Here is a 72,089-nt window from a genome sequence, read left to right as displayed (position 1 = left end):
TCACCTGTTCTGTCCTCTGCTTCTTCAGTCTTTGTTGTGACTGTATCCAGTCGGTTTTATATCTCAGTTATAGCATTTTTTATTTCAGCCTGACTAGTTTTTAGGTCTTTTATCTCTGCAGCAGGGGTTTCTCTGGTGTCTTCCATGCTTTTTTCCAAGCCCAGTTAGTAGTCATAAGACTAACTAAATTCTTGTTCAGATATATTGTTTATACCTGTTTTAAGCAAGTCCCTGGCTGTGATTCCTTCTTGACCTTTCTTTTGGGGAGAACTCCTCCATCTTGTCATTTTGTCCAAGTTTCTGTCTTTTGTGTGTTTTAAAAGCTTGTTATGTTTCCTGCACCTGAGAGTACTGCTATATTAAAAAGGGGTCATACACTGTCCAGGGCCTAGCACTTCAGGAAGTGTTTCTATGTATGCTGTGTGCAGTCTGTTGTTGCATTCTGGCTGCTGTTTCCACTGGTCAGTCCTCTGCAGAGCTCTGCCTTGCTTGCAGTAGGGAGCCTTTGGACCTTTAACTAGGTGTGCTTTGATTTGTTATTTAAAATAACCCTGGAAAAAAAGGGAAAACAAACCCTAATCTCAAAACACAAACAAACAAAAACAAAAAACGAAAACCCAAATGGAGAATCAAAAAAGTTATATAAGGCTGATTCAAAAAACAAAAACAAAAAAAGAAGAAAATGAAAAAAAACAAACAAGGAACTATGAGCCTGATTCGAAAAGAGAAAAAAAAAAGGAAAAAAAGTAAGTCTGGTCATATTTCCACCAAAACTTCAGGTGTAATTTTGAAGCACTTAATTTTCAGTACATTGATGGATGTGGGGTGCTGGCTGTGCTGGTCTTCTGGGGGAGAGTCTCACTGTGTTGGCTCAGAGTAAGTCTTGCCCCAGGAAATAAGCAGCTGCCAGGCACAGGTGGATGGGGTTTGGTGTAAACGGATCTTACCTCCACTGGGGGACGCCGTGTCATTCTCTGAAGTCCCACCGTGTTGGTGTTGGGGGGGGGGGGGAAATGGCGCCATCCCAATCTCACCCTGGACAGGGGATCTCACAGCCCCCGTCTTTAGGCAGCCCTCCCAGAATAGTGAGGGAGTCAGCTCACCCTGAGCCACAACACTCCTGCATTTTTTCTTTGGCACATAGCTGGGATTCAAAACTTGAAGTGTTAAAGGACCTGGCACTACGTGGTCCTGCCCCCCCTCCTCCAGGGTGGAACATCTTCACGCTGTGCCGGAAGTCCTTTGTCCCTGAAAAGCAGTCCCACACCTGTGCAGTGTGTGGAATCTATGGTGTAGCACCACTAAAATCAGCAAAGGTTATATTCTCTCTGGGTGCACCTCTGTCGCCTTTTGCTGGCACCCACAAGGTCTTCTGTCCTTGGGGAGGCAATATACCCTCTTCCAGAAGTACTCCAGGAAGGGGGATGTTCTCTCCCAATGAGCCCCTGAGATTCTATACCATGCCGTGCCCTCTGGGGCCAGCTTCCTCCTCCCCAGGAGCACTTGTTACAGCTCGGCTCCAGAGAAAGTCACACATGTCCAAAACCTTAGAGTTGAGCTCCAGATGCTGTTTGTAAAAAAAAATATCCTGTAACACTCAGTACTTCTGGCTCCCCAGTCTGTGGTCCAGGGAGGTTTTCCTCCTGTGCGAACTGATGATGCAATCTTACCCTTCTCTCTTTCTCTCCCTTTTGTCTCTCCACTATAAGGGTTCCCTCCCCTCCGCAGCACAGCCATTTTTCTCTCACCCAGTTCACTTCCATACATGTCACACCTGCCACGCCGTCCTCCTCCAACTGCAGACATCCTTCTGCCAGTCTGCAGATCAATTTCCTGGATATTCCAAGTGATCTGACCTCAATACAGCTGTGTTTGAGGGATGAGGAAAGCCCAGGGTCCCCCAACTTCTCTGTCCTCTTAACTCCAAATTATTTTATTTTTAAAAATCACTAAGCATAGTTATTTTAGAATGTCTCAGAATTTCAATATCTGAACCTTTATTTTAATTTTTTCTTTTTAATGTTTATTTTTGAGAGAGAGAGAAAGAGAGAGACAGAGCACAAGCAGGGGAGGAGCAGAGAGAGAGGGGGACACAGAATCTGAAACAGATTCCAGGCTCTGAGCTGTCAGCACAGAGCCCGATGCGGGGCTCAAACTCGTAAACTGTGAGATCATGACCTGAGCCGAAGCCGGATGCTCAACCGACTGAGCCACCCAGGCACCCCCAATATCTGAACATTTTACAGATCCATTGCAGTCACCCTCCTTCATGATGTCTTGTTTCCTTGTGTAATTAGTTACTTTGTGAGCCACTCATTCTCCTTAGAAAACTATTCTGGGGATCCTTTGGGGTTTATGATGAGAGTCCTTTCGGAGAGGATTTATATTCCGTCGTGCAGTTAGGGAACTCTACCAGTCCACTTTAAACCAAATGTATAGCCTGACATTTCTGTAACATGAGGGTGTGTGGACTTCAGAAAGGTGCAAGGCCTAGGTTACGTTGGTAAGTTCTTTGGGATTTTTTTTTTTTTTTTTTTTTTGTCAACTTTGTCTGCCTAAAGCAACTTTTCTTGCAGTGTTCTAATGTGGTGGTGGGTTTACTATTGGTTCATCCTCACCCTAGCCCTTTGGGGGCCTGCTTTGTAGAAGGAGGGTCTTTGATTTCTGTTAACCATGTCCTGTCAGGCCTTAAAAAGTAAAGTTCATAGTCCCAAGGTTTGGCAAACGCCCCAGGACAAAATCACCTTTAGGGGTTGGTTCTTTCTCCAGGGTCCTATTTTCACCTGGATTTTGATCTGGTAATTTCTTAGTGTCTTGTCAGATTATTCTAAAACAATAATAAAAACAATATTAAAGGGGTGGCTCATTCAGTTAAGGGTCCAACTTCGGCTCAGGTCATGATCTCACAGCTCGGGAGTTCAAGCCCATCAGTCTCTATTGACAGCTCGGAGCCGGGAGCCTGCTTTGGATTCTGTGTCTCCCTCTCTCTCCCTGCTCACGCTCTGTGTCTCTCTCTGTCTCTCTCCCTCCCTCCCAAAAATAAATCAACATTAAAAAAATAAAATAAAACAATAAAAAAAAGTTACCCATTAGTTTTTGTTGTTTTTGGTGATAGGATGGTCAGAATTACCTAGCCTTCATATGTTTCTGGAAACAAAATCTTCTGGTTATAAAAATACAAAGAAAGCTTTTGTCAAAAGTTTGGTGCTGCTGATTTGCACAGAAGATTCCTGCGTTATCTTCTTACTCTTCCCACATCACCTGGTCATATTTCTTAATTTTCCTCTCTAAACTTCTGCTTCTCAATCCAAAAGCAAAAGGCATTTAAAATAGCCACCGATTTTGGAATCTGCATCAGTGAACCCTGCAGAACTTTGTTGGAGGCTGCAGCCCAAAATGAAGTCACTTGTGTTAAACCCAGCAAACCAAGACTTAATGCTTTCCTAATTGCAGTTTCAACACCCCAGGAATGAAACTTTTAGCCAGTCAATCTGGAATCACCTGGCCAACACTACTGAGGTATTCTGCCTCATAGGCCCTTCTCTTCCCCTTAGGAGGACGACCTTGCCATGAAACAGTGAATTCTTTGCTAATAATTTTTTTTTCTGCCACCTTTCTACCTTTAAAAAAATGTTGGCTTCTCTACAGCTCAGTGGAGCTCCTTTCTAGTGGGATGCTCCCTGCTTTCCATGAATTGCTTGTCTTTAAATTTACTCAGTTGATTTTCTATTTAACAACCATTTGAGAATTGAGTTAAAATTATATTTACTTACTTTGCCTTGTTACCAAAACAATTGAAGGTAATTAAAATCTTACAATTCCTAAGAGCACCACTAGAAATTCAAAGAGAGGTAAGGGCATTTGGTAAATATAGCTTTGAATGCTCATCTCTGCTCTGCTACTAACTAGAGCTCCCAGTGTGGAGTTGGTGGAAAAACTGAGTTGTTCTGTGCAATTTTTTTTGTTTATTTGCAAATAAGAATTTTTCTGCCAAGAGGGTTCATAGATTTGAGCCAATTCTCAGATGTCTGAGACCCAAGGAAAATTAATAACTAGTGAACTGCATACAAATAATGTATCATTTTTATACCTTAGTTTTTAAATCTATTATTTTAATTTTTGCTTATTTCTGGCTTTTTAAGTTTTATTTTAAATTCTAGTTAACATACAGCGTTACATTAGTTTCAGGTGTATGATAGAGTGATTCGCCAGTTTCAGATATCATCCGGTGCTCATTACAACAAGCACACACACTCCTTTTTCCCCATCACCTATTTAAGCCATCCGCCTCCTTCTGATGACCATCAGTTTGTTCTCTATAGTTAAATGTCTGTTTCTTGATTTGTCTTTTTCCTTTTCATTTTTTTTGTTTTGTAAATTCCACGCATGACTGAAATCATATGGTATTTGTCTTTGACTTATTTTGCTTAGCATTTATACTATTTAGCTCCATCCTCATTATTACAAATGGCAAGAATTCATTTATTGATGGCTGAATATTCCATTGTGTGTGTATGTGTATAGGTGTGTGTATATATATATGTATATATGTGTATACATATATATATATATATATATATATATATATATGTATATACCACATAATCTACTCATCAATAGATGGACACTTGGGCTGCTTGCATATCTAGGCTATTATAAATAATGCTTTAATAAGCAGGGGGTGTATGTATCCCTTTGAATTAGTGCTCCTGTATTCTTTGGCAGTGCGATTGCTGGATGGTAGGATAGTTGTGTTGTTAACTTTTTGAGGAATATCCATATTGTTTTTACAGAGCAGCTGCACCAGTTTGCATTCTCACCAGCGGCACGTGAGTGTTTCTTTATCGCCATAGTCTCACAAATACCTGTTGTTTCTTGTGTTGTTGATTTCAGCCATTCTGACAGGTGTGAGGTGATATCTCATTGTGGTTTTGATTTGCATACCCCTGATGGTAAGTGATGGGGGAACATCTTTTCATGTGTCTTTTCGCCATATGTATGTCTTCTTTGGAGATCTGTCCACGTTTTCTGCCCATTTTTAATTGGATTATTTGATTTGTAGGTGTTGAGTTGTATAAGTTCTATGTATTTTGGATACTTACCCTTTTTATCAGATATGTTGTTTACAAATACTTTCTTGAGTTCTCTAGCTTGCCTTTCAGTTGATTGTTTCTTTCACTGTGTGGAAGGTTTTTATTTTGATGTAGTCCCAATGGTTTATTTTTGCTTTTGTTTCCCTGCCTTAGGAGACATATCTAGAAAAAATTTGCATGGGCCAATGTAAAAGAAGTTACTGCCTATGTTCTCTTCTAGGACTTTTATGGTTTCAGATCTCACACGTAGGTTTTTAATCCATTTTGAGTTTAGTTTTGTGTATGATGTAAGTGATCCAGTTCATTCTTTTGTGTGTTGTTGTCCAGTTTTCCCAACGCCATTTGTTGAAGAGACTGTCTTTTTCCCATTGGATGTTCTTTTCTGCTTTGTCAAATATTAATTGACCAAATAGTTGTAGATTTATTCTGGGCTTTCCATTCTGTTCTATTGATCTATGTGTCTATTTTTATGCCACTACCATACTGTTTTGCTTACTGTAGCTTTGTAATATAACTTGAAGTGCAGAATTGTGATGCCTCCAGCTTTGCTCTTCTTTTTCAAGATTACTTTGACTATTCAGGGTCTTTTGTAGTTTCATCCAAATTTAAGGATTATTTGTTCTACTTCTGTGAAAAATGTTGCTGGTATTTTGATAGGTATTGCATTAAATGTGTAGGTTGCTTTGGGTAGTATAGACATTTTAACAATATTTGTTCTTCCAGTCCAGGAGCATGGAATGTCTTCCCATTTCTTTGTGTCGTCTTCAATTTCCTTTCATCAGTATTTTGTAGTTTTCTGAGTATAGTTCTTTCACTTCTTTGGTTAGTTTTATTCCTAGGTGTCTTAATATTTTTTGTACAATTGTAAATGGGATTGTCTTCTTAATTTCTTTCTGCTTGCTTCATTATTGGTGTATAGAGATGTAACAGATTTGTATTTAATTTTGTATCCTGTGACTTTACTGAATTTATCAGTTCTAGTAGTAGGCTTTGGTGGAGTCATTAGGGTTTTCTATATATCATGTCATCTGCAAATAGTTAAAGTTTTACTTCTTCCTTACCAATCCGGATGCCTTTTATTTCTTTTAGTTGTTTGATTGCTGTGGCTAGGACTTCCAATAGTATGTTGAATAAAAGTGGTGAGACTGGACATCTTTGTTTTATGACTTTAGGGTAAAAGTTATCTTTTTCCCCAATGAGTAGGATGTTCGCTGTGGGCTTTTCTTTAATTTTATTTTTTAATGTTTATTTATTTTTGAAAGAGAGAGGGAGACACAGCATCTGAAGCAGGCTTCAGGCTCCAAGCTGTCAGCACAGAGCCTGACATGGGGCTTGAACTCACAAACCCTAAGATCATGATCTGAGCCAAAGTTGGACTGAGCCACCCTGGGTGCCCCTCACTGTGGGTTTTTCATATAAGGACTTTATTATGTTGAAGTATATTCCTTCTAAACCTACTTTATTGAGGGTTTTTAAAAAAAAAATTCTTATCATGAATGAATGTTGTACTTTGTCAAATGCTTTTTCTGCATCTGTTGAAATGATCATATGGTTCTTATCCTTTCTCTTATTGATGTGATGTATCACACTGATTGATTTGTGAATATTCAACCACATTTGCAACCCAGGAATAAATCCCACTTGATCATGGTGAATATTTTTAATGTATTATTGGATTCAGTTTTGCTAGTATTTTGTTGAGGATTTTTGCATCTATGTTTATCAAGGATATTGGCCTGTAGTTCTCTTTTTTTGGTGTCTGTTATCAGGTTTTGGTATCAGGGTAATTTGGACTTCATAGAATGAATTTGGAAGTTTTCCTTCCTTTTCTGGTTTTTTTTTTTTTTTTTTTTTTTTTTTTTTGGAGTAGTTTGAGAAGAATAGATATTTACTCTTCTTTAAATATTTTGTAGAATTCTCCTGTAAAACCATCCAGTGCTGGATTTTTGTTTTAGGAGTTTTTGGATTACCGATTCAATTTCTTTGCTGGTTATCATTCTATGCAAATTTTCTATTTATTCCTGTTCCAGTTTTGTGGTTTGTAGGTTTCTAGGAAATTATCCCTATCTTCTAAGTTGTCCAATTTGTTGGCATAAATTTTTTCATAATACTCTTATAATTATTTGTATATCTGTGGTGTTGGTTGTCATTTCTCCTCTTTCGTATGTGGTTTTATTTGAGTCATTTCTCTTTTTTTCTTGATGCGTCTGGCTAGAGGTTTATCAGTTTCATTGATCTTTTCAAAGAACCAGCTCCTAGTTTCATTGGTCTGTTCTATTGTTTTTTTCTTTCTGTATCATTTATTTCTGCTCTAACCTTTATTATTTCTTTCCTTCTGCTGGTTTAGGGTTTTATGTGTTGTTCTTTTTCAAGCTCCTTTAAGGTGTAAAATTAGGTTGTTTGAGAATTTTCTTGCTTCTTGGGTTCGACCTGTATCGCTATAAACTTCCTTCTTAGAACCACTTTTGCTGCATCCCATAGGTTTTGGACCATAGCATTTTCATTTTCATTTGTTTCCATGTACTTTTTTATTTCTTTTTTTATTTCCTGGCTGACCCAGTCATTGTTTGGTAGCATGTTATTTAACATACGTGTATTTGTCACTTTCCATTATTTTTCTTGTGGTCGACTTCTAGTTTCATTATGTTGTGGTCAGAAAAGATGCATGGTGAGACTCTGACGTTCTTTAATTTGTTCAGGCTGGTTTTGTGGCCGGTGTGATCTATTTTGGAGAATGTTCTGTGTGCACTTGAAAAGAATGTGTATTCTGCTGCTGTGGGGAGTAATGTTATGAATATATCTGTCAAATCCATCTGTTCCAGTGTCATTCAAAGCCATTGTTTCCTTGCTGATTGTCTGTTTAGATGATCTGTCCCCTGATGTAGGTGGGCTTGTTAAAGTCCTCTACTACTGTTGTATTTATTATTGGTTAGTTCCTTTATATTTGTTGTTACCTGTTTTATGTATTTGGGTGCTCCTATGTTGAAGCATTAATATTTATAGTATCTTCATGTTGGATTGTTCCCTTTATTATATAGTATCATTCTATGTCTCTTGTTACAGTTTTTAAGTCTAATTTGTCTGATAGAAGTATTGCTACTCCAACTTTCTTTTGACATTCATTTGCATGGTAGATGTTGCTCCAGTCCTTCACTTTCAATCTGCACATGTCTTTAGGTGTAAAAGGAGTCTCTTGTAGGCAGGATGTAGATGGGTCTTGTTTTTGTTTTTTTTTTTTTTTAATCCATTCTGTCACCCTGTGTCTTTTGATTGGAGTGTTTAGTCCATTTACATTCAAAGTAATTACTGATATGTACTTATTGTCACCTTACTTATTTTTTGTGGTTCTCAAGATTTTCTCTCATCTTTTGTCTTTCATGGTTTGGTGGTTTTCGTTAATGATGTATTTGGATTCCTTTCTCTTTGTTTCATATTTGAGTGGTTTTTGATGGTTACCTAATGGTTACCATTAGGTTTGTATGTAACCTCTGGCATACAGCAGTCTATATTAAGTTGAAGATTAAGTTTGAACCCATTCTTTACTCCTCCCCACATTTTAGGTATATGTTGTCATGTTTTATTAACTTTTATCTTGTGAGTTCCTTGACGTTTTAGAGAAATATTCATTTTAATTGCTTTTGTGTTTCCTATTTTTATATTGTCACTTTTAGTCTCTCCTTTCCACTCAGGGTCCCCTTTAATATTTCCTGCAGGACTCGTTTAGTGGTCATGAATTCCTTTAGTCTTTGCTGTCTGGGAAACTCTCTCTCCTATTCTGAACGATAGATAGCCTTGCTTGATATTTTTGGCTGCAGATTTTTCCCAATTAGCACTAGAATATATCATACCATTCCATTTTTGCTTGGTAAGTTTCTGCTGAAAAATCCCTTAATAACCTTACAGGGTTTCCCTTGTAAGTCACTGTCTTATTTTGTCTTGCTGCTTTTACATTTTTTTTTCTTTATCACTATATTTTGCCTATTTAATTACAATAGGTCTTTGGATCTGCTTTTGTTGATTTTGGGGGTTTGGCGGGGGAGTCCTCTTTGTCTCCTATACCTGGATATGTTTCCTTCCTTAGGTTAAGTAAGTTTTCAGCTATTATTTCTTCAAATAAATTTTATTCCCCCTTTTCTCTTTCTTCTATTTCAGGGACTCTGATAATTTGAGTATTTGATGGAGACACTGAGTTCCCTAAATCTATTCTCATTTTGCATAATTCTTTTTTTCTCTTTTGTTCAGCTCGATTACTTTCCATCACTCTGTCTTCTGGTTGTTAATTTGTTTATGTTCTTCCAGCCTGCTGCTCATTCCATCAAGCATGTTTCTGAGTTCATTTATTGAGCCCTTTATCTTTGCTGTGTTATTCCTTATCTCTGTGTTAATAGTCTCACTAATGCCTTCCCCTCTTTTCTCAAGTCCAGTGAGGTTTTGTTTTTTTTTTTGGTTTTTTTTTTTTATGATCATTACTTTAAATTCTCTGTTGGGGTGCCCAGTGGCTCAGTCAGTTAAGTGTCCACCTTCAGCTCAGGTCATGATCTCATGGTTTGTGAGTTTGAGTCCTGCGTCAGGCTCTGTGCTGACAGCTCAGAGCCTGCTTGAGGTCATCCGTCTCCCCCCTCTCTACCCCTCCCCCACTCATGCTCTCTCAAAAAAAAACATTAAAAAAAGAAAAGAAAAATCAGGCATGTTACTTATTAATCTGTTTTGCTTATGGCCTTGTCCCGTTCTTTCATTTGCCACAAGTTTCTGATTTTGTCTTAGTCTCTGTGCTTGCTTCCATACGTCAGGAAAGAACTGCAACTCCTGTTCTTGTTCTCGAGGGTAATGGCTTCATTAAGAAGTGGTCCTGTGGTACTGTGCCATGTGGTGTCCCTGTTCCCCAGGACCTGGCACTTCTGCATGTCTCCAACGTGTGCTGCCGTGTGCTCGGCTGTCGTGTCCTGGCTACTTTATGCTTCAGGGCAGTCATCTGCAGAGGCTCTTTTTTCCTGTTGTGGGTGGTAAAATTTCATCCCTGGCCTGAATGTGCTGTTTTAGCTTTGGTGCGTGTAAAACAAGACCTCACCACCACCAGAATTGAGACCCTGCGATATTCCCAAGTTGGTAGACAGTGTGCACAGTAGGTTGGGGAAGTCCTCTGGGGAAGGAGCCCACCACACTGGGACTCAGGCAGCAGGGCTAGAAAGGCGGTTCCACTGGGTGTCGGGGCTTGGTGTGATCAAGGTAGGTACGGAGTGTGGGTGCTGCGCTGTTCCTTCAGGTTGCCCTGTGCTTACGCTGAGGAGTGGCAGAGGGAAACGGCCGTTCCTTTATCATCAGAAGGGTCTCTCCATGAACCCTGTCTCTCGGAGACATGCTTGGAGACGAGCAGACACCTCCCCGCTGTGTGCCTCAGGCGCGCTTCACATCTGTTTTCCACGCTGTAGGTCTGTGGGCTGTTCGCCTGCCTTCTCTGCGACAGCAGCACAGTGCCCTTGGGTTCTGCCTGGGTTCCATCCCAGCCAAGCCTCTGACCTTTAAAACTCTAGGCTTTAAGCCCTACTGACTGCAAGAACTCATGAAATTTGGCCCCTGTCACTTTCGAAGCCAAGTGCTATGAGCATTCATTTCCCTGTGTCAGTCTGCCTCTAGCCTGTCTCCGTGACCACAGCTTCCTCCCCACCACAGCAGCCTCGATCCGTTTCTCTCCCAAACCGCGTCTCCCCGCTTCCTAACTTCTTCATGATGGCTTCTTCTGTACCTTTAGTTGTGGAGTTTGTTCTGCCAGTCTTCAGGTCAATTTCTGGGGGATTTAGAATGATTTGATACTCATCTTGTTGTATTCACGGGACCCGGCGTACCTAGGGGCCTCCTACTTCATGCCATCATCCAATCTCTGGGCTCTAATCTACATTTTGATGAAACCCTTTATTTCATGAATATACTGTAATGATTTTTCAAAAAGACAGTAGCATGTGATCATGCTTTGAAAGTTATTCATTAAAAAAAACTTAATAAAAATGTTCTACTTTTTAAACACTTAGTGAAATGTTCAGGGTATTAGCATTATGTAGACATTATAGAACAGTGTTTGTCTTGGGGCTACTGGTTGGCTCAGTCAAGCATCCAGCTCTTGATTTCGGCTCAGGTCACGATCTCAGTTTGTGAGTTCGAGCCCCACATTGAGCTCTGGCTGTCAGTGCAGAGCCTGCTTGGGATTCTCTCTCTCTCTGTCCCTCCCCACCTTGTGCGCTCTCTCTCTCAAAATAAATCAACTTTTTAAGTGTTTATCTTAATGACATTTATTCAACAAACATTTGAGTGTGTACTGTGTGCTGAATGCAGGAAGCAGGGATGAATAAAACACCATCCTACACCATAGGACATAGATCTATGGATTGCAAGTGCTAGTTTAGAAATACACTCAATACTTGTGGAGCCCAGAAGGGCATGTGGAGTAAGGATGGCAGATAAGCGAGTTGTTGAATGCTTCTTGGAGGCATTATCACCTAATCACCTAAAATGTGTTAGCCAGAGGAAGGCATTCTTGGCTGAGAGGTCAGCATGAGCAAAGGCAGAAAACTGTGTATTGTGAATATGTGTGCGTGAATGTAAGGTAGAGCAAGTCAGTGATGCTGGCACAGAAAATTAAAAGCAAAACATGAGGCCATCTGTGTAGCATGGGCCAGATCAGAGAGTTTTGTGGGTTAGGCTGGATTCTGAGCATTATCCTGGAGGCTAGAGGGAGTTTCAAATGTTTTAAGCAGGGGACTAAAGCTATTGGATTTTGTTATAAATATACTCTGGTCGTAGAATGGGAGGGAGAGGGTCTGGGATAGGAAAACTCGTTATGTTTTTTGTATTGTTTCAGGAAGAGATTCGCAAGTCTGAAATGAGAGTTAGAGGGAAGACATATAATATTTAGTATGTAGATCAACAGGACTGTGAGTCTGATCACATGTGGGGTAATGGAGTGGAAGTCTCATTTGGGTGGGTGGTTGAACCCCCAAATTAGGTAGAAATCCAGGAACATGATAAGTTTGGACTTGCTGTATTTGAGTAGGTCTCTGGGTGGGAATGCATCACAGGTAGAAAAATTCAGAGGTCTGGGCTAGAGATCAATGCATGGAGGCTTTAGTAGATAGGGGATAGCTGAGACCATGAGAATGGCTGAGATCAGCCAAGATGAATGTGGAGATAAATGGGATAGGACATTTAAAAGGTAAGTGTGTGAATAAGAGCCCAGGGAAGAGAAGGGAGACATCATATTACAACAGAGGACAAAGGAGTAGTTTTAAGGAATGAATTATTAGTGGCAAATACAGAAGAGATCCTCTGATGAGATCAGAAGTAAACACACTCAGTTGGCAATCAAGAGGTCACTGTATGAGGGACGAGAACCAGAGGGGGGTGGGAAAAGTGAGGCGGTAAATGTGCACAGCTTGAGAACTCTGGATCTGAATGGAAGAAGGGAGCGTAGAGCTGATGTTAACGAGATTTACGTTTCCTAAAAGGATGAAACAGGAACATGTTTGCTCCTGAAGAGGAAGGAATAGAAACTGAGAGGTTGAAGATAAGAATTGTTTTTTCCCCAAGCTTAGAAGTCTGGTAGGAATCTTCAGGCTACTCAGGAAGACCGCATCAGAATCAAACTTGTAGCCAGTTCGTGCATCAGGACTGTTCATAAGCACAGTAACTAATCCATCTTCGTTAAAACCTATGCCTTCCCTAAGTTTTAAGTCAAAGAAGTAAGAGCTCAATAGCCAATTACAGGATAAAATAAAATTTGTTGTCAACCAAAGAATGATACTGCTTTTTCTGGGATGAATATAAATCAATATAAACGAAGAGTGTATTTTTCTGTGGAGACTATGCTATAGACTGGCAGAAAAGTGACCTGGCAGCTTATACTACTCACCAAGAGAGCAGCACAAGCCCTGAAAAGTGGTAAAAGTTCCATGTCCCTTATGAATACTAATTAAGTCACCAAGAGTCCTTTGTACCAGTAAAGTGAAGGCTTGGCCACCCATGTGATAGCATACAGGCAAAATTCCTGATCATCATGGACCCACTTTTATGTTAATTAAAAAAATTTTGGTGAAGTTGGTAATTTGATTCTAAAATTCCTTTCAAGAGCGTATTTCTCTTTGCTGGAATAACGCAAACAAATATTTTAATAAATAAGTTTTAATAGAATGAAGAACTGTGAACCAAATAAAGATGGAGTTGTCTCTAGGGAACAGATATCTTCAAATAAAACAATAATTTAAAACAAGGTGAGAAGAACCCGAATACAAGAGGGAGGACTGATTTTAATTGGCTGCAGAATGCTTTGGTTGCTTAAAAAAAAAAAAAAAAGTAAATCTTAACATTCAAGACAAAACACACTCAAAAACGTATTTAAAGGCTTGAACACTTGGGCCTGTGTCAGTGGAAGGGATGTTTGTAGCAAGCTAATAAAATCAAGACTTTTTTAAATCTAAATTATTCCTTCCCTTCATTCATCAAGTCAACAAATATTGACTGAGGGCCTGGTAAAGGACATCAAACCTTTGGCAATACACAGGTGCTTTTTAATCAGTCTGTATTCGTCCATGCATGCTCAGACCCTGAGTTCCTCCTCTTGCAGGCTGGCCTGAGTCCGTGGTCTCCTCTGCCCTCTTTGAGGCTCACACCCTTCACTGATGCTGCCTCCTGCTGACCTCCTGGTCACTTCTCTTCATTCACTGAACATGTCGGTGCCTGACCTAGCTTTCCTCTCTACTTCAACTTCTGCCGTCCTCCTGGATGATTTTAATGTCCACCATCCCACCCAACTGTCCTTTCAGGTTTCCTGTTCTCGTTTGGTCTCATGATCTTCATTTAGCCACTGCAAGATCACACTCCACCATGACCTTGCTCCTCTCTGATCACTAATCCACACATCCTGGTCTGAGACTAGTGTTTCCTGTCCTTCCAAACCTGCTTGTTCCAGCAACTCCCAGCAGCCCAGATCTGTTATCAGACTATCCATCAGGTTCCTTACTGTCTTCCCAATGCTCTGTGTAGCCCTCATGTCCTTACCTATCCACAGTTTAAATATGTAGGACCACTGTTTCAGCAGTTATTCAGTTAACATCCCTTTGATCAAACTCATCTGGCAAAACAGCAAGTATCTCCATTTTCTCTGTACCCAGGCATCGGGGTGCTACTATGGAGGGGAACAACAAAGATCACAACAGGCAAATTAAACTTTAATTCTCAGTCACCAAATAGGTGGGTCCTCCATACCATTCTATCATCCTGCTGTACATTTGGTCACTTCATTCTCCACAAAAACCATTTTAAAACCTTTTTCAAAAGTCCAGTCTCCTTTGGTCTCTGACTTTAACGAGGAAACCGAAGCCTGCATGTGCACCTATCCCCTTCTCCTTCTTTCTAGAATAGAAGCACCCCACCCCTTCCTTGTGAAAGCCAGCCAGTTTCTCCACAGGCGCTTTGGACCCCATCCTCTTCCAACCTTGTATGGAACCCAAAAGCATCACTGATTCCTTTTGGCTCTCTTATCTTTAACTTCTCCCTCTTGCCCGGGTCCTTTTTAGAAAGTAAAGCAGTAGCTAAAACGGGAAAGGGAGACACATTGTTGCTTCATTCTCTCCTTTTCATGTCCAAAATTCAAAGTTTTGTAAGATAGCTTCTTTCTGCCATGTGCTGCTTCAGCTGCTGTGGAGGGAATGTTTGCAAGCCACTGGTATTTCCCGGTTAAATTCGGTCGATGCTTTTAATCCCTCACTCTACTTGGTCTCTCAGCAGCATTCCGTACTGTGCTGAAAAACTCCCTTCTTCCTTTACTCCTCCTGGTTTTCCTCTCATCTCTTCAGCTACCACTTGTCAGTCTCCTTTGCCTTCTTACCTTCTGCCACTTAACTTTTGTAGCGTTCCTCTGGTTTTTCCCTCAGTTTTCTTTTCCTTGTACTCTACAGCAGGTTGGCATATTTTCTAAAGGGCCATAAAGTAAAATCATTGGGCTTTGCAGGGTACAAAGTCTGTCTTTAGCAACTTCTCAACTCTGTTATGGTAGCGTGAAAGCGGCCATAAACAAGAATTAGACTAATGGGCATGGCTTATTCCAAAAGCCTCTGTTTACAAAAACAGACGGGCTGGATTTTGCATGTGGTGTGCCAGGCCATATTTTATATGCTTCCTAGTGAGGTACCCTTTCACGTGTCCCCAAATCTGTATATCCAGCTACCTAACATCCACATCTAAGTGTCTCTATAGCATCTCATGAAAGATCTTAACCTAGAAATTCTGCCCTTTCCCTCCAGATCTGGTCTCTCTCCAGTGTCCTTAATAAGAGGCACTACCATTCAGATGGTTGCACAAGGCAGAAAATAGAGGAGTACCTAAAAGAGGGTAAGTCTAGAAATGGCCATTATTTGAAGCACACAGTCAAATTTAACATTTCGCTAATAGAGCTAAACTTTATTTCCATGTTAATTACATGTTTATATTTGATGTTGTATACATATTAGAATTAACATACAACTTGGAGAAAAGCTGAGCGTTCTCCACTGAATGGGTTAAAAAGGAATGTAAAACTACAAAATACTTGTTTAAGTGCTGAATTCTAAATTATGGCAAACAGAACAATAATTACCTTGCCATTTTTCTCTTTCTGGTTTTCCAAGATGAATTTTGTTATAAAATATTTTTCATAACAATTTATTTCAAGAAAGGAAATAAGGGATTAAAACCATTTGACTTTAAGTATAGAGTACAAATAAAGAGTCTTAACACAGAACTCCTATCTTCTATTTAAAATACAAATACTTCATGATAGTATGAATTGAGAGGGATTAACTGATGTCAACTGCAAATCTAAGGACCTAAGCAAACCCATACATGCCATTTGCTTTTGTCTGGAAGAGTTAGACTGATTGAAAGGTGACACACAGTGGAATCCTATTTGAGAACTATGTTAACCATTTGCTACTGAGAATGGGGATGGCCAAATACTAAGTGCTTAGTGACAAATTCAGATTCATTGGTTCCAAGTGGCTAAAAGAATTAATCATTCCACCTCTTCTACAATCTACGGCCATGTACAAGTGTAGATTTTTTAAAAGTAAAACTCCAGCTACTCTGAAACTGCTGAAAGTCCCAGCACACAAAGAATACTGTTTATAGTAGAATTCCCATGTTTAAAGAAAACCAAAATTATGGATGGTTTATCAAAGTTGTTATTTGGTAATAAATATGGTTTTTTAAATTCTCTAACCCCCATCACATTTTGTGAAGAAAGTTGTGTTCTTCTTAATATTACTAATTTTTAGATACATTTAAAAGAATCAGCTTAAAACTATTTTCCACCAGGAATTACAGGATGAAAACTCTTAATAAAAGTAAATAATGCTTATTGTTCTCATTAAACAAGGGTTTAGAATCATCTGCAAAAACCATGTTCTTTTTAATGATGTTTACAGGAGACATTTAACAGACTTCTACTTCGATTATTCCACTGATAAATACCTTCTCATGTAACTGTTTAGGACAGATGATTTATGGCTTTTCAGTATTTAAAATTTCACATTTAATGTCATGTTAAAGCTTTCAGAAATCAGTCTTCCAAGATGAGATGTTTAAATAAAAGAAAGGATAAAAGAGACAAACTCCTTATCAACAAAGCTTCCTCCCTTCCCCGAACTCAACATTTCTCTTATACTTCAAGGCACGCTCCTCTTCTTAGACCCCAGGGGTCAACAAACTTTTTCTGCAAAAGGGCCAGGTAATAAACATTTCAGGCTTTGTGGGTCATATGGTCACTATGTAACTACTTGACTTCTGTGCTGCCCTGAGAAAGCAGTCATAGACATAGGTATTTACAAAAATAGCAGTCTGAATTTGGCCTGCAGGCCTTAGTCGGCCTCCTGCCTTAGAACAACAGATATAAATAAAACAGAATCATTAAAAAACCAAACCTGGTCTCTAGTCAGATGACTGACTCAGAATCTAGCAGTTAATCACTCTAGAACATTTTGATGTTGAACGCTTTGCTTTGCATGTAGCCAACTTACTATTTTTGGTTAAGACTTTTCTATTCAAACTTATGTCCTCATGCTTTAATTTATCCTCATTTAAGAACCTGCTTATTATTTATGGAGGGATTCAGTTTAATAAATGATGTCCATACAATTTAATATTCAATTTAATTTTTAAAAAAACTTAATGAAAAATATAACAGAATCAAAACATTTAAAATAAGTACACTCACTACCCATTCCAGTAATTCATTTCAGTCATATCAACTATAGAATAGGAAAAATAAATTCCAAAGTGTAATTACTTTAAAATACACTACTTCCACTTTTGTTAATATTTTACATTTATGTATATATTCTGTAGTGGAAGCAGAAATTCTCTCTAAAAACATCTCCTTAAAATCTTGAGGTGCATGTTAGAGCCACAGGCAATATCTGACATATAAAATTGCAGTACAGGCCTTCAAATTTGGCATTTCACTGGTACAATACAATGACCAACATATATAATCACTGTACAGTGCCTAGACATTCCAGTAAGAACCATTATTTTCTTTAATGTAGAATGATTAATACATATTCTACAAGGGGCAGTGAGGTTAGTAATTCTATAGGGTATGTCCTGACATAACTTTCAAATTGTACAATAACACAAACAACTCGTTAAGGCCATGTTTTATTTGCTGATTAATGGACAAAAGGCAATGTAATTTATTTTCAAGTATTTTCTTGAAAGTCTGTGCTCATAAAAATCATGAAAAGTTGGAAAGACTGTTAAATCACTGAAACTTTAAATATATCTTACACAATCTTGTTTGTACAAAAATACAAGTTAAATATAAACATAAAGCAATCAATGATAATTTTATGCAAATCTGTTTTATGTGATCTTCAGTTATATATAAAAGTTTCTGGGTTCGGTTATTTGTGAAAAGATCAATACCAGATAGAATTACTATCTATTGGCAAAGGGCCCTAAAAAGCTTACTTATCATTAATCTTTTACATGGTTAAGTGCATTTCCTAATTTGAGATCACCTAAACACTGGAAAAAAACAAAAAATGAAAGGGCAGTATGTCCATAAACCAACAAATAATTTGGCTGTAATGTATCATAAAACACAAAGAAACCCCCCACATCTGTACAATAAACATGATTACATACTCACACGCCGGTGCACACGTGCATGCATGCACATGTACACACACACGCAGGCGAGCACGCACACCCAGTCATAAACCCTAATGAGGCGCTACTTCCAGTTCGATATTCAGCTCTGCATTTTTTCTGATTTCATCAAATGAATAGCTTTTTGTCACCTTCCCATTCTTGAAGACAGTATGGAGAAGATCCTGCACAAATATAATAAGACTAAAATGTAACCGTTATATCAGACGATCAAGCAAAATAAGTTAAGGCTTTGAGGAGTCAGACTCACTAGTCAAATACAGAGATGTTTGATGGCATTCAAATTATGAATGTTTACACGCAGTGCTGGTGGAGTAGGCGGAAAGCATGGCACTATCTAAAATGGCTATGTAGAAATATTTAGCTTTTATATAAAGCAATAATCTAAATATTCGTAAAAGTTTTCCTTGAAGGGAAAACACGAAAACGGTAGCTGATCCTTCTCTTTATTTTTCCAGGTGGAAGATGCTTATTGCTTGGTTGCCCAGAAGAATCATGGCTGTTGCTGATAATTATGACTGACAGTGAGCAAGGAAAGCCTGCCAGGCCTTCCCTTGTTCCTAGACAACAGACTCAACACTGATTAAACTTACAACCCTGGAATTTAATAAATTTCCTAGTCACTGAGTTTTGGACTTAGAACAACAACAAAAAAACATAAAAAAAAAAGAAACCAAACCAGAAACAGAAGTAAGTATTGGCTTCTTGATGAATGCTCAATGACGGATTTAAAAACTCGGTGTATATTCCAGAAGTTACTGATACACGTAATCCATTTGATCGATGCAAGGGTAACAACAGTCAACTGAGAAAACTGAATTCCCTTTTAAGTCTGAGAAAGCCACTTTCGTCTCCCTAAGAAATTGTCTGCCCTTGGTTTCCTTTGAAAAATCGACAGATGTAATCTGTTGTGCCTAAGTTTTCCATCAAGATTGAGGTGCATAACCTTTTCTTTCATAAAGTTAAATATCATCAAGGAATGGTGGTTCCTATTCTTAAAATGCCTAGATGATTATAACTGATTACTGCCTCAGATGTTCTAGGGTGTCATTTACATACTCTTGAAATCAATGCATTTTAAAGCCATTGTTGGGGCTTTGTCTACACTGACTTTATCAGTCCATCTGGACACACTCACTCGGCAAACTCTCAGTAGCTACAAGAGTTCAGTGAATGCTACTCAACGACCTGAACAACAGGCTATATTGAAAAGTTTGTTTAGGAACTTATTTTTCATTAAATACAGAAAAATGTTCAGTTCTAGCTCAAAACTTAGTATCACATATACCATAAGTAGAATATCTGAAATGGTATAAAGAATCTACAGTGATAAATTAGTGTTTTATGTTTGGAGCAGTTTTCCTCTAAAAATGAGTTTTTTTCAATCCAGCGGCTAAAATACATTTTGTAGCTTCTGAGTTTACAAATATAAGTGTATTTTTTATGTTAAAGAGCATCAGATCATATGGACCACTTAAGCATACCATAAACTTTTCCAGTTTGGTTGACTTGAATCAGAAAACTTGGTTTAATGTAGGTTTCACCTATTATTATTATTGTTATTATTATTATTATTATGTAATCAGAATCCAGTCATAATGTTTTCACATCTTATATTAAGATAACATAATCTGCTTTTGTAGCCCAGAATTGCTGTGAGAAGCACAGGAGACTACAGAAAACCATCTCAACTGGATTCTGTTAAGTTTTTAAAAAATGGGATTATCTTTCAACACCTTAGAATTTGGATAGCCCTTCCTTTATTAAATTACCAGTTTTACAACATAAATAGCTTCCTTTAAGTATTTTTAGCCGTTCCTTTTCAGAAAGGACTCGCTGCCAAGTTGGCACTGACAGTACAGTGGAGTACACGAGGGCTTGCTGAAGTTCATCAGCCACTACCCTGCTGCTCACTGTGTGGATGAACTTTTGCTTTTTTATGAAATGTCCTAGTTTGTCACCCATTGTATGCACAGTTCTTATTTATGATCTAGCTCCTTCTTGGTTTTCATCTTATTTTGGTTGCTAGGTTAGCAACCGCACACGTTTTATAGCAAAAGTACTTTGTCCTTCAATAAAAAAACGTTCTGGAGATACTTTAAAAATGCAACCTAAGAGCCCGCTTTCATAAAATGGAAGATCAGCAAAGATAACATACATGACCATATTCCTCAAGGTCTCCTTTTCCTTCCTCAAGTGTAACAAAATTCCCTGCTGGTGTCCTATGTAAAGATAATCGGCCCTTTTTGGATCTTTTGTTGGGATCAGCAACGGGGTCCTTGAAGACATTAATCTGGAAGAAAGAGAAATAAAAGACTAATCAGGAATGTTATTCCCATTAAAGAACCAAGTTTATACATAATTTATATATAAACCTAAGGCACTTTATTGGTATAACTAAACGAATCCACATCGGGCTTTTAGAAACAGAACTCTAGCCTCTGTTGGAAGACAGAGTCCTCTGTTAGGGAAAAGGGTTATGAACAAAATTGAAGTCTTGAATATCCTTTCTAACATTCCAGTATAGCACATGCAGGCTATTGGGAAAAGAAAACAAAAAAAAAAAAACTATGTCAACTGTATTATATAATCTGTGGCAAGGGAACTAAGATTTTTACTAAGGTAAAGGCTTCCATTCCATACTCCATAACTTTTCCTTTTGTTACCTTTTACTTTATTCCTTGTTACTATGAAAAGCAAAGACCTAGAGAACCTGAGGAGAACACAAGGTTTGTTTAAAGAGCAGAAAGGTAGGAGGCCAACATAATAGAAGCAAGGAGTGATGCTCTGGAGGAGAAGCAGATGAATCAACTCCAAGGTTCCAAAGACAGAGGTGAGGAAAGCAAGGAACCAACCCAGAACCCAGGTGTTCTGAAGAATTCTTAATATCTCCCACTCCCACCTTTGGATCCATAGAGTCTCAAGAGCCTACAAAGATCCTTGTTGTTCAGCTGCCTGAAACAGGCAGCTTGGGGTCCTGTTCTAAGGCTATTAGAACAGGATTCTGGTATCACAACTCCCACTCCATGCTCCACCTTCCTAAAACACTGATGGTGCTTACACACCTGCTTATCTTTCATATATGATGGCTGGGTTAGCTGACATTCCCCTTCAAAATGGTCAACTTTTTGACTCTAATACTGAACCAGTGGGCAATGACTGGCCTGCATTACTTCTCAAATAATCATCTTTTTCCTCCTTTCTCCAAGTCATGTCATTTTTTTTACCTAAGATCTCTTTTCTTTCCTTGCTTTGAGTCAAGGTCAGTGGTACCTGACAACATAGTTTAGGACATATCCTTTGACTACTGCATTCAGTAACTGCATTCTACCTGACACATAAAGAAGGTACTAACACAAGAGTAAAAGTTGAAGGACATACCCCAAGGCCATTGGTTACAACATAGCTACACTTGAAGGAACAATTCAACAGATCTCTTGTTAACTTCTGTAGCAAAGCTCCACCAGAACCGAAAGCAATGTTTTCAATACTCCATTTTTTTTGCTTCATGCCTTCTACAATCTAGAAGATCAAAAAACACTAAGTAATTTGAAAGAGGAAGGAGGTTATTTCCCCCGGGTCATAGTTATGAATAAAGTAAAACATCCTGGAGCCATTTTATAACACCATACACAGTGAAGAGTAAGGCCTACAGAGTTATAGTCCACATTTTCTCTTTCAAAAGACCTACCCACCTTCAAAAATGCCGGGCTGAGGTGTAAGTGCAGAAGGAGGATTTCATTCAGAGCTCCTGAATTTGTTGTGTTGTCACTGTGGCTGTGGTTAGGGTCGGGGGAATGAAGGAAATGAGGGAATGAGAAGTAACTGGTGATAAGACAGGTAAGGTCTTGTGCCGGAAATCTACATGAACACAAATGTGTTGACAGCTGCCAGGGAGACAGTGGAGGACCACTCGTGTGTTTGCTCAGGAGAGCTGGGTTGTGTACGGGGTGACCTCCTGCAGGTATGGCTGTGGAGTCAAGGATTCACCTGGTGAATTGTGTCTAACACAAAAGAGATTTTTGCCTCTTTACTGAAATAAGTGGATTCATTCTGGTACACAAGAACCCCAGAGTCGGGTTATACCATCAACTTCATGACATGTCACAGGAAGACTGACCATGAAGAGCCAAGTTCAAAAGTGAGGCTGACAATGAGAGAAGTTTGAAGTTAAACAGATTTTTCATTGTGTCAAAATTAAGGCATCTACTATATGTAGGAAGCAAAACCATACGGTTCCTTTTCCTACTTCGGAAAACTTATTTTGAGTCCCCTTCAGGATGAAGAAAGCAGGTATTACCCTTTATGTAAACCAACACACAAGTGCATCTGCATTAACACAAACTGGCACTGGTGAAACCTTGGTCAGGGATGAATAAAGAGTACCTGTCTCAATATTTAACTCCTTGTTTGTAAAGTTAAAAAAAAAAAAAAAAAGTTCAAGTTTTAAACTCAGTCTCAACTTAAAAAAATGCACTTGCATTCTCAGCATTTAAAAAAAAAAAAAAGGAAAGGAAACTTTGGTTTTTAAAGGGAATTTCAAATACCTGACTGAACCACCTGACTTTTAAAGAGCTGAATGCCAGGTCTGAGCCATGAGAAGAGCTAATGGGTTTTCTGACAATGGCACAGGTCCCTGCCCATGATGTTTCATCTGAAAGAGGGTGAAATGTGGGTGACAGCACCTGCTAAACCGGCTAAAATGCAGGTATGGGTAACAGTTCTTAACTGATGATGAAGTAAGAAACCCTTACATTAGCTAAGGAGACAACAGCTATTAAAAAAATGCCCGCTGAGTTTCTATACTTAGGTCTTCCTCCTCATTGTGGACTTTATGCCTTCCTTCCTTCTCACATGGAAGCCCCTAATGTCCCAACACCAAATCACTTAGAGGAGTTTGGGGAGTTTCCACTTTTCTTAGGTAAAGCGGTTTGGGAGAGCTGGGTGGAAAAAACCTCATTTCTGTAACTGCAAGCGATCTATTCCAGAAACCTCATTCTGGAACTTTACATGCACATCACCACAGAAACAGTTTGTTATATGCAATAGTTCTTTCTTTTATATGGATCTTTTGGAACACAAACTATTTACAGTTTGGATACTGCCCTTACTCTCACCACACCAAATTCTTGCAAACAGAAAAATCCTTTAATAAACTTGTGTTATGAAAATGGATACCATCTGAGGCTGATAGACGTTAAAATATCAGTGGTTTTACGATAGTAGTCTAAATTATAATATCAAATGATAGCCTTAATTTTTATGGAGTATTTTAGGTATTTGTTAAAATGAAATAATAGCTCTTTAAAAGCTTATTTGGGGGAAAAAGAGGCAAAAGTTTTAAGATAATAGAACACTGTTTGGCTAAATCTAACAGTAACAGTGATGACAGTTAATGTTTAGAAGAGGTGATAAACCATTTTATACTTTTTAAGAAAGCATACATTAATACCATTCAAGTTTTATAATAAATTGTCAAGTATGTGCAGCTCCATTCCAATAAAACACACCTACTTAAGCAGTGTCGAAATGTTTTGTTTTATACACAAGGAAATGTTGTTTAGCATTTTGTTTCATGCTGACGCTTCTTCAGGCTCATCATCAAGGGTGCCCAATTAAGGACAGAGAGTAGTTAAGTGTGGTATGGCTGATACACCTAGACCTTAACTCACTAGTACAGCTGCCTGTTGAAACATGGGTTTGTTTGCACCAGTCCACTTATACACAGATTTTTTTTGATAAATACAGTATAGTACTATAAATGTATTTTCTCTTCCTTAATTTTCTTAATATTTTACCTAATATTTTTTCTAATATCTATTATATATAATTATATAAAAGAAATATTTCTTTTGTCTAGCTTACTAGGAATACAGTATATAATACAGTACATAATACATATATACATGTTAATCAACTGTTGATGTTACTGTAAGGCTTCTGGTCAATGGCATTCTTCTAGGAGTTAAGTTTTGGTAGAGTCAAAAGTTATACATGGATTTTTTTACTGTGTGGGATATAGGGGACTGTCCATGACCCTAACCCCTGCGCTATTCAAGGGTCAACTGCATTTATTACAAACTTTAAGCAATTAACAGAAAAGACATATGCTATCATTATGCTTTTCACATTTATGAAAAGAATCACAACTATGTTTAAATCATTAATGTGCTATTTATCAAACCAATAAAGAGCTTAATTATAAGGGTTGCCTTATTGGACCTTTAATATAAAACACATACCTCTTGTAGAGTATTAATATCTACTCCATCCCCTTGAATAATTCTAAGATAAGGTGGTAGCAACTTGTAGCCCTTTGAGTTCTCAGTAATAGGGAACTTCTTACCCAGAATATCCAAAACCTGTAGGGGAAAATACACATACAACACAAAATAACAAACTCAAAAAAAGTGTGAAAAGGTTTCAAAGTTAAAAAAAAAAAAAAAAAAAAGGACTTTGCTGGGGCGCCTGGGTGGCTCAGTCCCAACTCTTGGTTTCTGCTCCGGTCACGATCTCATGGTTCATGAGATTGACCCCACATCTGGAGAGAGAGTAATATTTACCATAGGGTTTTCACAGAGATTATATGACATAGCTTAAGTAAAGCACCTAACACAATATTTTTCTAGCAATAGGCATCAAATAACTTGTTCTTATTAATGATTTTTGAAGAAGGCAAACCAAGTCCTAAACACTAAAAAAAACCAAAACAACAATGCTCTACTGAGGATCAACAGTATCTCTAAAGAATCACTACCTGAAAAGTATTTTTGAATTCTTTTTATTCCACATCACCTTCCACATATTTCTTTTGCACTAAAAACTTCAAAGGTATAGCAATGACTTGTAGTAAAGAAAAAACACAAACTTGGTAACCAAAGCACAGGATTAATACTATTAATTTTCAAGGTAAGCAGAAAATATCTGTTCAACAGTATTATCTATTCGACAGTACATAAATAACCCAGAACTGTGGGTTTCCTTTTTCTGTTACTAATGTGTGGCCTTGGACAAATTTATTACTCTCCCTGAGCTGCAACTCTAAAATAAGGGGCCTGGTCCAGAAATGGTTCTGAAATGCCATGTGCATAAATGAAACTACAACAGTATTGATACAGTGGGTCCACAGGCATTTTAATAATCAAGTTATGTATTAAAATTTACCTTTAATACAGTGTCCAGAGGATTTCCAGAATCAGGTCTGATTATTAGTGGTGCCTCTGTACTTCTTGACAGTATTAAATGTCTTAGATCTTCACCCCATATTTTTTCACATGCATTGTAAATGTCATAGCTATCGCTGACCACAGATACAGGCACTGATGAAAACTGTGTTACTATATGTTCAAAAGCATCTTTTTCACGGTCTTTCCCCCAAGCTGTTATGGTACTAGAAAACAAAATGAAAATACAGATTTACTTAGGCAGACACATTAACTATTCCTAAATCATATCTGATGTACTACATACTTCTAATACCATCAACACTGCAAAGGTGAGATTTAGTTTACTGAATGCATGTAATAAGGATCATCGACTATTTGGGCCAAACCACCCCTTGGCTGATGTTTAATACTATCAGGAATCTTATTCCTGTCTCATAGTTATTTTAACTCCTATTTTCAACCAACTTTTTGTTTTTGTTTTTTTTGTATTCCTAAACCTACTCATTTAAAATCAGTTAACTAGGGGGTGCTTGGCTGGCACAGCTGGAAGCCTACAACTCTTGACCTCAGGGTTGTGAGTTTGAGCCCCACGCTGGATGTAGAGTTCACTTAAAAAATACAATAAAATTAGTTGACTAAAACAAGCAGCTACTGAATGCACTCTGTACATTATGCCAAGATGTGAGAAACAATGAACACATACTCCCGTTATTTTGCTACGTAACGCAAGGACCTGCTCCCTTCTGTGAACTTTCAAAACCATATACCAATAATAGCAGGGACATACACTAGTCTTTTTTATCTTTAAAACTCCTATACTTAAAGGCAACTACTTAGGCAGTTATTTATACTATACCACACATACATACATACAGCCAACCAACCCTTTACCTGTTATATCTTCAAATGGCCAGTAACAGGCAGTCATTTATTTCATCTATAAAGTTAATATATGCCCAGGGAATGTAAGAATTTTAATACTTAGTTTGAGCAAAACATAATTATGATGGGAAGTAAGATGTGAGTTTCTATTAGGCAAAAACCGTTATAGTGATTTTCACAATGTCCTCAATAATAGTTCTTACTGAATAATTATTTGTAACAAGTACTTCTTGATTAATATAAATCATTTAAAAAATTCTTAAATAGAAGCTAATAATGTTGAAAAACTTTTACCAATTCTTCACGCCCAGCAATTTTTCCTTCTCCCTAGTTTTCTAGTCTTCTCCTCTACCCCATCCATTTTCCTAAGTAAAGTAATGGAAAGAGAGCCCATTTCACTTATTATATAACCCCATGTAGGTATAAGTTTATCTCAGAACTGTTTGAAGAGTCATACTAATTTATATTTGAAACTGTTATTTTATTATTTTTTTTCCTAAAGGACTGGGGTAGACTATTTTCCTTTGCTGTCAATGATACACTGATGATAACAGAGCATGTACACTTCAGGGTTATAAAGAGCCAGCTACCCAGAGACTACTCTTATCTGAAACAGAGAGATAGTCTATTTACATAAAACTCATTTTAGAGTGAACACTCTTCTTAACAACTCCAGAGGCTGCTAGTAGTTATGATGCCAACTCCCGACTTCATGCCAACATCTGCAGGCTGAAGGGAAAATTCAGATGCAAAGAAAACCCCCTTCTGTCAACTACTATTGTCCTCTTAATAAGGATGGAGAGAATTAAGCTCAATACCGATGCCAGAGAGCTTTGTAATGTAATAATGACCTCCTACAGGTAGAGCTCCTTGACTACACAGTTCTGTTTCACCAGCAATGCACTGATACAGTCATCTAACTCTGCTGTTTGTATTGTCTAGCAAAGTTCATTTTCAGTCTTTACCTTACTTCCTTTCTCTGGCACTTTAACTTTCCTTTTCCATGACTTCAGTGACCTCTCTCTCATTTTCATTTATTTATTTTTTCCTATTTCTATGGTTCCTTTACAGTCCCCCTCAGAGGTCATGTTCTCCTTCAATCCAACATAGGCTCTGACCTGCACACTTGCTTTCCTCTATACAACTCCCTGTGTGAAAAATATTCAAAGCTTTTAAAAAAATCCCCTCATGGTAAGGGTTTCCAGAATCTGTCCCTTAGTCCAGGTTTTTCTTCTGGACTCCAGATCTACTTGTTAGGCAGGGAGATGATTACCTTTATTACGTCATCATCCTGGAGACATTTCCTGCAGCAGCCTCTACATAATCCAATCATAACACCTGTTCTTCCGATGATAGTATATGGAGCTCATAAATATTTGTTCAATGAATTCTCCTAATGCTATTATTCTAATTTCCAGCATCAAATCGATACCTTTCCAAAGTTTGAGGGAAAGGTTACACAATAGCATATTTCTTTTTTTTCTCAATTTCTATTGATTTATTTTGTTTTACTTATATAATTTAACAAGGCAGTTTTACATAAGCTCACATCAACCACAGAATGTAAGCACTTAACCACACGATGTACAATTTTAAATTGGGTTCTATATTAAATAGTCTAATGTCTCTCTTAAATTTTTTGGTCAACCAAACTCTCCCCACATCTTTGGGTTCAGTGTTTTGTTTGTTTTTTTTTTAACATATGCTTGGCTCAGAATAAGTATGCTCAGAATAAGTAAATCAGGAATATGAAACCTACTATATGAATAGAAATAATCTGACTATGTGAACTGGTAGAACATTGGGAAGAAAACAGAAAAGTTGTGTTAAAACAATGATAGTGGCATATTTCTAAGCCCAGATTCATACATTCCTTAAGAAAATATTTATAACCATAATGGCAATGCTCTAAACTTTAGAGTTCTCTTATTTTGAAGTTTTTAATTTTTTTTTATTTTAGAAAGAGAGTGTGAGGAGGGGGAAGGAGGAGGGGGGAGGGAGAAGGAGAGGGAATCTTAAGCAGGCTCCACATTTTTCAGCACCCAGCCTGATGCCAGGTTTGATCCCACGACCGTGGGATCACGACCTGAGCCTAAATCAAGAGGTGGACACTCAACTGCTGAGCCACCCAGGTGGCCAAGTGATTTTAGATGTTAGCTCATTTATCCTTAATGACCTTCTGATGTTGGAGACAAAAAATTTTAGCTCTTCCTTTTGTCTGGCTGGATGGAGGAACGGAGGAAGAGAGGGAAGTGACTTGCCCAAGGCCACCCAGAATGTCAGCTGTAGGGTCACTAGGTCACTCAGGTTTCCCAACTTTGACTTCCAAGCTCTTTTCACTATACCATGTATTGTTTAAAAGACTTTTCTATTTAAGAGCATCTGAAATATTTTTATATATTAAAGAGTAAATTTTACAAATGTAGTAAATACTACTGTGAGACTTTAAAATGGATTTCACCCTGTCTTAACATGAAAACCCTAAAGAAGATACCTTTCTTCTCAGATTCATACTTGTGATATTACTACTGTGAAGCAAAACCATCAGTAAGAGTCTAATATATGGATATTCCTTAAGTCCAAAATAAAAATACTGTAACTGTAGAACCAACATCCTTGTGTTCTGACTCTGATGAGTCTCGACTGTCAGAATCCTTAACAAGGGCCCTACTGATACAGCAAGGCTCATAAATATTAGCGGAATCTACCCTCCGCCAGCTCCAATCCGAATCGTCAAGTTCTATCAACTTTGTCTCCTAAGCCATTGCCTGTGTTTAGCCACTTAACATTCACTGAGCCACTTCGTTCTGAACCTTTGTGCATCTCTCCAAATCGTTAGAACAGCTTCCTCTTCAGCCTAATTTCTTATTTCTCTTTTTATCAATTCATAATATATCCTATCAAAACAACCATCCTAAAATATTTCTCTGATGACAAAGCTGCTTACGCTCAAAACTTCGATGCCCACTCCCATTTAAAAAAGGAATTAGAATAACCTCGCATGATGTGCACATAGTTAACATTCAATGTCAAGATGAATTTAAGGGCGTTTACAGGTTAACCTGTCTTCTGAGTCTAACCCATGTTCCCTACAAAATCTGTTTCAGCCCTTATTCCCAAAGCACAGTCACTCTCCTCTTTCATTCTTGCTCTTTCAAGACAATGTTGGACGTGTGGTAGGCACGCAAAAAAGATTTATTCAGAATGATTGCTCGCTCATGTCTCCCATTAAATTTAACCATTCTTTCAAGAAATGAAGATTTCACATACTGTCTCTATAAAACTTTCTCGGTCCTGCCAGGAAGAGAACATCTTTCCTTTCCTTCCCTTGCACACTAGTGCACTCTAACACCTTAAAAGTACTTAATCAACAGAGCAGAGTGTTTGTAGTGTATTATTTTTATACTGAATATAGGGTCAGTTTTTTATATCTTCCTATCCCTTTTAGCACCCAGTAGATTGCCTTGGATAAAAGCTCAGCTTTATTTTAAAACTCACTGCTGGTTTTAGAACCCTGCAAGATCCGAGTATGAGCAGAACTTACTAAACTTTCCCAAACTCATTACTGTAAGTATTTTTTGCTATTAAGAACCAGAAATCAGGCTTGTCGTACACTGTAAAAACTCCACTGCCTTCCGACAAAGTTATCACAAGGAGCAGGGCAGCCACAGCCCCTAGTTTAACTTGAGATGTTTAGTTAACGTCACATAAGGAAGCGTAAGAAGGATATGAACTCTCTTCCTTTCATCAAAAGGCCTTACTAGCTTTTCTACAATTGAGGGCACTGGGTCCAAGCGACAGCTTCCAGGGTAAGGTTACGTGAGGTCATGTAGAAAAGCAGGAAAAGGGAAAAAGTGACCAAGTTTTATAGTGAGTGCTTCTAGATTTAACACATGAAACCTATCTGCATATGGCAATAGAGCAGTTGAAAAAGTTCCTAAAATAAAACTTACATGGGAATGTGAGAGTTGAAAGCAAGCTCTTAAATTGTTTTCATGAGGATGGTTCAAAGTTCTCTACCTCGCTGATACTAGTCCTTATGCCTAGTATAAATGCTAAATTTGTATGGCTTAAATTCATGAGGATTTACTGTAGTACCTGGCTCTGAAATTAAGCAAAATATCACTGAATTACCAATACAAGAGTGAAAAAAAATCATTTCAGAAAACAAATGTTTAGATAATAGGCAGATGAAGACAGAATTTTACCTGTGTTCTGCTGCTGGAACAGAATAGCCTGGAACAGGATCTTTCGTTCCATAGTATTTTTTAACAAAAGCAATTCCTGCTACTGTGTCTGTTCCTTTGAAGTTAACCAAATGAGCAGACGCTCCTATGCCAGCAGTCTGGAAAATAAACCATAAACCAAAATCCAAAAAAGAAAAAGACCCATACTTTGAGGTATAAAGCAGCATAGCTCTCAAAGGAATATCTGTCTTCAGATATCCTTAGAGATACCATTATCAGACATAATAGTTCCTTATGGCAAAGATCCAGATTTTCCTAAATATTTAAGGAGTCAACTGTTACCTCCTCAAAGAAACCTACCAAATAATGACCCACCCCCCCTTTTCCCACCAGCCTCTTTTCCCTTACTCTGTGCCTTGTGCTTCTCTGTAGCATTATCTGACATCTGCTATATTTATTATAATATGTTACACTTAAGTCTGTCCATCCATCATCCATCTAACAGAGAAAGGACAGGGACATTTGCTGAAAGCTTTATTCCAGGTACTCTGAACAGAAGCTAACACATAGTAGGTAGTTTATATATATAATATATATATTATATACATGTATATGTACATGTATACATATGTACATACATGTATATATGTATAATATATATAATATATATGCATATTATATATAATATATATAAAAAAATATATAATATATATATTTATAATATATATATATTGACTGAATCCCTGGAATTTCAAAATGTAGCCTGCTCAGAACCAAGGTCACTATCAAAATTCCCCCCAAATTTATAATGGCAATCTAACCAACAAACCACATTTTATTAAATGAAGTGCATTTCATACTTCCATACCTCTTGGGAAGAAACTCCTCTGTAGCCAAAATCATGTAACTTATACTCCAGACCATCTAAGTTACCAGATGTTTCCAGCAAATAGTTGGCCAATATTTTCTTCTGCTCTCTAGAATTTGTGGCCACTGTGATTGGATACCAGGACTGAACAAGAATAGTCTGTAGTGATAAAATGAATCACAAATATTAGAACATAAAATGCTGAGTTTTTCTGAGGAAACTCCCTGCTTTCTCTGGAGGTATGTCCTAGACCTCCATACTACTGGAAATACTAGTGAGACGTCTCAACCATACTGCAAGATGCCTACCACGTGCATTCCAGATAGAGTGCACAGCTCAGTTCTCAGCTCAGCAACACAAAGGATAAGCACAGCAGGACCTTAACAGTAGAGAACATCAGATTACCTAGTTTCTATCCAAAGTGCCACAAAGCAAATAATATTACACTCATACTTGGATGTTGAGGCAATTACCATAAAAGTTTCTTTAAAAACATTTTTTTTTTAAGTTTATTTTTATTTTTGAGAGAAAGCACGAGTCAGGGAGGGGCAGAGAGAGAGGGAGACAGAGAATCCCAAGCAGACTCTGTACTGTCAGTGCAGAGCCCGACTCGGGGCTCACACCCACAAATGGTGAGATCATGACCTGAGCCCAAACCAAGATCCGGACACCCAACCAACTGAGCCAACACCTGAGTGCCCCACCGTAGAAGTTTCTAAGTAAGTTAGGCTATCTTCAATTTCTTTACTTGATGTGGACCTGCATCAAACAGTTTATGCAGCAGCACGGGAATACACCTTGAATGGTGTATTGGGTCTAAAGAAGTTACTCATTTACTCCTCTTTATAGTCTTGGACCTAATTTTTCTTAGATCTATTATGACTACTGGTAGGTTATTTAGTTCAGATATACTTTTGCTTAGCACTAGAGAATTCTATTAACTGAGTTATGCTTTACATCCTTGGCTTTTAGCAAGTCATTTTAAGAAAGTCACATGAGGGGCGCCTGGGTGGCTCAGTCAGTTGAGCGTCCGACTTCGGCTCAGGTCATGATCTCACGGTCTGTGAGTTAGAGCCCCACATCGGGCTCTGTGCTGACAGCTCAGAGCCTGGAGCCTGCTTCAGATTCTGTGTCTCCCTCTCTCTGTCCCTCACCCGCTCATGCTCTGTCTCAGAAATAAACATTAAAAAAAAAAAAAAAAAAAATTAAAAAAAAAAGTCACATGAAACATTTCTGCATGTGCTGTAAAACTGTGAGATCACCATCTATTTTACAATTCTTTTTAATAGCAAAAAGGTTTTGTTTTGCTTTTTGGTTGGAAGAAACAGTTAAGTTTAGCTCAATATGTTCATTCCTCAGCCCCTTTGTAAGTCTGAGACACCTTTGCAAAACCTTTAGGCTCTTTTAAACAGGTTTTGAAATCTGACGAGAATTAAGGTTTCTTCGAGCACCAGTATTGATATTGCTAAAGCAATCCAATAATTTTAGTGGGTTTTAAAATTCAGTGTATGGTGAGTAACAATCAAAGGATATTATTAGTAACTTTGAACATACACTGGGAGAGGTTACTGGAAGGAACACTATTATTTAAAATGTTTCAAAACAAGGGTTGCCTGAAGAACAACTTTAAGTTTGTAAATAACAAGTTTGTTGGATTTGGTAACAGATTTCATACACATGGTGGTAAACTTGGGCTGGGGATGGATAAGATTAGGATAAACCTTCTCTAACCCTCACAACAGAAACCCACAAAGGATGCAAAGTTACTATGAAAAAGTCTCTTCTGGAGACTTGGTATCTAGTGTAAACACAATTTTTTATAAAACACAGGATCTGTCAGAAACTAAAATAGGGATTGTGTCAGACCATAAACAACTGTGGCTTAGATAAAAATACCTGGCAAGGACTGAAGTTATTTAAAATCATATACATTAGTAGAATAGAAGGTAAATTTGAGGGAAGTTCTGTTGCAGAAGCAAATAAAAACACGTACCTATGTGTGTTTTTTCCCTTCAAAAGCCAGCACTCCCACACTGGATTTTACTTTAAAAAATTTTTATTTTAAATTTTTTTTAAGTTTATTTATTTTGATAGAGAACAGAGGAGGGGCAGAGAGAGTGGGGGAGAGAGAACAGGATCCCAAACGGGCTTCGCACTATCAGTGGGACTCGATCTCACAAAGTCTGAGCCAAAATCAAGAGCTGGACACTCAACTGAGCCACGCAGGCACCCCACATTTAATAATTCTTGTATTAAAAGTGGTATTTCTTTATTTGCTAACAAACTACTCCTCTAAGGGGTCTATATATAAAATTTTTTAACTTTATGTTTTAGTGAAATACACCAAAATAATGATTATGACAACAGGTTTTTGGTGGTGGTTGTTTTCAAAGGCTGGTGTTTTTTTCACCTTCTGAAGATAAAGAAAAACATACATGAGGCAGGTGAACTGGGAACTAGTCCTCCATAAATGTCTGCTCTATGGGAATTCCATCAAACACAGGGAAAAGTACTTCTTGACTAAACCCTCAATCAGAAAACAGAAAAAGTGAAAAAAGTGATGATGATTTTCAAAATAAGGTTTATCTGTTTGGGCTCTTCTGGTATTGAAGGTAAAAGGATATACGGGTAGACAAGATGTTGTGGTTAAGAACGCTTACTCTTGTGTTTTTAATAATACCATCCTCTTAAAATCACATATGTCCCAGTACAAATTCTGTAACACCTGTACAAAAACTAATAATGAGATAAGTTTTCTTTTACTTTGAGTTCACAGTTAATTCAAAGTTTTAAGACACAGCAGTAAACCATTTAAAATCATTATTTTGGTTAATTGAACATTTTTTTCTGGGGCTATTAGCCTACTATAAGTTAATGTCCCATAAAGAGAAGTTTTAAATTTTCTGTCAACTTAGAAATTGTATTTCAAACACATTCTTGGACCTCTTAATTCCCCTAAGTTTTCTAGTCCTTATAAATAACCTCAAATGTATTATTTTACAATACAACAAATGAGCTTAATAAACTAATTAAGATAAAGAATCCGTTCTAAGCACTAAGTAAAAAACACCTCTCAGATAGAAAAGTGGTATTTCTATAGTCACTTTCTAGAATATTTCCTCCAATAGATAAAATCTAAATCGAACTGTTGAGAAGCTAACTAGGTTACATATGTAAATAATATCAAAACTATGAGCACGTGAAGACAGGACTGCTTGGGTCCAAATGAAAGGAAAACAAATAAAAAGCCTTGCAATATAAACTCAGAGTCTATTATGTATCCTCCTTTTTGGACTTAATGATCAGCAAGTGTTGAGTGTGTTTAGATGAGACATATCAGGTAGTAAAGCCTCAGCTCTAAACTGATTAGATAATGAAGAAAGCTGTTAAAAATCTGAACAAAATTCCCTTTGTATAATTAGAACAGAATATCCACAAAATATCTTAAATTACTAAAAATATACCTGTGCTGTTTTTCTCAGTTTTTTCTATGACAACATAGATTTCAGATTGCAACAAACGAGACGGAAGCCAACTGAGCCTTACCGGTACTAGTTCTTAATAATTTCACACAGATAAAGTCTTAGAATGTTAGATTTTGCTGGAAGGAACCTTAAAGATTATTTAGTTCAACTGTCATTTTTTAAATGAGGAAACTAAGGCCTGGAAAGATTTAGTAAATTGTAGATTACACAGCTTTATCAGCAGCAATTTTAAAACTAGAATCCCAGTTGAATGGTTTTTACATCTTCAATTAATGTGTTTTTTTTCAATATGTGAAGTTTATTGTCAAATTGGTTTCCATACAACACCCAGTGTTCATCCCAAAAGATGCCCTCCTCAATGCCCATCACCCACCCTCCCCCCCTCCCACCCCCCATCAACCCTCAGTTTGTTCTCAGTTTTTAAGAGTCTCTTATGCTTTGGCTCTCTCCCACTCTAACCTCCTTTTTTTTTTTCTTCCCCTCCCCCATGGGTTTCTGTTAAGTTTCTCAGGATCCACATAAGAGTGAAAACATATGGTATCTGTCAATTAATGTTAAATAAAAATTAAAAACAAAACAAAACAATTCACCTCGATCCAATTTGTAAGCCAGTAACACTCTGGATCTGTGTTTTCCACTGTGAAGAGAACATTTCCTCGGGGAATGACATAGCCCTCAGGAACAGCTTTTATTTCTATTGGAAGATGCCCATCATATTTCTGGTAAAAGACAATAATGAAATTATTCATTCAGCAAATGATAATCAGATACCTGCTTTAATAGGTTCTTCATATTTTACAGAAGCTAAACTTACTGTCACAGAAACTGCAATTGTACATGTTATTATATTGCTAGTAATATCCTCATTCTCTTAAAATTAGCTAAGATGATTTAACAGTTTAGACACCGACATTAATTTTTACATTTTATGTAGTCCAAGTACTTCTGCTAAGAACATTTCTACCAGAAGACAGAGATAATCTCAAACTGGTCAAAACAAAAAAGTTGTTTTTTCTCAAGATTTCAAAAAAAAAGAAGAGTTTATTCCAACATATTCCAAAAATTTTCCAAGAACACTCCTTCTTCTAGTCGCCATTTTTGTAAAACAAAAGCTAAATACTAAAAGATAAAATAAGGGACTACTATTAAAGAGCAACACGAACAAAATAATGTCAAACAAAAAAAGGAAAAAAAAGAGAGAGAGGTCCCTGACAGTACAAGAACCTTAAGCAGGTTTTCCCTTTATTCTGTTTTCGTAGAGTGGATAGACCAATCATTAAGTATACTTTCCAGAGCTTTGGCAATGAATATCCAAGTACAACAATTCTCTCCAAAACTAGGCTGCAACATATTTGCTACAGACTATGTGATCAGATATTTAATTACACCTCCCTTCTTTTAAAGGTAAGGGCTGTGGCTACATTTTGGCTAGGAAGGCAAATTATTTCAGAAATCCTAGTAGTTTTTATGTGATTTGGGACAGGTAAATAGATAAAAGAAAAGTCTGTTTAATGAGAAGCACTGGAAGTCTCACGATACAGCAGAAAGAATACTGCCTTAGAAATCCCAGCTCGGACTCAACAATCTGGACTCAGACTGTGGGCAAGTCATTCAACATTTCTCGTCTCAGACTATTCTTCCAACAGGGTTAGATAAGACCATCTCTAGGTTAGATCCCTGCGATTCTCTGAACATAAAAAATCAAAAGATTTATCACCCTGGCTACTGGGAATTATATATAGCCTAACACTTATCTATTCCTATTCTCTTCCCAACAAACCAAATAGGGTAAGTGCAGGAATTAGCCCCCAGATTTTACTGACCTTACTTAAGATACGGGGAAATTATACCACAGAGTGCTTACTTGACTTCTTCAAAGACCCATAAGTAAAAAATAGTAAAACTCAGTATGACAACATAGGCCTGAAAGTTAAAGTATTTGTAATTATTTTGTTGATGATAGTCTACAATGGAAAAACATTTGTTTTTAAGATATAAATGAATTAACACTTAACGCGCCAAGATGCCTAAAGATCCCATTCCCAACCTATCTTCATAATAATCACCACCATTCAACTCTTCTAACTCAATTCCCGTATCTTTGGATGCTCAAAATTAAGTAACTGATCCAAACATGCTAGGTATTAATATCATAGTACAATAAAGAATGAAAGCCAACTTTATGGATCTACACCAAACCATTCCAATTATTCAGTAAGGGAAATTTCCTAGAAGTACTGGGTGATGATAGACTCACTGCATCTATTGCCTTAGATAAGCTACAGCCAAGAAAATAGACCAAAATTTCAAAATTGCCAAATAATGATGCCCCTTCCTAGTATTTTCAAAGAAAAGAGGAAATCACCTTTCTGAAAAACACTATCTAAATTATCATTTGTTTAGGGGCGCCTGGGTGGCTCAGTCGGTTAAGCGGCCGACTTCAGCTCAGGTCATGATCTCGCAGTCCGTGAGTTCGAGCCCCGCGTCGGGCTCTGTGCTGACAGCTCAGAGCCTGGAGCCTGTTTCAGATTCTGTGTCTCCCTCTCTCTGACCCTCCCCCGTTCATGCTCTGTCTCTCTCTGTCTCAAAAATAAATAAATGTTAAAAAAAAAAAAAAAAGTTTAAATTATCATTTGTTTATATTACAACAAATTACTGAGACCTGCTATAGATTCTATATACTAATTATTTGCCACCATAAAAAAATATTTAAATGTTACCCTTAACTTTTCCCAAGAATGTCTAAAATAGCTCTTAAATTTGGGCCAGACAGAAAAAAGTTGTAATTATAGAACAGTCTTCTATTCAAATTCCTTTGTAAGAAATTTTGAACTGAAAGAAAAACCAAAGTAGAGCAAAACGTTAAAAACATTTTTTACCTCAAGAATGTAGTTCCATCCCTTTTCATTAAAGACATCATCCTGGAAATGCTCTCTGTACACCTCTTTGGCTTCCTGGATCTTCTCTTTGGTCACAACCTTACCTAAAAGGACAAACGTTTCCTGTTTACATTTCTAAAAGTATTCTATGAATTGCTGAGCTGTGGTAGGATTCATGTCTCTACCTATTTCACCATTCTGTGGATAAAAAAAAACAAGAACTGAGAGATTAAATGATCACCCAGAGTCAACAGCAGAGCCAGAAATGGAATCTGAACTTCTGATCACTCACCCTATGTTAATTTCCAGTTTGAAAAACAGGTGTGCAGAAGCAACTATTACACAGAGTATTTTTTTTCTTAATCCCAGGAATAAGTTAACTTCTAAGATGTGTTTTTTCTCTCACTATTAATTTAAATACTCTTGAAATTTGATACAGATAATTTTCCAGGTGAATATTTTTGCTTTATTCATAAAGGATGTCTTCAGGGGTGATAATCCAATAATTTTCACAATTACTAAGTTTAAGTTTTTGCTCCTCAAGTACACTTTTAGTTATCTTTAGCTGTAAAATTAGGGTAATAGTAGAGTACCCACTCACAGGATTGTGAGGACTGAGTTAAGACACAGGAAGCACTTAGCATAATGCTGGCCTGTAATAGGTAGTCAGTATATTTTAGGTATAATTAATAATGTCATGTTGTATCAAGTTTTTAAGCTGTAAAATTGAAGTGTGACATCAGTCTTAAAAATTTGTCAAGATTATGGAAAATTTTCAGTTTTTATCTGTGTAAAATTCAACTTAATCTGTATTCAATTCTGAGATTATTTCAAAAGGTCAGAGATGAAATTTTCCAAAATGTATAAAACTTTTGGGAACTGTTCCCCCCCCCACCGTCCTTGAAATACCATTATAAAACAAACTAGAAATGGACTTTCAAATAAAACTGCACAGAAATTATTTTGGGGGTTTTCCATTTTAAAATACATTTGAGACTAAGGCCGCAGCATCAGGTAGTTCTGAAAAATAGGCCTTTAAGATAAAAATGACTATGATAAAAATATTCTAATTGCTACCATGATTCAAAATGAGTTCCCAGGTCAATAATGAATCCTCTACTGTGAATTAAGGACTTAAAATCTATTAACATACCAGATTAGCCTCAGAAAATTACTGACTTTTCTAAACTTATTTCCAAGTTTATTAGTTTCAGAAAACCTTTCTCATATTTAGAACCAATCACATATACCAAATTATAAGATTTATGTGTTCAAATTAACACATTTTTTACAATTCAAAAAAAAAACCTAGAATAGTCAAAATAATTTAGTAAATATCAAAATTAAACTGTTCAATGAGTTCCTTTAAATTAAGAATATAACAATATAGGAGAAAAATTATAAAGAGCTTACATAAAAGCAGTGTTTGAAATGTACTAGGAAAAATAATACCTTTTAAGTACTTATTAAGAATGTACTGCAACCCATAAAATACTGTTTCCTCGTATTTCACCTTCTTTATTTTTGAGTTTTCTGTCTTCTTTTCACGGCATTCAAAGTAGGAATAAACTTTGCTGGTATTGGGTGGGTACTGTTTATAGTGAGTAACCTAAAGGGGAAAGCAATACTTGAGTTAGAAAACATTCGAACAGAATAGAAATCATGACTGAAAGGGCTTGAAATTATTTAAAACCAAAGAAACTAAACTTATTTGCTATTCATCAGCTTCTTTTCCTGGCTGTAAAGAATAAAAAATAAGTATCATACTTATTAGGATACTTTTAATGTTCACTATCTTACTTTGAAAACCACAGGAGAGTATTAACTTTTATAAACAAATCAAATGAACTTAAGGAAGTAGGAGGCTTCTAAGCTGGACAGGCACTTGAAAATAAAGTTTGAAGAAAGTTATCTCATTTGATCTTGGGGAATGGTCTTCCTTCAGGGGAAGAGAGACGTAGCTGCCTGGCAGGGGCATAACCAGGATATAAAAGAACATACTGGAAGAGGGTGGTACTGTTACTATCTAAATGTGGTATGTTTGAGAAGTCAATAGGCAATGCTTCCCATGACTCATCTGTACAGCCAGGTAGGGAGAATGACTCTGATCTTCACAATAACACATGGAACCTGGATGAAAGCAACAGCAGGAGAAAACATATCTTGTTTCATACATAATACTACTTGTTCTCCAATTACCACCAAATTGGGAAATAAGTCTATCCAATGCAACATCAAATCCTTAGGAGCGTAAAAATGAGTATTATAAATTTTTCCGTAAATATGGGTAAGAGTCATTGTTGAAAATTAATCTTTGTTTTAAGAAAAAAAGTGAGTTCATTATAGTTGGATTTTTTTAAAAATATTTTAATGTGGTTAAAACATTTTACCTATAGAAAATAACTGGGAGAATAATGTGTATTTGCTCTGTTGTAACATTAGGAATGGTCATGTCCTAAAACTTAAGGTACAGGGTGGTAAGGTAGGTCATGGTGGAATAATCTTTGCAGCACAAGTTTCATGAATGACCACTGTGACATGAACCATGGTTCCTGGTTAGCTCTGATCCTCAGTTTAAGGGAAACCAATGCTTTCCTTGTTTGGTTGCACAATCTTAATCCCAATGAAACTTGGCTTTAACCTTTGTAGCTTAGCACAAAAATTCTAAGATGAACATACTCTATATAGAGAGCAAAAGAAAAAAAGATCACAAATGTTTAATAAATGTTTCTGCTCCAACAGAAGCAACTTGTCACTCTATGAAAACAGCACCCGTACACTGCTTGAAGGCAACTGGGTGGTCAATTTTAAACCTAGAAGTACTACACCAGGGTTTTTTTTCAAGGTTAGAACCTGGAGACTGATACCACTGGAGGCTGAAGTAGCAGCTCAGTGAAATAGCTAAAGCCAAACCCAAAGCAGTTAAATCTTCAAGCCGATTCACTAAAATGCAAAAACAACATTTATATACGTATGAACGATACCCTATTTCAACTGATTAGAAAAAGAGAACACTATCTAAAAACATACCCAAGAAGTACATAAAAATGAAAATGCCCAGTTTACAATCTAAATAACTCTTAACTCCTTTAGTGGGAATAAGCAGTGAGGTAGAAAAGTCAACTATGATGAAGTAAAAATTGAAGGAAGGTCTGGATCACATCATGCAAGTTTATAAAAGCCAGATTCATAGTTGTGACTCTCAGTAGTTAGCCTGACCTTTTACAGTTCAGATACTCAAAGGTACATCTTTATAAATTTACTTTTTCTACATCAAATTTAAAAGTATGAGAAGGTAAATGAATCTTCTGAGTAGACCAAACAGTTAAAAGCTGAATGGAAATGTCCCTAAAGCATTTAACTCTCCTCTTTGGTCTAAAAGTATACTAAAATTTTTCGATCAGACAAATAGAGTCCCAGTTCTGGCCAATAACTGAACATGTTTATAATTTTAAAGCTTTACTTCTGCCATGTTTTTTAATTATGGTACTTAAAACCTTAGCACAGGGGCACCTGCATGGTTCAGTCATTTAAGTGTCTGATTCTTGATTTTGGCTCAGGTCATGATCTCACGGGTTAGTGAGATCGAGCCCTGCATTGGACTCCATGCTAACAGCATGGAGACTGTTTGGGATTCTCTTTCCCTCTCTCTGTCCCTCCCCTTCTTGTGCACACTTGCTCTTTCTCTCTCTAAAAATAAACAAACGTTAAAAAAACATCTTCTTTGGACAGCTTTAGAGAACTGTTCTGCAGTTCTCTAGGTTTAAGAACTGAACTGTTAAAGCAGCTAATTCCCAGGTAATTAACCATGAAATCTAATTTACCATTAACCACCTACCAATGAACACCCAATACATTTATAGAAAAAATAGTATAGTTAGATATATTTGTATTGGCTTATACCATTGTTTAAATCGGGGAAATTTTTAAACCGAGCTTCTTAGTAAATACTATTCTACAAATACAGCCAAAAGATGATTTACAATGATTCTAGTTCTGGTAGGTTTACTATCCTCTTCATTTTACTTTCTGCTAAGGTCTCTCTGAACCTGGGAACCTTCAGAAAATAAGATGATACAGCAGAAAATCAAATTAATTAATTGTTATTTTATAAATAGTTCATTCACAAATATATATCCTGTGTCCACTATATATCAGGCACTGTTTCAGATTCTGAGGATGGGGAAATAAAATGGACTGAGACAGTTTCTATTCTCAAAGGGCTAATGAGGGCTGAAAGGTCAGAGAAAACCAATATAAAAACACCATAATTTCAGATACAGAGGGAGGTTTGGAAACTTAAAAGAAAATGATAGGCCAGAGGGGGCCTGAGAGACTGCTGTAAATAGGGGGCCAGGAAGGCTTCTCCGAGATGGTGACATGTGACCTACACAACAAGGAGATAGAAGACACACTGACGTAAGGGACAGGACACGATGAAGGCCAGCATGGCTGGTTCTTAGAGGTGCAGAGAAGGAGGAAGTACATACATGGTAAGGTCAGAGAGATGCAGAGACACGATCATGTAAGGCTTACAGACAACCACGAGGAGCTTGAATTTTACATCAAGTGCAATAGAAAGCCACTGGATGTTTTAAGCTGGAATGAATATGATCTGATTCATATTTTATAAGGATCAGCTGGACAGTGAGGTGGATAATGGATTACAAGGTGACCAAAGAGGAAGCAGGACCATCAGGTAAAAGATTACTACACCAAAGACTAGCTTAGGTGAGAGCAGTGGCTCATCTGGAGGTAAAGGAGAATTAGGCTAAAACACTAGATGTGGGGTATAATAAGGGGGAGGGATTAGCACTGTTTCCTACATTTTTGGCTTGAGCAACTGGGTGAATAAGGGTGCCGTTTACGGAGATGGGAAAGGCTGTGGAAGGAATGGATTAGAGCTGTTTTAAATATGTCATGTAATGCTAACAAAGTCTCACAGTATTCAAAATTAAACTACACAAAAGAAGCTCTTAAATCACGTTGGTTTTCTTAGCACTACTTTAGCTTCTATCAATAGGAAAAATGGTTCTACGGTAAACAGCATTTTTTATAAGATGAGAATAGCTAATTTCTCATAATATCCCCAGCAAACCTTATTCCTAAAAATGTTTCCTAAACTAGCATGATTTTCCTACAGCTAATAGAGCACTACCAGTACATAAATACATGTGTGGTAAAGAACACAGGCACACAAGAAAATGCAGTTCTTTTAACAGAACCTAATTTCACAGTCATGTGAGTGATTTACTTCGTGAAAAGCTTCTAAAAATTATAATCCCTAGGGTAAATATCCTTGTCCCAAGTATGACATTTAAAGAGAAATATGAGAAATATTTAAGTTGCATAGAATCTTTCTGTGAGAGCAGACTCTTAACTTTTTCCTGAGCTTCTCCAGATTTTCCATAAAGTCTATTTGGTGTCTTTTCAAGAGCTTTCCTCTCATAATGGGATCACATGTCCAAAGGCAATCACTACTAACCTACTTTACCAGTTATAATTTTAACAGCTAAATAATTATCATAAGCCAACATTTTAACAATACCACGTGTATATAAGAGCACATGGGGTAACATGTATAATGCCACAGAATAAGTTTTACTATCTCCAAAATTTGTAAGGGCACTCAGAAGACGATCCACTCAGCCTTACGATGAATGGCTAAAACTTTATGTCTCTTCAATGCTACTGTGCTTAAAATAGCAAAAATCAATCAATCAATCAATCAATCTTCTTTTCAACATTTAAAAAAATTTTTCAAGTCCTGGAAATACTTCTGTTGCCACAGAAAATAATTCTTTGCTATTTGGCTTTTGAAGCGATAACAACTTCAAAAGTATGGCTTAAAAATATTTGGATTACATTTCGGGGGAGAGAGGAAATTGTCAAATCAGTTATAATCACACTACCCCTTCCCTTAAACCTCTTTGGCACAGAGCGTTTGATAATTTGTAATTTTTTGGCTGCACCCTTGAAAAAGATTTAATCAACTGACAAAGAGGACACCAGCTTCTGGTATCTTTGTTTTGCAAAATCTTATAAAACTTTACTGATCTAAGTTAATCTGAACTATATTCATAACTTACATACAAGATTTTATTTCTATTGCCTGGGCTTTTCCTATAATTTATAGTATAAACCTTACTGGAAACTGCATTGTAAGAATGCACAGGTAATCTGACATAGAAACTGCAACAGTCCTCCACTCCTTACAAAGATTAGGCTGCCAGGAGAGCCGCTGTGACATAACTTAGCTGCCCGATCAGAAGCAATGAAAGAGAAGCAACTATGAAAAATGGGGACATGTCAGAGAAAGACACTGGGTTGCTAAAGTCCCAGCCAGGACAAAATTGCCAGTGAGAGGATTCTCATCTATCCCCAGCTCTTTTTCCAAAAAGCCCAAACCTTTAAGGTTTGTTATTCGCCATTAATGAGACAGCAAAATCTGTTTTACAAAAGCCACCCTGGGTGCCTCATCATCATAAATTATATAATCTTCTGTAACTTCTCTAAAAACAATTTTCACCCATTCTGAATTTTAAGAGACATCTTTTGTCTTTTAAATACCTAGGAGATCTCCAATATTTATTAAATGAATTGATGAAAATGGGCTGAGTTCTAGATAACCAGTTTACAAATGACCTTTTGAGAAGCAACCCACGCTGGACAGCACAATTCATAACAATGGGTGATATGCTTTAATACACATTTCATAACAATGGGTGATGTGTAAATTGCTTAGAGATTACTGTTATACACTATATATATTTTTTAAACTTAATTGACAACATCTTCCATTTTTATCTAACAGGATAAATGTTCAGAAATAATGAAACTATTCTCTGCTGTAGATTGTTACAAACATTATCCACACAGAAGGAAAAGGAACAAGGAACAGAAATGCATCTTTTAATGAGCCAGTTATTTGTAAACTAATCATTGGCTACCCCAGAGATAGGTGGGGAACCCTCCACCCCCAAACAGAAACCTGACCTGTCTCCTTCACGAAAATTTCCAAATGCCTTTTAAGCACCGCAGTGACTAACATCCCTCAATGCACCCTTCCTTACCTGGCCTAGCACAATGTAAATACAACCCAGTAGATAATTGTGCTTTATGCCATTTTGAAATGATTAAACAGGAACCCAGGATGAAAATGGAAAAACAACCACATTTACCTGTTTCCTCAGTTCCTTATTATGTATGATATAGTATGTGATTACAGAAATGAACCCTCTGGAGAGGATACAAGGACAAACAAAGCACCTGTGTTGTCATGTGCTTAAGCACTATCGTACTACTTGCAAAATACCTTTTTATGGTCCTTAGACGACCAACTATTCTTTCTTCAGTTTTAGAAAGAAATCAATGTTATTCTCTTATCCATCAACATGTCTAAAACCACTAGGTTCACTACTGTAACTAGCCAGTACTTTGTAAGTGCTGATAAGGATATCTAATAGTTTCATTTAATTGCCAAATAAAAATTTCATTGCTTCTAACATCAAGATTCTGATTTGTCTCTTTTCATCTAAGAAGATAAAAAGGTAAAAATGGGATATAGCCTATAAAGACCACTAATAAGGCAAATAAAATTTAAAAATATTAGTATGGAATACACAATGTATTTTATTGTGCTGTTGTAAACCATTGCTATAAAACATATCAACCTGACTAAATGCTCTTAAGGGATATTTTTTGGGGGGATATTAAAAATCTTAGTAAAAAGATTTCATATTAGACCAGTTTGGAAGACAACAGAATAAGAGGACCCTAGGCTTTCCTTGTCCCAAAACAATTAGATAATTATCAAATCATACTAAATACCCTAGAAATTTACCTGAAGGCGGGAGAACAAATCCCACAACTAAAGGTAGAGAAGAGGCCACAAAAAAGAAGGCAGAAGTATGGAGACGTGGTTTGGGAGAAACAGATCGTGGCCGCTATGGTGGAAGGGAGAAGGGCTACAGACAGACAAACACACAAGGGAGCACGGAGGAATATGAATCCCCATAGCACTTGGCTTGGAAAGTGAGAGGAGCCAAATTTTGTGAGTTCTTGCAATCAGCAGGGCTTAAAGCCTGGAGTTTTAAAGGTCAGGAGGCTTGGCCGGGATACAGCTGAGGGCACTGCCCTGCTCCTATAGAAAAGGCAGGCAAACAGCCCATGAACATACAGTGTGAAAAAACAGTGATCTGCAAAACAGCCAGGGCACACAGTGGGGAGGTTATCTGCTCATCTTGGACCATGTCCCAGAGAGGCAGCATTCATAGATAGATTCCTCTGGGAACAAAGGCCCTGGCAGAAGCCATTTCACTCCCCTTGCCCTTCAGCATAAGCACAGGGCCACCTGTGGGAACCAGTGCAACACCCACACTCCCTACCTAACTTGCTTACACCAAGCCCCCACGACCCCCTGCCACTGTGCACTTGGGTGGAATTGCCCCTCCCATTCACATTTGCCTCAGTCCTAGCACTTTGGGCCCCCTCGCCCAGAAGAGGGCCAAACCCTGAGCACATGGCACTTCCTGAGGTGGGAGATTTGCAGGGCCTCAGTTCTACTGGTGATAGTGACATGTCTCACTTCACAAACAGAACAGAGCACACCTAGTTAAAATGCACCACATTCAGGCTAGGGACCAAATACTGCCCATGGCAGACAAAGAGAACCTCTATAGATGACTGGCCTAAAGGACACAACAGGTGAGCACATGCAGCACACATTGGAGACATTCCCAGAAGTGCCAGGCCCTGGGGAACAGGGGACACTACACAATAGAGCACTATCGGACCTCTTCTTTATAAGGCCATTACCCTCAAGAACAGGAGACGTAGCTAAGTTTCCTAACACAGAGAAGCAGGCAAAGAGACTAAGACAAAATGAGAAGACATTTTGGAACTTGTTCCAAATGAAAAACAGGAAAAGGCCATGGGCAGAGATCTAAGTGAAACAGATATATGTAACATGTCAGAGAATTTAAAGTAATGATCATGAAAACATTCACTGGACTTGAGAAAAGAGTGGAAGGCATCAGTGAGACCATTAACACAGAAATAACGAATAACTTAGAAGGGATAAAGGGCTAAGTAAATGAAATGAGAAACACACTTGATGGAATGAGCAACAGCCTGGAAGAACATAAACAAACTAATAATCTAGAAGACAGAGCAATGGAAAGTAATCAAGCTGAGAAAAAAGAATTACGCAAAACGAGAATAGACTTAGAGAACTCAATGACTCCATCAAGCATAGTAACATTCATATTATAGGAATCCCAGAAGAGAGAGGAAATGGGGATGAAAAATGTATTTGAAGAAATAATAGTTGAAAACTTACCTAACCTGGAGAAGGAAACAGATATCCAGATCCAGGAGACACAGAGGACCCTCCAAAAAAAATCAACAAAAGCAGATCCACGCCAAAACATATAGTAATTAAAGTGGCAAAATAAAGAAACAATGTTTAAAGGAACAAGACAAAAGAAGGCAGTAACATACAAGGGAAACCCCATACAGCTATCAGTGGATCTTTCAGAAGAAACTTTCCAAGTCAGAAGGTAGTGGCATGTTAGTTCCAAAGTGCTATATGGGAAAAATCTGCAGCCAAGAATACTCTATCTAGCAAGGCTTTCATTCAGAATAGAAAGAGAGATCATGTGTTTCCCAGACAAAGGCTAAAGGAGTTCATGACTACCAAACAAGCCCTGAAAGAAATATTAAAGGGGAGTCTCTGAGCAGAACAGAGACCAGAAGGGATAGTATAAAGGTAGGAAACAGAAAATCAGTAAAAATGGGTATTTCTGTAAAAAATCAGTCAAGGAACTCACAAAATAAAAGGATGCAAAATATGAGAACGTATATTTAAAATGTGGGAAGGAGAGGAGTAAAGAATGGGTTCAAACTTCCAACGCCCATCAACTTAATATAGACTACTATATGCCAAAGAGGTTACATACAAACCTAATGGTAAGCACATATATAAAACCACTAATAAACATGCAACAAAGAGAAAAAAATCCAAATATATTAAAGAAAACCAGAAAACCATGAGAGAAAGACAAGAATGAATCAGAGACATCGTCAGAAACAATGACAAAAAAATAATGGCAGTGAATACATATCTTATAATAATTACTTTGAATGTAAACGGATTAAACACTCCAGTCGAAAGATATAGGGTGACAGAATAGATAAAAAACAAGATCCTTCTACATACTGTCTGCAAGAGACTCCTTTTAGATCTAAAAACACTGGCAGATTGAAAGTGAGGGGATGAAGAAACATCTACCATGCAAATAATGTCAAACGAAAGCTGGAATAGCAATACTTTTTATCGAACGAAGTAGACTTTAAAACAAAAACTGTGGGGCTCCTGGGTGGCTCAGTTGGTTGAGTGTCCAACTCGGCTCAGGTTCTGGTCTCGTGGTTCGTGGGTTCGAGCCCCACATTGGGCTCTGTTCTGGCAGCTTGTTCAGAGCCTGGAGCCTGCTTTGGATTCTGCATCTCCATCGCTCTCTGCCCCTCCCCCGCTTGTGCGTTCTCTGTCTCTCAAAAATAAATGTAAAACAAAAACTGTAACAAGAGACAAAGGATGCTATATAATAAAAAAGGGGACAATCCAACAAGAAGATATAACGATTGTAAATATTTATGCCTCTAACATAGGAACACCAAATACATAAAACAGTTAATAACAAACATAAAGGAATTAATTGATAAGAATACAATAATAATAAGGGACTTTAACACACCCTACTTACATCAACGGACAGATGACCTAAAGAGGAAATCAATAAAGAAACAATGGCTTTGAATGAACAGATGGATTTAGCAGATACATTCATAACATTCCATCCTAAAACAGAATACACATTCCTTTCAATTGCACGCAGAACATTCTCCAGAATAGATCACATGTTAGCCCAGAAAACAAGCCTCAACAAATTCAAGATCAAAGACACACTATGCGTCTTTTCTGACCACAATGCTAGGAAACCAGAAGTCAACCACAAGAAAAAATCTGGAAAGATGGCAAGGGAGGTTAAAAAGCAATGAATGCGTAAATCAGGAAATAAAAGAATAGATTGCAAAGTACACAGAAACAAATGAAAACACAATCGTTCAAAACCTTTGGAATGCAACCAAAAACGATTCTAAGAGGGAAGTTTAAAGCAATACAGGACAATCTCAAAAAGCAATAAAAGTCTCAAATGAACAACCTAACCTTACACCTAAAGAGGCTAGAAAAAGAACAAACAAAACCCCAAACCAGCATAAGGAAGGATATAATAAATATTACAGCAGAAACAAATGATATAGAAACTAAAAAAAGCAATAGAATAGAGCAATGAAATCAGGAGCTAATTCTTTGAAAAACTCAACAAAATTGATAAACCTCTAGCCAGACTCATCAAGAAAAAAGAGAAAGGACTCAAATAAATAAAATCACAAATGAGAGAGAAGAAATAACAACCAACACCACAGAAATACAATTATGAGAATATTATGAAAAACGATATACCAATAAATTGGACAGCCTAGAAGAAATGGATAAATTCCTAAAAACGTATAAGCTACCAAAACTGGAACAGAAAACTGGAACAGACTTATTGCTAGCAAAAAAATTGAGTCACTAATCAAAAAACTCCAAACAACAGGCCAGGACCAGACAGCTTCCCAGGCAAATTCTACCAAATATTTTTAAAAATTTTTTAATGTTTATTAATTTTGAGAAAGACAGGGACAGAGGGCATGCAGGGGAGGGGCAGAAGAGAGGGAGACACAGAAATGAGGAAGGCTCCAGGCTCCAGGCTCTGACTGTCAGCACAGAACCCAATGTGGGGCTCGAACTCACGAACTGTGAGATCATGACCTGAGCCGAAGTCAGACGTTTAACCAACTGAGCAACTCAGGTGCCCCTCTACCAAACATTTAAAAAAGAATTAATACCTATTCTTCTCAAACTATTCCAAAAAATGGAAAAGGAAGGAAAACATCCAAATTCATTCTATGAGGCCAGCATTACTCTGATATCAAACCAGATAAAGACACCACTAACTCCAGGCCAATATCTCTGATGAACACAGATGAAAAATTCTCAACAAATTACTAGCAAACCAAATCCAACAATACATTAAAAAATTATTCACTACGATCATGTAGGATTTATTCTTGGGCTGCAAGAGTGGCTGATTATTCGCAAATCAATTAATGTGATATAGCACACAAATAAGAGAAAGGATAAGAACCACATGATCATTTCCATAGATGTAGAAAAAGCATCTGACAAAGTACAACATCCATTCATGATAAAATCCCTCAGTAAAGTAAGTTTAGAGGGAATACACCTCAATGCATTAAATGCCATATGTGAAAAACCCATAGCTAACATCATCCTGCATGGGGAAAAATGGAGAGCTTTTCACCTAAGGTCATGGAAAAGACAAGGATGTCCACTCTCACCTCTTTTTTTCAATACAGTACTGGAAGTTCCCGCCACAGCAATCAGACAACTAAAAGAAAAGGCTTCCAAACTGGTAAGGAAGTAGTAAGACTTTCACTGTTTGCAGAAGACATGGTCTCACCACATATAGAAAACACAAAAGATTCCACCAAAAAACTATTAGAACTCATAAATGAATTCAGCAGAGTTGCAGGATACAAAATCAATGTACAGAAATCTTGCATTTTTATACACCAATACTGCAGCAGCAGCAAGAGAAATTAAGAGGACAATCCCATTTACATTTGCACCAAAAATAGTAAGACACCTAGGAATAAATCTAACCAAAGAGGTTAAAGACCTGTACTCTGAAAACTGTAAAACACTCATGAAAGAAATGGAAGACAACACAAAGAAATGGAAAGACATTTCATGCTCATAAACTGGAAGAATATTGTTAAAATGTCTATACAACCAAAGCAACTTACACATTTAATGGAATCTCTATCAAAATGCCAACAGCATTTTTCACAGAAGTAGAACAATTCTAAAATCTGTATGGAACCACAAAAAAACCCCGAATAGCCAAAGCAATCTTGAAAAAGCAAAGCAAAGCTGGAGGCATCATAACTCTGAACTTTAAGATATATTACAAAGCTGTAGTAATCAAAACAGTATGGCACAAAAATAGATACACAGATCAATGGAACTGATTAGAAAGCCCAGAAATAAACCCACTACATATCAATTAATCTTCAACAAAACAGGAAAGAATATCCAATGGGAAAAAGACAGTCTCTTCAACAAAGAGCGTTGGGAAAACTGGCCAGCTACAAGCAAAAGAATGAAACTGGACTGCTTTCTTACACCATACACAAAATAAATTAAAAATGTATTAAAGACCTGAATGTCAGACCTGAAATCATAAAAATCCTAGAACACAGGCAGTAACTTCTTTGGCTGTAGCAACTTCTTTCTAGATATGTCTCCTGAGGCAAGGGAAACAAAAGCAGAAATAAACTATTGAGACTATGTCTAAATAAAAAGTTTCTGCACAGCAAAGGAAACCATCAACAAAACTAAAAGAGACAACCTACTGAGTGGGAGAATATATTTGACAATGATGTATCTAATAAAGGGTTTGAATCCAAAATATATATAGAACTTCTACAACTCAACACCCACAAAACAAATAACCCAATTAAAAAATGGACTAAAGACATGAACAGATAGTTCTCCAACAAAGACATACAGATGGCCAAAAGATAAATCAAAAGATCCTCAACATCAATTCCCCATCAAGGAAATGCAAATCAAAACTACAATGAGATATCACCTCTCACCTGTCAACATGGCTAAAATCAACAACACAAGAAACAACAGGTGTTGGCGAAGATGTGGAGATAAAGGAACACTTTTGCATTGTTGGTAGAAATGCAAACTGGTGCAGCCAATCTGGAAAACAGTATGGAGATTCCTCAAAAAGTTAAAAATACAACTACCTTACGATCCAGTAATTTTACTACTGGGTACTTACCCCCAAAACACAAAAACACTAATTCAAAGGGATACATACACCCCTATATTTATAGCAGCATTATTTACAATAGCCAAGATATGGAAGCAGCCCAACTGTTCCTCCACCGAGGAATAAAGAAGAGGTGGTGTGTGTGCGTGTGTACATATATATGTATACATACATATATGTGTATATATGTGTATACACACACACACAATGGATTATTCAGCCATGAAAAAGAATGAAATATTGCCATTTGTGAAGACATGGATGGAACTAGAGAGTATAATGCTAAGTGAACTAGTCAAAGACAAATATCATGATTTCACACATATGTGGAATTTAAGAAACAAAACAAATGAGCAAAGGAGAAAATAAAGACAGACAAACCAAAAAACAGACTCTTAATTATGGAGTACAAACATGGTTACCAAGGGGGAGGTAGGCGGGGGGGGATGTGTTAAATAGGTGATGGGGATTAAGGAAGGCACTTGTGATGAGCACTGGGTGATGAGCACTGGGTGATGGAATCACTATATTGTACACCTGAAATGAATACTACACTGTATGTTAAACAGCTGAAATTAAAATAAAAACTTAAAAACATATAAAAAACAAATAGGCTTCATATTAGAGAATAAAATATACCAGTCTGATTTGAAAACGGGCAGGAATAAGATATTAAAGAGATACAAATTTTACTAGTGCATTAGGTATGCCCTGCTAGATTAGAAAACTTTATGGTAATTCATTCTAATTAAAAGCATCCCAGAAAACTGATGTTAAGGCAATTTTACATTCCTTACGTATAATGGCTCGAGGAACCACGAACTAAAGGAATTTACACTCATTTTGTTTTTAAAAGTTAGACCCATCAACTATTTCCCATTTTCAATCAAATCATAAATTACATTATAAAAATTGGAAATCATTTTAAAGACTTAGTTAGGAAAAAAATTGGGTGAAAAAATTTAATTAAGAGAAAACTATGAATGAGACCATTCTAAAATCACTACTGAAGATACTCAAAATGCTAGGACCTAAGACAAGAGAAGGTTTTAAGGCTTAGAAAACCATAGTTGATAATACTTTGATCTCCTTACAATGGTGTAGATTTCCACTTTAAAATTCAATTTAAAAGTCCACTTGTTAAGGAAACTTGGCTCTGTTTTAAGTAACTACCCGTCTAAATTATCGTTAGTAGAATCTTAAACTCCTGGGAAGAAATGAACAAAACAGAACTTAAGTAAAACGGGATTCTCCAAAATACTTTGTCCAATTAAATTTAAGGAAAGAAACAAAAAGCAAAACCTCACAACAAAACCCAAAAATATGCTTTCCCTTTGTATTTCAAACCACCACACTGTCAAGTAAAAACTGAACTTTATTTTGTTCAAGTGGGTTTTCTGGCCTGACATTTCATCTTTTAAGTGTGTTGGCCAACAAAGCTTTAGCAAAGTATAGTTCAGTTTACTTCATGTAATTTGGAAACTAGGGGGAAAAACTTTGCCACATTTTCCTTTAATCATTCTTTCCTTTACTAATTTGTGTGGGTTTCAAACAAACTTAATGGGGCAGCAATACACTGAAGTGTCCAATAGACATATTAACACAATGTTGTGTTGTGCCACTCCTCTAAGTTCTCCAGGGTTAAAACTACAGTTCATTTAACTCGTGATTCACATTCCTTTTCACAGAAATCCTGTAGTGACCCTAATGGAGTAAGGGCAGGGGATCGGCCTTTACAACAGGGATAAGGAGCACGAGTGATCACCAGGAGCAAACGAGTTTGAAACGGAGCCCAGTGGAGTGGGACGAGGGAATCCAGCATGTTTCCCGAGGGCAGATAGGTGTCCTCCACACCCCGGCCACAGGCAGAGGAACGTGGCTGGCTGCTGCGGCACCCCTACTAGCACCCCTACTAGGTCCTCGCCCACCGCTTCCTCGGGAAGGGACGTACCTGCTCAGCAAGGGCGGGGAAGTGCACTCGATTCAGCTTGGCGGGGAAAACCCACTTCTCAAACCCCACTCCCTTTCTCAAGGGCCGAGCCCCAGGAGCCGTTACCTAACTGACCCGCTCTCCTCGGCAGAGCCCTCGCCCAGGCCGGCCCAATCCGACCCGGCCAAGGCCAAAAGGCCGAGCTCCTGGGGAAAGCGTGCGCTCGGCCGGTAACGCCCAAGCCTCCCGGGCCCCGACCCCGCCACAACCGCCTGAGCCCCGAGCCCCGAGCCCAGCGGCGGGCAGGCGGGCGGCGCCGGCTGGGGCCCGCCTCAGCCCCTCGCCGCGCCCCCCCCAACCACGCACCCCAAAGCCCCGCCTCCTGCCGTCCATCCCTCCATCCCTCCTCCATCCACCTCCTCCCCACTGCGGCGCCAGCTTCACCTGCCTCATCCGGCCGCCGCCACTCGCCCGCTTCTTCCCTCGGGCTCGCGCAGCGCCACGACCCCAGACCGGCCGCCCCCCGCCCCACAGCCCCGCGCTCGTCCCGAACGCGCCCTCTCTTCCCCCTTCACCTGCCCCCGCCCCGAACCTCTACCTTGTAGGAGTCAGTAGCTAGGAGGATGTTGAAATCGGCGTCTGCCGCAGCATTCATCTCGGGCGGGAGTGTGCGGGCCACGCGCCGCGAGCTGCCCAGCGCGGCGGCGAGGAAGGAGAAAAATGGGCTTCACCGCGCTCCGTTGCTTAAGTCACCGCTCGGCCGGAGGGGCGGGGGAGAAGAGGGGGGAAGCGGAGTGGGGAGGAGGGGCCACAGGAGGGCGGGCCCGGGAGCCGTGACGCGGCGGGGGGTGGTGGCGGCGGCAGCTCTCGAGCTCTCAGCCCAGGGACTCCGACCGACTCCTCACCTCGGCTCACCGCCCCCGCCCCATCATCCCGGAGCAGAGGCGAGGGGCGGGGCGCGGCTGCGCGTGCGCAACGCGCGGGGGGGGGGTGGGGCTGGGCGGAGAGGACGTGAGGCACGCGCTCTTTTTCCCGCACGCTGGCTCCGGGAAACCGGAGGCTGCCGGGCAGTCCCGGCCTCGGATCTGTGTTCCTGCTTCGGTTTCATTTCCCGGCGGGACGGTGAGGGGCGGGGGAGGGGTAATTCCCAGCCTCGCTCCTTCTGCGATTAGCCGGTTCGCCCGCCGCGTGACACCTTCCCGTCCTACCCAGTCCTGGCCCGTTTTCTGAGTCCTCCAGAAGTCACGCCACCCGGCTGGGGGCCGAGGAGCCTCCCTCTGCCGCTCTCCCCATCCCCCCCCGTGCAGTTACTTACCTTTGTCTCCGGCTGGGATTGAAAAGCGAACCTTTTGCCTCCATCCCTCTTGTCCCTCCTGGTCCTTCTAACCCACTCTTTAAAATCGGAAGATCTGCGGTGAGGAATAAGGTCTGAGGGGCCCCTTTACTCTGCCACATCGACTCCGCTTTCCTCCGACTGTGTGGCTGAGCTCTTTGATCCTTTGAATGATGTTTTGATATTTTCCCAGAGAAAATACCCTGCGCGGGAAGGCTGGGGTTGAATTCAGTCCTCACATCTAATGAAAGTACAAGGCCTGATTGAATCTAATAGTGCCCAGAAGTAAACGACAACGGGCCAAGATTTTGACACGGTGCAAAACTGACTTTCATCATTGTTAGAATCGTTAAATCTTGGGAAATGGTTTGGCAACCTCCAAATAAGAAGCAAGGGAAACGACGTCAGATGACTTCATCTAAGTACAGACCATCCACTTGCGCAGTTCCTATACGTGGTTGCATTTTTACGTGAAACAGATTTCCTTTGTCCACATGGTCAGTAGCTGGTGCTGCCTTTTTTTTTTTTCTTTTTTCTTTTTTCTTTTTTTTAGTTGTAAGATTTAGGTTTTACAAGATACAAGTAGCCATGGAGGGGACGGTTCAGTGAAAACTGGTACAGGGACTTAACAGACTATTTTTCAAGTTAGTGAAAATCTCTCATTTTATCTGCAGAGTGGGGTGGAAACGGGTACATTGTGAATGGAGAAATTCATCACAAGAAAACGGAGACCTCTTCAATTAATAGCAACTTCGGTCTAGACTATGGTCTTGGAGTAAGTACAGGTTCTGGACAGTCACCTTCATGTATGGAGTCCGTACAGGCAAAGATCATGGAAGTGGTGAGATACCAAGGTAGTGACAATACACTCACCAGAGTAGTAAATAATAACACATTTAGAGTAATTTTCAGCAAAAAGGTTGAAAACAAAAGAGGCTTTTTTTTTGGTTGACTGTGTTTACTGGGGAAAATAACTTGTTAAAACATTTAAGTGAATTATTTAAAATTTTTTTATTTTGGGAAATTTTAAGTCATGCAGTGTGATTCAAAGAAGGAAGATGATCCTGTATGCCTCTCTTAATTTGGTGCTTGTTTCTTCATTTTAAAATTTCCATAACCTACTTTACTTAAATGACAAATTTTTTTGGCTTTGCTTCCTGGAATCCATGTATGTATAACTGACCATTGTTCTATGCTGCCTTACACAGGAAAAAAATAGGGTTCTGATTACAAAATGGGCTTTGTTTATGGTAGCATTTTTTTAAGGCAAAATAAAATTTGATCTTACAGTCTTGGCGTTGTATTTGCACTGTTAAGGTGAAAAAGTTTAATATCAGGACAAGCAAAAATGTTAGTATTTCATTGACATTGCTTGTTAAATGTAGAAAGTCACAAGGCCTACACACATTATCAGTGACTTAAACCATCAACGCCATCTCCAGAGGAAAAGAAGATATGTTAGCAACAGAAAATCACCATTTTTCTAAGACAGAATCAGGCACACTGTATGTAACTACCTACATGCTTAATGCAGGACCAATTTTGAATTAATTGGGGTTTAGAACCATGAAATTATTACCAAATACAAAGTTTAGATTTCGTTTTGAAATAGCCTCCCTTGAAAGACAGTTTAACAGCTAGCATTTAGTATGTTTATCTAGTAGCATGTAAAAGTTTCTGAGAAACCGTTCTCGTGAGTACCCACGCATGACAAATAATGTCAATACAAAGACTCATTTGGGCCCCTTCACTTTATTCCAAGCCCTGGATTAATCTACCATTCCTACCAAATAGCCAGTCAAGCAGGGTGAATTGGGCATCCAGCTCCTTATTTGTATCCCTCAGAGTGCTATGAAAGTTTGCCACTCATACATTTGATCAGGCAAAGTGGGTGTTACTACATCACTTCTGTTGCCCCACACTCTTCCAGACAGACTTTGGTACATGTTTGTATTTAAAGGTTGCCTCAGATATTCCGGTCTTGACCACATTTCACTTCAGTAAGAAACACTGTCAAAACAAAAACAAAACAAAAACAGGAAAAAAAAAAAAAAAAAAAGTAAACCCCAAACAGAGAAGTAGGTCTGGGATTCACCCATCTGCAACTCCTGACAATGGTCCTATCCATCACCCTTTATAATTTCCTCTAGCTTTACCAAGCATCAACAGTTGTCACAAAGACAAAAAGAAAACCTTTTTAATTAAACAGAAGTTCATTCAAATTTCCATGGCCCTTTGGGGACCATCCAGAGTTGTGATTTCCCAAGGAAAAGGACTCATCTACAGAAAGATGTGGGTCTTCGTGGATCCGATTATCAGTGCTGCTGACCCTTTAATGACTCAGTCTGCTGGGTTCACTGCAGTCACACAGAGACACCCAGAAAACTGCTGAGTCTTCTGAAAGTACAGAAGTGATAGAGTAAGTGTAACCCACATACAGGAAGGATTAGCACACATACATGGATTGTGCACAGTCATTCCATTGCAAATGTCCTGTGGTCTGCTACACCCACTATGTACCTGGGCAATGCTGGGTTGATCATCCATCTGATGTTAAACCCTCCACATGTCATATCCTGCAAGAAGTTTCCCAATCTATGTATGCTGCATCAATTTCCCCATCTTTATTAGTTGTGTTTTTGTTTCCTATTATATCCAAACATACATTTTTCTAATCCCAAACAAATAAAGTGGGAAATAATGGTAAAGAGCAAAAATAAAAAGGTTAGATTCATCTGTAGAAGTAAGGCAGGGGCGCCTGGGTGGCTCAGTCATGTAAGCACCCAACCCTTGATTTTGGCTCAAGTCATGATCTCATGATTCCTGGGATTAAGCCCCACTGACAGCATGGAGCCTGCTTGGGATTCTCTCTATCAAAATAAATAAAATAAACTTAAAAAAAATAAAGTAAGGCAAATGTGCATATGTTATGATGCTATGTATGGGGATTTGGGGGTCATAGTTATTTATGCATTTTCCTGATGGTCACCTTAGGACTCAATGGCCAAAATCAATGACGGAGAGAAAGACCATTAGAACTATAAAAACTGTCAAGATTTTTTATTGCAGTGTTTTCCTAAGTGTGGTTTGCTTATCACTGATGGCATATGATGTGTGTCAGAGGTACTCAGATAAATGTTTCTCATTTCAGTAAGTATGTGTTTATTTCTAGTGGATTTTAAAAAAGTATAACTGGCATTTAAGACTCAATTTTTCTTGGAAATTAATACTTAGGATGAAGCCACAGTAAGGGATACTCAGACTGGTGAAACTTACTATTTTCCTTGCCTTTCCTATCTTATGTCTGAGGATTTTCATAACCTTGATGTAAGACTAGTTTTCTTTTTTTTTTTTCAAGTTTATTTATTTATTTTGAGGGGGTGGCAGGGAGAGAGAGAGAGAGAGAGAGAGAGAGAGAGAGAGAGAGAATCCCAAGCAGGCTCCATGCTGTCAGCACAGAGCCTCACTTGGGGCTTGATCTCATGAACTGCAAGATCATGACCTGAGTTGAAATCAAGAGTCAGGTGCTTAACTGTCTGAGCCATCCAGGTGCCCCCAGACTGGTTTTGTTGCCTTTTTCTATCTTTATCCAGGGGTATTAATCATACTATCCTGGGGCCAACTTCAGGCCCAAAGATCTTTTCCCTATTTTTCAGAGGAGAGAAAGGGGCTCTTCATGCACAGAGAAATCCTTATGGCCTTCTCTGAAATTCAGCATTCCGAGTTGGGCACATGGACTGGATTTCCCACAGATACTTCATGCTATAAGCTACATATAAGGATATGAATCTGCTCTTCAGATTCATCCAAACTCAGTAAGAATGAACACAAGTATCACCCCCAAAAGTGAGCAGTATGTCTGTATATACTACTCAGTTAAAATAATCCAATTTAATTAAAGCTCGTGGTGCTTGCCAAGGCTTTTTAAGTGTTCTTTTTAAGTGTTTGCTGAGCCACACCTATGATACTATAGGCACTCACATAAAAATGGTTCTAGATTTTGTTTTGTTTCTTGAGGGCACACCAACCTTGCAGAACAATCAAGAACTTGTAAAACAAACAAAATGGTTTAGGACTTACAATCTTCTCTTTCCTTCCAAATTATCCCAGCTCTTCCCTTCTTAAGGTTTCAAAGAGACTCACTTCAATACATTGATTACTCTTGGATTTGGGAGTCATTCTCTCTGCTCTTTGGTTGATGGTGGGCTCTTCTAGCCCACTTGTCATCACTCTGTAGCCACATGTCCTGAACTTGTGCTCAGATGGTGGCTTTGTACCTCTGTAAATTGTAGTGTTGGGTAAGGCTCTTGGACCACCAGTGATTACAACTCATCATACACCCTTAAAAAGAATTCTGGCTTGTGTAGTTCTCTCAGATACTTGGGACAACTTCTCAAGGGCTTACCTAGAGGATATTGGAGTGTACCATCCTGCTTGTTTGTTTTTTTTTTTAAGTTTATTTATTTGTTCTGAAAGAGAGAGTATAAGTGGAGGAGGGGCAGAGAGAGAGGGAGAGAGAATTCCAAGCAGGCTCCACACTGTCAGCTCAGAGCCTGATGTGGGGCTCAAACTCACACCATGAGATCATAACCTGATCCAAAAGTTGGATGCTTAACTGACTGAACCACCCAGGCACCCCTATGTATCATCCTGTTTTAATAAAAAGGTCTCCCTCACTTTTCTCAGATAGAATGCTTTTGATTCCAGGTATCACAACTGCTATTAACAGTAGCTTAAGGAATAGGGGTTTAATTTCATCCACAGAAGGGAGTCTCAAGGTAGGTTTTTCTAGGGTGGGTCCAGTAACTCAAAGATATCAAGATTCTTGCTCTTTTCCATTTTCTCCCCTCTGTGACCTTCCATGTACTGAATATGTGTCTTTGTCACACACATCAAAAGGTGACTGCTCCAGGTCTATCATGACCTCACACAAGAACATGCAGGAGCAAGGAAAGAAAGTAGGCTTTTGTTATGAACGCATCTCTCTCTGTATTAGATGTGAAAACCTCTCCAAGAGGCCCCAGCAGACTTCCCTTGGGCCCTCCTGGTCACAGTGGGAGGTTTGCCCATGACCTAGCTGTGAAGGAGGATGAAACAGTGAGTGCTGGCCTACTCCGTTTGTGGAAACGAGACGAAAGCTTCACCTGTAAGAAAGAAGGGGGTTAGGAATGTCTGCTGCTCGGGAAGCATCAGTGATTACCAGCTAGGAGCCCAGATACCTCAGAGGTCTGTCTCAGAGTGAATTGATTCTCTGTCTCCATAAAGGAATCTCCCCCGAGATTTGGCCTCTTAGGTCTCTTTGTTACCAGGTAAATAACCTCCTCATTTCTGGGACTCCAGAACCACCCTCCAGAACGTGCAAAATGAGTCCTGTCTCTGCCACTTATCTTCCTCTGCCACCTTCCTTCCAGGCCCCTGCCCCTGGTTTTGCTACAGTAAAGCAACAAAAGGTGATGTGCACTCCTTATGCAGGCTCAGGAAAATGTGTGCGGGCTAGCAAACATGTTCACACTTTTTTTCTAGCGCAATCTTTAAAATCCCTGAGGAAGCACAAGATATCGACTTATTCTCAGAGACATTTATTCAACTAGTTTCACTGTAATCTTACACCATGTGCCCACTGTATCATTACACTGAATCTAACACAGTATTGGCTCTCATGTTGTCAATCACAGTTTTTAAGCACCGTCTAGATACATTTTCGTGTATTAATGCTCAAACTTTTAAAAATTAATAGGATCTTCTGTTCAAAAAATTATTATCACTGCCCTCCCAAAGCACCTAATTCCACAGAGCACTATTCTAGCTGGGAAATAAACAAAACAGTGTAACACATTTTACGCAGAGGTTTAATATTAAACATAGGAAAGTAACAGATTGATTTAAAAATTCATAATTTTCACTGACAAAGAGGGAGACCAAGCTCAAGATGGGCTCAAAGGGATGGTTGCCTCTCAGAAAGGTCTTTATTGAATTCTATCCTTTCATGAGCACCTCCTACGCTTAAGATCTTCTTGGACCTACAAGGATTTAAATGATACAAACTCTGCCCTCTAGAGGCAAACAATTTTATGGGGAAACCCAAGAATCAGTTTTCCCGCCTTCATGTCCCCTCAGAAATGGTGTACATTAGCCTTGCTCTGCTGACCTCCCACCTCGAATCACTTGCTGCTCCTACAGCTCGAACTGTAGCCTTCTGAGTGATGGGGCCCCGTCTACAAGGACCACCGCGGAAGGCAGAGAAACATGGGACAGGCTTTACCTTTTTAAAAGCATGTCCCTTGTTAGAGCACATTATTCCATACAGAGTCTATTAGGATGCAGTCAGACTTATCTGGCTGCGTGAGAAACTAAGAGAAACAGTGCCCTAAATAAGATTTAAGTTTACTTCTTTCTCTGGGAATAAGCAGTGCAGAAATGATAAAATGCCTTTGGAATTCATGCTCTTTCTCTGTGCTCCTGCTTTGCTATCTTCAATGCAAGGTTCTGATCCTGTGGTCTAAATCGGCTACTCCAACACTGGTCATCAACTTGGCCTCAGTTTGGCTGCTGGGGGCACCTGGGTTGCTCAGTCGGTTAAGTGTCCGACTCTTGATTTCAGTTTGGGTCATGATTTCACGGTATGTGCGTTCAAGACCCACATGGGCTTTGCACTGACCTTGTGGAGCGTGCTTGAGATTCTCTGTCTCCCCTCTCTCTCTCAAAAATAAATGAACATTGAAAAAAAATATGGCTGCTGTATGCAGAAGAGACTAGACAGGATACGAGAGTAAGTGTGGAAAGCAGCTAAGTGACCATTGCAGTCCACGTGAGAGACTGGACTTGGATTAAGAGGGTTGGATTAAGAGGGCAGTAGTGGAAAGAGGATAAAAGATCAGAGATATTTGGAAAGTTAACAGGACTTGCTGAGAAATATGGTGTGTGGGAGAGTAGGAGGAGATTCATTAGGACTAGATGGAGAAGAGTGGAATCAATGATTCTTCTTAGGTTTTGACTTTAACTACAGGGTGGTCTCATTACACGAGTTGTGGACAACTTTGGAAAGAGATTTAGTGGATCAAATTAAAAGCTCAATTTGGGCAGTTTAAGCTTGGGATTTATATTAGACAATTATAAGATTACCTGCTTGCCTACTGAGTTTTTGATTATTTGGATTTCTCCTTCCTATGTCCTGGTGGCTAAATGGATACCTGGTCCCAAATGCTTCCAAATTTAGGAATAAATTTGTGCCCCTATCATTTCCTCTGTTTTGTTTGTTTTTTTTAAACAATTTCCTTGTTATTTGTTTTCAGACCAGTCTTTGTAATTCTCACTTTCTCAAGCTCCATTCTGCCCAGGTCTGGTTTTCTGTCTCCAGAGTGAACTCAGACCCCGTATCACAGGATACCTTGGGACTACAAAAATCAAGTCTACACACATGAAGTTGTTGGGGACAGACAAATCTTTTTTTTTTTTTTTTCAAATGAAACAAGGTGTTGGAAATTTTAATCTTGTATAATTTTCTTCCTTTGTTGCCCATTTTAGTGGGCATAAGCAAAGAAATAAAATACGTATTAAGAAATGGCCAAATACTAAACAGATATTAGCAAGTTGGATATTTATTATTGATATTTTCTTATTTGGAGAGTAAATACCTATTGCAAATGAAGAAGAAGCACCAAAGAGGTCATTATGTTCTTCAGATAAAAAATGTCTTTAGGGTATCTTCATGGTCCTAGAGCTGGACCAGAAATAGTTCCATCAATTGCTTGCTCAATGCTGATTAAGCTATAAAGACTTGTGAAACACCAACCAAGCTCACAAGAAACTTCAAGTTTGGTTGCTTTAAGGGAAAATTTAATAAATTGCAATGTGAAATAAACCTGACCTGAAATTGGGATTCCACTATCTGTATATAGCAGTTACTCCCTGAAAAACTGTTTACATATTAATACTTTGGTTGGTAGATACAGAATAAGACACAGAGTGTTAGATGCTCTCAAAAGACATCTTCATTAAGCCATTTAAGTCTGGAAAATTAGCTTTCTTCATTCTGGCAATAAGTTCAAGGTTATTAGGGCTGTCTTCTAGAATCAAAGCACCTCCTGGATAGTATCAGAAAACAGTGCAAATTCCACAGGTACCATTTCAGTGTGCCAGGCAAGTTACAATGCAATTGGAGAGGGGGAACGGTTTCCTTTTACATCAGTGACATATGAACCATGTCTTCTTGACACAGGAATCAACCGTTTTCCAAATCAAGCAACACATTTGTAAGCTGTCTCTTCAGCTTTTGGTGTTATGATTATATTTCTTTCTGTTTTCACTTTCAGATGATTTTTTTTCTCCGTATGCTATCCCCATATTCTGGATATTTTTGTGTAGTCCTTCATGTGCCAACAATATTCAAGTTTTAAGAATGACTTTAAAGCTCTGTGCCAGATTACGTTTACTGAAAATTCACAAGATTCTTCACAATGAAATTATACAAAATAATTACTGACGTGTATGAATCTAATGAAGTGTGAGGACTTACATAATTTGGAAAGCAAAAATGGGCATAAATGCTCCATGGGTTCCAAAGTCTAATTGGTATATAGATATATGTTAAAAATCAAAGAAGAAGGAAATTTATACAGATTATATTTATTCATTCCAATTATTTTTACACATTTAGAAGTTTGTATGATTTTTATCATGTGATAAATGCTGGGCTGACAGAGATATAAAGGTGGTGAACTGGAAATTTATGCAATAAATTTGATCTATATAATTTGTTGATCATTTGTGCATTATTTTGTAATTTGTAATTAAAAATTTTTTTAAATGTTTATTTTTGAGAGAGAGATAGAGTGCAAATGGGGGAGGGGCAGAGAGAAAGGGAGACACAGAATCCGAAGCAGGCTCCAGGCTCCAAGATGTCAGCACAGAGCCCGACACAGGGCTCGAAACCACACACTGTGAGATCATGACCTAGGCTGAAGTTGGATGCTCAGCCGACACAGCCCAGGCACCCCTTAATTTTTAATTTTTTAAATTAAGCAACTATTACAGGAAATCAGTAGGGCAATGGTGGCTTTGAACAACACATTACACCAGATGGACTTAACACATATAGAGAACATTTCGTACCAAAACAACATAATCCTCATTTTTTACAAGTACACAGGGAATATTCTCCATGATAGGTGATATATTAAGCCACAAAACAAGTCTTAATAAATTCAAAAAGATTGAAATCTTATCAAACATCTTTTCCAATCATAGGGATACAAAACTAGAAATCAATTACAATTAAAAAACCTAAAAAACCTCATAAACATAGAGAGGCTAAACAACAAATGGGTCAATGAAGAAATCAAAAAAGAAATAAAATATACCTGAAGACAAATGAAAATGAAAGCACAAATGTTCCAAAAACTTTGGGATTCAATAGAAGCAATTTTAAGAGGAAAGTTTATAGTGACACAGGCCTACCTCAAGAAACAAGAAAAAAATCTCAAACAATCTATCATATACTGAAAGAAAATAGAAAAAAAAAGAATAAACAAACCTACAGTTAGTAGAAGGAAAGAAATACTAAAGATCAGAAATACTAAATAAATAAATGAAATATAGACAAAAATATCAATGAAACTAAGAGATGATTCTTTGAAAAAGTAAACAAAATTGATATATCTTTAGTGAGATTCATCAAGAAAAAAGAGAGGACTTAAATAAAATCAGAAAAAGAGTTAAGGCACAATTCATAGCATAAAAATATAAAGGATTATGAGACTACTATGAAAAATTATATGCCAACAAATTGGACAACTCAGAAGAAATGGATAAAGTTCTAGAAACATACAATCTTCCAAGATTGAATCAGGAAAATAGAAAATCTGAACAAATGGATAACTAGTAATGAAATCAAATTGGTAATTGAAATACTATCAACAAACAAAAGTCCAATACCAGATGGCTTTACAGGTAAACTCTACCAAACATTTAAAGAAGAGTTAATACTTATCCTTCTCAAACTATTCCAAAACACTGAAAGGGAGGGATGCTTTCAAACTGATTCTGAGGCCAGCATAACCCTGTTACCAAAACCACACAGATAGTACTAAAAGAGAAAATGAGAGGCCAATATCCTTGATGAACATAGAGGCAAAAGTACTCAATATTTACAATATTGGGACACCAAATTCAATAATACATTAGAAGGATCATTCAGTAAAATCAGGTGGGATTTGTTCCAGGGATGCAAGGATGGTTCAATATCCTCAAATCAAAAATGTGATAAGCCACATGAATAAAATGAATGATTAAAATCACATTATCATCTCATTGATGCATAAAAACCACTTGACAAAATTAAGCATCCATTCATGATAAAAATTTCAACAACCTTGGTATAGAGGGAACATACCTCAACATAATAAAGGCCGTATATGACAAACTCATAGATAACATCATATTCAATGGTGAAAAGCTGAAATTTTTTCCTCTAAGATCAGGAACAAGACAAGGATGTCTACTCTCATCACTTTTATTCAACATAGTACTGGAAATCCTAGTCAGGCAATCAGACAATGAAAAGAGATAAAAGTCACCCAAAGTGCTAAGGAAGAAGTAAAACTGTCACTGCTTGCAGATGATGTGATATTATATATAGATAACCATAAAAAGTCCAACAAAAAGCTATTAGAAGTAATAAAAGAATTCGGTAAAGTTGAAGGTTACAAAATCAACATACAAATCTTTTGTATTTCTATATACTAATAACAAACTAGTGGAAAGAAAAGTAAGGAAAACAATCCCATTTACAATTGCACCAAAAACAACACCTAGGAATAAATTTGAGCAAAGAGGTCAAAGACCTATACTCTAAAAACTATAACACACCGATGAAAGAAATGGAAGAAGACACACATGAATGAAAAGATATTCCATGCTCATGGACTGGAAAAATTAATATCGTTAAAATGTCCATGCTACTCAAAGCAAATATACATTCAATTCAATCCCTATCAAAATACCAATAGAATTTTTCACAGAACTAAAACAAATACCCCTAAACTTTGTATGGAGCCACAAAGGACATGAAGAGCCAAAGTAACCTTGAGAGAGAAAAAAGCCTGGTGGCATCACAATTCCAGATTTCAAGCTATACTACCAAGCTGTAGTATCAAAACATCAAAACAGTATGGTATTGGCACAGAAATAGATGCACAGATTAATGGAACAAAACAGAGAGCCCCAAATAAGCCCACACTTATATGGTCAATTAACCTATGACAATGGAGGTAAGAATATGCAACAGGAAAAAGACAGTCTCTTCAACAAATGGTGCTGGGAAAACTGGACAGCCACAAGTAAAAGAATGAAACTGGACCACTTTCTTACACAATACACAAAATATAAATTCAAAATGGATTAAAGACTTAAGTGTTAGATCTGAAACCATAAAACTCCCAGAAGAAAATTTAGGCAGTTATCTCTTGGACATCAGTCTTAGAAATATTTTTCTGGATCTGTCTCCTAAGGTAAAGAAAACAAAAGCGAAAATAAACCATGGGGACTACACAACCAAAAAAGCTCTTGCACAGTGAAGGAAACTATAAGCAAAATGAAAAGGCAGCCTACTGAATGGGAGAAGATATTTGCAAATGATATGTACATCTGATAAGGGGTTAATAACCAAAATATATAAAGAACTCATATAACTCAACACCATAAAACAATCTGATTTAAAAATGGGCAGAGGACCTGAATAAATATTTTCCCAAAAAGACATTTAGATGGCCAAGAGATACATAAAAAGATGCTCAACATCACTAATCCTGAAGGAAATGCAAATCAAAACCGTAATGAGCTATAACCCTCACCTGTCAGAATGGATACTTCTTGTCAAAGAGACAAGAAGTAACAAGTGTTGGCAAAGATATGGAGAAAAGGGAACCTTTGTGCATCATTGATGGGAATGTAAATTGGTGCAGCCACTGTGGAAAATAGTAAGGAAATTCCTCAAAAAATAAAAAATAGAGGGGTGTCTGGGTGGCTCAGTTGGTTGAGCATCTGACTCTTGATTTGGGCTCAGGCCATGATTCCAGGGTTGTACAATCAAGACCCACATCGGGCTCTGTGCTGAGCATGGAACCTGCTTAAGATTTTCTCTCCCTCTTCCCCTCTCCCCTCCTCTCTCTCTCTCTCTCTCTAAAATGAGAAAATAAAAAAATATATATAAGGTATTATATGTCAACTATTCTTTAATTAAAAATAATATGTTATATACAAAATAGAACCTTGGGCTCTGTCTTATACCCTAGGGAGTGGAGCAGGTGCCCACCTTTCTTGCCTCTTCTTGCTCTGCCCTCTTTCAAGTAAGAGATAGTGTCACATACACCCCGCACCCCCCCACTCCCCCATCTTCACCTCTGCTGAGTTTTGCTCCCTTCACTGTCCTTCACTGCTCAGTTGCATTGGCCTGTGCTGGGCCTGAGAACTTCCCACCGTCCATGACAGGAGTATTCAACACATAGATTATCTTGAATATTTATAGAATTCAGGACAATATTGGGTAAAAAGTTTAAGTTGATTTTTTTGAGTATAGTTGAGACACCTTAGTTTCAGGTGTACAATTCAGGGATTTGACAAGTCTATACATTATGCTGTGTTCACTACCACAGTATAGTTACCATCTGTTCTGTTATATTGTAAATTGATTTTTATGTTCTGGTTTGCTATGCATTTCTGTTTTTAAACATGAATGGGTATTGACTCTTCTAAAATACTTTTTTGGTAGCTAATGAAATGGCTTTTTTTTTAAGTTTTTTTTTTTCAGTTTATTTATTTATTTTGAGAGAGAGAGAGACAGAGAGAGAGTGTGAGCCAGTGGAGGAGAGGCAGAGAGAGAGGGAGAGAGAGGATCCCAAGCAGACTTCATGCTGTGAGCACAGAGCCCGACTTGGGACTCGATCTCACGACTGTGAGATCATGACCTGAGCCAAAATCAAGAGTTGGGTGCTTAACCATTAAGCCACCCAGGTGCCCCTGAAATGTCTTTTTCTTTTAATCTTTCAGTGTGGTAAATTATATAGAATGATTTCCTAATATTGAGCTGACTTTGTTTACCTGGAGTAAACTTTACTTACTCATGTGTTATTCTTTAATATATTGCTATATTCAATTTGTTAGTATTGCAATTTGTTAATATTACACCTAAAGTAGGTTCAGGAATAGTATTAGCCTAGAGTTGTATATTTTAATACTATATCCTTGTGTGGTTTTATTTTTATTGATGTTTTTAAATTTGTTTATTTTTGAGAGACAGAGCGAGCAGGGGAGAGGCAGAGAGAGAGGGAGACAGAATCCCAAGCAGAACCTGCACTGTCAGCGTAGAGCCCAACGTGGGGCTTGAACTCATGAACCATGAGATCATGACCCAAGCCATATCAAGAGTTGGACACTTAACAGACTGAGCCACCTAGGTGCCCCTCCTTCTGTTGTTTTATTATTAGAGTTGTACTAACCTCAAAGAAGGCGTTGAGAAACTTTGCTTCTTTACCTATGTTCTGGAAAAGTTTATACAATGTAACCGTTACTTGCTGGAATTCTTCAGTGAACAGATTTGACCTGGTGCATTTCTTTTGCTTGTTTCTTTCTTTTTAAACAACTTTTTAACTGTGAATTTCAAACATATGGAAAAATAGCATGACATTATAAAACATGATGCACACATCATCCATCTCCAACAACTGCCAGCTCAGGGTCAATCTTGGCAAATGTAACACTTTAAATACTATTTTGAAGAAAATCGTAGATACCATACCATTTTATGAATAAGTATTTCAGTATAGATCTCTAAGAGAAAAATACTCTCTATTAAATTATAACCACGATACTGTTATCAACCAAAACATAATTCCTTAATATAATAAAACCAGTGCTCAAATTTCCAATTGTCTCATAAATCATAAACTCTTGTTCTATTTCTTTCAGTTTTTTTTTTTAAAGAATCTATTATTGGGAGGTTTATCTTTCCAGATTAAATCTGTCAGCACCGCAGAGGATGTGGCAGAAAGTTATATACCATTTCCCAACTACCTTTTGGTCCAATTCCTAAAAGGTTCATAAATATGTCACTGGAAAATTTATTTATATTGATTTTTTTCCTCCTCTGAGTCCTTTTATATTTATTGCATTACATGAGGCATAGAATTAATATCTTTCTTTACCTCTTATTGCCTGCCTTGCACAATAAAACACCATTACCGACTTGTTTATTTATTCAGCATCTATTTTGTTTCAACTGATATGCCTGATGTTTGGGCTACACTGTGATAGAAACATTGAGGCTGTTTCTGCTCTCATGGAGTTTACAGTCAAGTTGGGAAGACAGAGGGGTCAAACATTGAATTATGAGCCATGAGAAGTGGTGGGAAAAGATGATACAAGAGGCTGAAATAATGTCTAAAAGATGGTCCTGACCTGGGCTGGTAGTTCTGGGAATGCCTCACTGAGAAAGTGATGTTTGAATTAAAATCTACAGGAAGGGAAAGAATTAACTAGGTAAACATGGGGAGAAGAAAGCATACTGGGGAGAGAAAAAACACTATGCAAATGCCTTGAGCAAGGACTAAGCATGGCATGCTCTGGGAACTGGAAGAAGGCCAAAGTGACCAGAGGTCTGAGAGTCACTCCCATGAGGGAAGAGCATTGAGAAATGAGGCTGGAAAAGGGGGACAGGGGTCACATTATACACAGAATGCAAATTTTGTTCCTGATCTTCAGAGCAATTGGAATTCATTGATAGGCTTTTAAGTTGGGAAATGGCATGCTCATATTTAGATTAAATTAAAGAGAAATCAATTCACCAACAAAGTAGACAACTGGATGGAGGATATGAGGTGGCCAGGTAAGAGGCTTTTACAATGGTCCAGGTGAGAGTTGAGGGTAGATTAAACTACGGTGGCAAGAGAGGAGATAAAAAGAAATTGACTGAGATATTCAGAAGGTAACACGAACAACTCTTTGTGATTGTTTGGACATGGAGGAGAAGCAAGTACTGGGTGGCTAGGACAACCCCTGAGCTTCTGACCTGCCCCGTTGATTGGAGTTCAGTGCCATTTACTGAAATATGAGACACCATAGATGAAGTGAATTGGTGGGATAGACGATGTGTTCAATTTGGAACTATCTGGGCTTCTGGGACCTGGATGTCTCTTTCCCTCCCCAGGTTAGACATTATCTCTTCAAATAAACTTTCTGCCCCTTTCTGCCTCTTTTCTTCTGGGACCTCTACAATTCAATGTTGGTCCACTTGATGTGGCTCCCTAAATCTCGTAAGCTATCTTTACCAGTTTTCATTCTTTTATCTTTTTGCTGCTCTGACTGGGTGAGTTCCTCTGCTCTGATCCTTTTTTCTGCTTCATTCAGTCTGCTGTAAAACCCTGCTAGTGTATTTTTCACTTCAGTTACCATATTATTCAGCTCTGTGACTGCTGTTTCATGCTTTTTTATAAACTCACTCTCTTGAAGGCCACGCTGTATTCATCCATTCTCCCAAGTTCAGTGAGCATATATATGACCACTACCTTAAACTCTTTACCACGTAGATTACTTATCTCCATTTAAAAAAAAATTTTTTTTTAATGTTTATTTATTTTTGAGACAGAGAGAGACAGAGCATGAACGGGGGAGGGTCAGAGAGAAAGGGAGACACAGAATCTGAAACAGGCTCCAGGCTCTGAGCTGTCAGCACAGAGCCCGACGCGGGGCCCGAACTCACGGACCGTGAGATCATGACCTGAGCCGAAGTCAGACGCTCAACCGACTGAGCCACCCAGGCGCCCCAACTTATCTCCATTTTATTATGTTTTTTTTTCCCCTGACATTTTGTCTTGTTCCTTTGTTTGGAACATATTCCTCTGTTTCCTCATTTTGCTTGACTTTCTGTGTTGGTTTATATGCATTAGATGAAATAGTCACCTCTCCTACTCTTGAAGGGCTGGCTGGCCTTGTGTCAGAGATGAAACTTATCATTCAACTCCACCTTAGCTTTTGGTTGTCTCTCAAGCCTTTATGATTGTCCAGGCAACCTATTTTAGTTTTCATAGCTCCCAATAGTTGAGGGTGTGCCAAGACGAGTTAGTATCCCAAAGGGAGGATCTCAGCACCTAGACTCTGGCTTCCAATCAGGGCAGCAGCTTCTAAGGAATGAAAATACGTATTATCTTATAGGACCACAAGTATAAGGCCCATGGCCACCAGAGCCAGCCTATCTGGAGGTATCTGCTGGTGGCAGTTGAAAATATCGGGGCTCCAGATGAGTATGAGTATATAAATTCCTTTCTGGGAGATACCAGTGAGCTTTAGTGGGGAGCATAAAGATAACATCTTCCAGCCTGTGTACCCCAAGCATAGCTCCATAGCCTCTAGAAATGCGCCAGATCTGAAGCCTGCCCTTAATGTCAAAACTCTGGGATAAACAAATAGGCTTCTTCCACAGAAAGACTGGGGGTGTGTTTTAGTCTGCTGCCCATGCAGAGCCATGGGAACTGTAGTCTGTCATGAAATGTCTCTCTGATTGTTACCATCCCATGGGACCCAGGAGTGCAAGTCTCCCTGGCTTGTAGAGCCAGTGATCAAGGGGCATCCCCTAGGTAACAGCTACAAACACTAGGTCACCAGATGTAAAAGCTGGGGCACCAGACATGAGTAGAAGTTCTCCTGTGGGGGATACTGGCACTCGAGCACAGCGGAAGTTGAGCATTAAGATGGTGCCCACCAGCTGGAATAAGGTGGAGGGAGCATGCAAAGATGGCATTTGCTGAGTAAAGAACGAATTTTCTAAAGGGAAAAAAGAAAGAAAAAGAAAAAAAGAATTTTAAAGAAAACAAACAAAAAAAAAAAAAAAAGAAAGAAAAAGAAAAAGGTGGTGTCTCCTGACTTTTTAGCAAGGCAGAAGGCAGCAGGAAGATGGCGCTCACTAGTTTCCATCCTTGGAGAGTAACTCCCAGGTCCCTACACCTCAGACCAACACTTTAAAATTAGCAAATGAGTCTCTCACATGAAGTCTGGGTGCTGTTCAAAGGGCTGCTACAATATGGGTGGACCTAGAGGGTATTCAGCTAAATTAA

General features: G+C 38.2%; 1 protein-coding gene and 1 long non-coding RNA gene across 2 annotated transcripts; one reads left to right on the top strand and one right to left on the bottom strand.

The window, feature by feature from the left end:
- Positions 1 to 15,511: 15,511 nt before the first annotated feature.
- On the bottom strand, positions 15,512 to 54,662 carry NAMPT (nicotinamide phosphoribosyltransferase). The gene is made up of 11 exons (XM_019451197.2): positions 54,253 to 54,662; positions 39,204 to 39,360; positions 37,752 to 37,855; positions 35,463 to 35,591; positions 31,388 to 31,546; positions 30,541 to 30,677; positions 25,449 to 25,674; positions 24,527 to 24,646; positions 21,666 to 21,806; positions 20,443 to 20,577; positions 15,512 to 18,448 (listed from the first exon to the last, which is right to left on the bottom strand). Exons 1-11 carry the CDS (start codon positions 54,307 to 54,309, stop codon positions 18,338 to 18,340), a joined length of 1,476 nt encoding a protein of 491 aa, XP_019306742.1. The 5' UTR covers positions 54,310 to 54,662; the 3' UTR covers positions 15,512 to 18,337.
- A 711-nt stretch (positions 54,663 to 55,373) lies between these two features.
- Positions 55,374 to 56,276, top strand: LOC109268088 (uncharacterized). Its single transcript, XR_002080461.2, has 2 exons — positions 55,374 to 55,484; positions 55,662 to 56,276. It is a non-coding gene; the product is annotated as an uncharacterized LOC109268088 (long non-coding RNA).
- Positions 56,277 to 72,089: the final 15,813 nt, after the last annotated feature.

This window comes from Panthera pardus, unplaced genomic scaffold (genome assembly GCF_024362965.1).
Source record: "Panthera pardus isolate Hobbes unplaced genomic scaffold, ASM2436296v1 HiC_scaffold_8, whole genome shotgun sequence".
In the NCBI taxonomy this organism is placed as follows: domain Eukaryota; kingdom Metazoa; phylum Chordata; class Mammalia; order Carnivora; family Felidae; genus Panthera; species Panthera pardus.
Note: the sequence above shows the minus strand (reverse complement) of the source record. Positions and strands in the feature narration are given on the sequence as shown.

Excerpts from the sequence above, each read along its gene's own strand:
- NAMPT (XM_019451197.2), bottom strand. The coding sequence starts at position 54,309 with ATGAATGCTGCGGCAGACGCCGATTTCAACATCCTCCTAGCTACTGAC. Across the intron at positions 35,592-37,751 it reads GATGGAACTACATTCTTGAG|AAATATGATGGGCATCTTCC; the intron begins GTAAAAAATGTT and ends GTCTTTTACCAG. Across the intron at positions 20,578-21,665 it reads TTGTAACCAATGGCCTTGGG|ATTAATGTCTTCAAGGACCC; the intron begins GTATGTCCTTCA and ends TCTTTCTTCCAG.